We start from the raw sequence: 72,089 nt of genomic DNA on the forward strand, positions 1-72,089 counted from the left end.
TTTGGACATCTTGGTGGACAGGTTGGTTTGTGATGAGGATGAAAGTTGTATACAGATTTGGACATCTTGGTGGACAGGTTGGTTTGTGATGAGGATGAAAGTTGTATACAGATTTGGACATCTTGGTGGACAGGTTGGATTGTGATGAGGATGAAAGTTGTATACAGATTTGGACATCTTGGTGGACAGGTTGGTTTGTGACGAGGATGAAAGTTGTGTACAGATTTGGACATCTTGGTGGACAGGTTGGTTTTTGACGAGGATGAAAGTTGTGGACTGATTTGGACATCTTGGTGGACAGGTTGGTTTGTGATGAGGATGAAAGTTGTGTACAGATTTGGACATCTTGATGGACAGGTTGGTTTGTGATGAGGATGAAAGTTGTGTACAGATTTGGACATCTTGGTGGACAGGTTGGTTTGTGATGAGGATGAAAGTTGTGTACAGATTTGGACATCTTGATGGACAGGTTGGTTTGTGACGAGGATGAAAGTTGTGTACAGATTTGGACATCTTGGTGGACAGGTTGGTTTGTGATGAGGATGAAAGTTGTGTACAGATTTGGACATCTTGATGGACAGGTTGGTTTGTGATGAGGATGAAAGTTGTGTACAGATTTGGACATCTTGATGGACAGGTTGGTTTGTGATGAGGATGAAAGTTGTGTACAGATTTGGACATCTTGGTGGACAGGTTGGTTTGTGACGAGGATGAAAGTTGTGTACAGATTTGGACACCTTGATGGACAGGTTGGTTTGTGATGAGGATGAAAGTTGTGTACAGATTTGTACATCTTGGTGGACAGGTTGGTTTGTGACGAGGATGAAAGTTGTGGACTGATTTGGACATCTTGGTGGACAGGTTGGTTTGTGACGAGGATGAAAGTTGTGTACAGATTTGGACATCTTGGTGGACAGGTTGGTTTGTGATGAGGATGAAAGTTGTGTACAGATTTGGACATCTTGATGGACAGGTTGGTTTGTGACGAGGATGAAAGTTGTGTACAGATTTGGACATCTTGATGGACAGGTTGGTTTGTGACGAGGATGAAAGTTGTGTACAGATTTGGACATCTTGATGGACAGGTTGGTTTGTGACGAGGATGAAAGTTGTGGACTGATTTGGACATCTTGGTGGACAGGTTGGTTTGTGACGAGGATGAAAGTTGTGTACAGATTTGGACATCTTGGTGGACAGGTTGGTTTGTGATGAGGATGAAAGTTGTGTACAGATTTGGACATCTTGATGGACAGGTTGGTTTGTGACGAGGATGAAAGTTGTGTACAGATTTTGACATCTTGATGGACAGGTTGGTTTGTGACGAGGATGAAAGTTGTGTACAGATTTGGACATCTTGGTGGACAGGTTGGTTTGTGACGAGGATGAAAGTTGTGTACAGATTTGGACATCTTGGTGGACAGGTTGGTTTGTGACGAGGATGAAAGTTGTGTACAGATTTGGACATCTTGGTGGACAGGTTGGTTTGTGACGAGGATGAAAGTTGTGTACAGATTTGGACATCTTGATGGACAGGTTGGTTTGTGACGAGGATGAAAGTTGTGTACAGATTTGGACATCTTGGTGGACAGGTTGGTTTGTGATGAGGATGAAAGTTGTGTACAGATTTGGACATCTTGATGGACAGGTTGGTTTGTGACGAGGATGAAAGTTGCGTACAGATTTGGACATCTTGATGGACAGGTTGGTTTGTGATGAGGATGAAAGTTGTGTACAGATTTGGACATCTTGGTGGACAGGTTGGTTTGTGACGAGGATGAAAGTTGTGTACAGATTTGGACAACTTGGTGGACAGGTTGGTTTGTGACGAGGATGAAAGTTGTGTACAGATTTGGACATCTTGGTGGACAGGTTGGTTTGTGACGAGGATGAAAGTTGTGTACAGATTTGGACAACTTGGTGGACAGGTTGGTTTGTGACGAGGATGAAAGTTGTGTACAGATGTGGACATCTTGGTGGACAGGTTGGTTTGTGACGAGGATGAAAGTTGTGTACAGATGTGGACATCTTGGTGGACAGGTTGGTTTGTGACGAGGATGAAAATTGTGTACAGATTTGGACATCTTGGTGGACAGGTTGGTTTGTGACGAGGATGAAAGTTGTGAAGAGATTTGGACATCTTGATGGACAGGTTGGTTTGTGACGAGGATGAAAGTTGTGAAGAGATTTGGACATCTTGATGGACAGGTTGGTTTGTGACGAGGATGAAAGTTGTGAAGAGATTTGGACATCTTGGTGGACATGTTGGTTTGTGACGAGGATGAAAGTTGTGTACAGATTTGGACATCTTGGTGGACAGGTTGGTTTGTGACGAGGATGAAAGTTGTGTACAGATTTGGACATCTTGGTGGACAGGTTGGTTTGTGACGAGTATGAAAGTTGTGTACAGATTTGGACATCTTGGTGGACAGGTTGGTTTGTGATGAGGATGAAAGTTGTGTACAGATTTGGACATCTTGGTGGACATGTTGGTTTGTGACGAGGATGAAAGTTGTGTACAGATTTGGACATCTTGATGGACAGGTTGGTTTGTGACGAGGATGAAAGTTGTGTACAGATTTGGACATCTTGGTGGACATGTTGGTTTGTGACGAGGATGAAAGTTGTGTACAGATTTGGACATCTTGATGGACAGGTTGGTTTGTGACGAGGATGAAAGTTGTGTACAGATTTGGACATCTTGGTGGACAGGTTGGTTTGTGACGAGGATGAAAGTTGTGTACAGATTTGGACATCTTGGTGGACAGGTTGGTTTGTGACGAGGATGAAAGTTGTGTACAGATTTGGACATCTTGGTGGACAGGTTGGTTTGTGACGAGGATGAAAGTTGTGTACAGATTTGGACATCTTGGTGGACAGGTTGGTTTGTGACGAGGATGAAAGTTGTGTACAGATTTGGACATCTTGGTGGACAGGTTGGTTTGTGACGAGGATGAAAGTTGTGTACAGATTTGGACATCTAGGTGGACAGGTTGGTTTGTAACAAGGATGAAAGTTTTGTACAGATTTGGACATCTTGGTGGACAGGTTGGTTTGTAACAAGGATGAAAGTTGTGAAGAGATTTGGACATCTTGATGGACAGGTTGGTTTGTGAAGAGGATGAAAGTTGTGTCCAGATTTGGACATCTTGGTGGACAGGTTGGTTTGTGATGAGGATGAAAGTTGTGTACAGATTTGGACATCTTGGTGGACAGGTTGGTTTGTGATGAGGATGAAAGTTGTGTACAGATTTGGACATCGAGGTGGACAGGTTGGTTTGTAACAAGGATGAAAGTTGTGTACAGATTTGGACAACTTGGTGGACAGGTTGGTTTGTGACGAGGATGAAAGTTGTGGATTGATTTGGACAATTTGGTGGGCAGGTTGGTGTGCGACAAGGATGACGTCCGTGTCAGTCTGTCCGTGTCAGTTCAAAGGTCCGTCATTGTCAGTCCAGCAGTCTTTCAGTGTGTCTGTCCGTCAGTCTGTCAGTGTCGGTCCATCAGTGTCAATACATCTGTCTGTTTGTTATTGTCAGTATGTGAGTGTCCGTCCATCAGTCTGTCAGTGTCAATACATCTGTCTGTCTGTCGGTCTGTTAGTGTCGGTCCATATGTCAGTGTCTGTGAGTGTCAGTCCATCGGTCTGTCCGTGTCGGTCGGTCTGTCAGTGTCAGTCCAGCAGTCTGTCAGTCTGTGAGTGTCAGTCTGTCGGCGTCAGTTTGTGTCAGCCTGTCAGCGTCAGTCGGTGTCAGTCTGTCAGCGTCAGTCGGTGTCAGTCTGTCAGCGTCTGTCGGTGTCAGTCTGTCTGTGTCTGTCTGTCCGCGTCAGTCCAGCAGTCTGTCAGTGTCGGTCCATAAGTCTGTCAGTGTGTCTGTGTCAGACTGTCTGCTTCAGTCCGTCAGTCTGTCCACGGCAGTCTGTCCGCGGCAGTCTGTCCACGGCAGTCTGTCCGCGGCAGTCTGTCCACGGCAGTCTGTCCGCAGCAGTCTGTCCGCTTCAGTCTGTCCGCTTCAGTCTGTCCGTGGCAGTCTGTCCGCTTCAGTCTGTCCGCTTCAATCTGTCCGCTTCAATCCATCAGTCTATCAGAGTCAGTCTGTCCGCATCAGTCCGTCAGTTTGTCCGCGTCAGTCCATACGTCTGTCAGTGTGTCTGTGTCAGTTCGTCCGCTTCAGTCTGTCTGCTTCAGTCTGTCAGTGTCAGTCTGTCCGCGTCAGTCCGTCAGTTTGTCCGTGTCAGTCCATACGTCTGTCAGTGTGTCCGCGGCAGTCTGTCCACTTCAGTCTGTCCGCTTCAGTCCACGTCAGTCTGCCCGCTTCAGTCTGTCAGTCCGTAAAGTTTGTTTGCGGCATTAATTTTTTTTTTTTTGGGTGCAAGGGGGTTTACCGGGGTTCAAAGTGGGTCCTGGTTTGACCCCCCTCCCCCTGTTTAGCGGGGGTCAAAGTGGGTCCTGGTTTGACCCCCTACCCCCTGTTTACCGGGTTTCGAAATGGGTCCGGTTTGACCCCCTACCCCCTGTTTACCGGGTGTCGAAATGGGTCCGGTTTGACCCTCCTCCCCCCTGTTTACCGGTGGTCAAAGTGGGTCCTGGTTTGACCCCCTTCCCTGTTGACTGGGTTTCGAAATGGGTCCCATTTGACCCTCCTCCCCCCTGTTTACCGGGTTTCGAAATGGGTCCGGTTTGACCCCCTCGCCCCTGTTTACCGGGGGTCAAAGTGGGTCCTGGTTTGACCCCCCTCCCTCCTGTTTACCAGGGGTCAAAGTGGGTCCTGGTCCACAACCTTTACCTTTACCTACTGTGGTATACGGTATTGTGGCGGACACGAAAGCTCACTGGCGTGAGGGCATCATTCCACACACCAAGTGGGCGGCGGCCACGCCCGAGGGGTAGGCGTGGCCGTGGGATATACACCGGGCGCGCAGCCCGGAGCGCTCCAGTGCGGATGAGTGAGCAATGAATAAAGAGCTCGATGATAACCAAAGCGTTGTGGCCTACCTTTGTTCAACGTGTGTGCTCCCGCACCACATTGGTGACCTCCGACTGGTTCAATAGTAGTTGAACCCCTGAACGCGCAATGGCCATCAACGCGATCAAGCTGCTGGAGTTCTGGGAAGCGCAGGCCGACACCTGGTTTCTTCAAGCCGAGGCCCAATTCCAGCTCCGGGGCGTCACGGCGGACGACACGAGGTACGTCTACGTGGTCGCTGCCCTTGGCTCCGGCACGGCCGCGCACGTCGTGTCCTTCCTCCGGCACCCGCCAGACGAGGGCAAGTACGCAGCGCTCAAGCAGCTGCTCCTCGATACGTTTGGCCTCCCAGAGGCCGACCGTGCCGACCGTCTTTTGCACCTTCCCGCCCTCGGCGACACACGCCTGTCCGCCCGCATGGATTACATGCTAGCCCTGCTCGGTGACGGCCGCGCGGATTTCCTGTTCCGTGTTCTCTTCCTCCGCGCGCTGCCTGTACAGGTGCGGCTCGCGTTGGCCGGGTCGACCATTACGGAACCGCGGGCCCTGGCCAGGGAGGCGGACAAGTACTTCGCAGCCCACGACGCGCGGCCGGCATATAGCACGGCCGTCGTGGGTCCTGGCGCCGCGCACGGCACGGGTGGTTCGGATCCTTCCGAGCACGGCGTAGGTTTGGCGGATCGCCGCGTGGCATGGCGTTCGGATCCTCCCGAATATGGCGTAGGTTTGGAGGATCGCCGCGTGGCATGGCGTTCGGTTCCTTCTGAGCGCGGCGTAGGTTTGGTGGATCCGTGCATGGCCGCCGCCACGCCCCGCCCACCACTGTCGTCGCAACCGGTGCGGCGACCACCACCGGGCCAGACCTGGTGCCATTTCCATGCCAGGTTCGGCCACAAGGCCAGGTCCTGTCGCCCGCCTTGTACTTTTGGCAGGTCGGGAAACGACCAGGCCGGCGCTCGCTTCCTGCCATGAGCGTCGGCCAGACTGGCAGCCTGTTGTTCATCACGGACACCTTATCCGGGCGCCGTTACCTGTGCGACACGGGAGCGCAGGTGAGTGTCGTTCCCGCCGGTACGTCCGACAAGCAGTCCGCGGGCCGGGGCCCCGCGCTGCTTGCCGCAAACGGTACGTCCATTCGCACGTACGGAAAACGCTGCCTTTCTCTGCGGTTCGGAGGGCAGGTTTTCTGATGGTCATTCGTCACTGCCGACGTGCCTATGGCACTGCTCGGCGTGGACTTCCTGTGTGCCAATGGTCTACTGGTGGACGTCAAGCACAGAAGGCTTGTCCAGGCTGAGACGTTCAGCTCGCTCACTTGCGCGCTGCCCGCCTCGTTGAGCAGCTCCCGGAGCGGCTCATCGAGCGGCTCGCCGAGCGGCTTGCTGAGCGGTTCGGTTCCGGCAGCGAACAAATTCACCCGCCTCCTCGCGGGTTTCCCGGCCCTCACGCGGCCCACATTCTCGGCGGGGGCCGTCAAGCATGGGGTGGAACACCATATCCCCACCGCCGGGCCACTGGTCTACGCCCGGGCACGCCGCCTCGAGCCGACGAAGCTCGCCGTAGCTAAAGCGGAGTTCGCTATGCTGGAGCGGCTCGGCATCATGCGGCGCTCCGAGAGTGCTTGGGCGTCGCTGCTTCACATCGTGCCAAAGCCCGGCGGGGGATGGCGACCATGCGGGGACTACCAGCGCCTCAACGACGCCACCAGCCCCGACCGCTACCCCATCCCCCACATCCAGGACTTCTCCGCCTGGTTGGCGGGCATGTCCTTCTTTTCGAAGGTGCACCTCATACGCGGCTACCATCAGGTCCCCGTCAGGCCGGAGGACATCCCGAATACGGCGGTCATCACGCCGTTCGGCCTTTTGGAATTTCTTCGGATGCCCTTCGGTTTGAAGAATTCGGCTCAGGCGTTCCAGCGCCTAATGGACAGCGTCTTGCGCGACTTGGATTTTGTCTACGTGTACCTGGACGACATCCTCGTCGCCAGCGCGTCCCGTGAAGAGCACCGACACCATCTACGCACGCTCTTCGAACGTCTGGGCCAGCATGGCCTCATCGTGAACCCCGCCAAGTGCCGGTTCGGCGTCGCCGACATCGACTTTTTGGGGCACTGCGTCACCAGGCATGGGGCCGTCCCCCTACCGGCCAAGGTGGAGGTGGTGAAGGGGTTTCCACGCCCCCGCATGATCAAGGGGCTCCAGGAGTTCCTGGGCATGGTAAACTTTTACCATCGGTTCCTGCCCCGCATCGCCCAGCTCCTGCGCCCCTTGCACGAGCCCCTCCGGGGCAAGCCGGGCAAAGGTGACATTACCTGGACCGAGCAGATGGACACGGCATTCACGGGCGCGAAGCTCGCCTTGGCTAACGCCACCATGCTCGCGCACCCGGCGCCCGATGCACCGATCGCCCTCACCACCGACGCCTCGGACTACGCGGTGGGCGCGGTACACGAGCAATGGGTGCGTGGTGCCTGGCAACCGTTGGCGTTCTTCAGCCGGCAGCTTCGCTCGCCCGAACGCCGCTATAGTACCTTCGACCGCGAGTTGCTCGGGCTTCACCTGGCGGTCAGGCACTTCCGCCATCTGCTCGAGGGCCATGCGTTCACGGCCTTCGTCGACCACAAGCCACTGGTTTTCGCGATGGGCAAGGTCGCCGAGCCGTGGTCGGCCCGGCAGCAGCGTCACCTCTCGGCCGTGTCCGAGTACACGACGGACATCCGGCACGTCGCGAGGAAGGACAACCCGGTGGCGGATTGCCTTTCCCTGTCCGTCGCCCACGCAGTCCACCTTGGCATCGACTATGCCCGGATGGCGGCGGACCAGGCCGCCGACCCCGGTGTCCAGGCCTTGCGGACCGCCATCACGGGCCTCCGCGTCACCGAGGTGCCGTTCGACGGCGCGGCCCTCTTTGCGACGTCTCCCTCGGGCGGCCTCGCCCCATCGTGCCCGCGGGCTGGCAGCGCCAGGTTTTTGACGCCATCCACGGCCTGTCCCACCCGGGCACGAAGGCCTCCCAGAGGTTGGTCGTCGACAAGTTTGTCTGGCATGGCCTCCGGAAGGCCGTCCGCGGCTGGACCAGGACATGCCTCGCGTGCCAGCGCGCGAAGGTGCACCGGCACACCCAGGCCCCATTGGCCCCGTTTACGGTGCCGACACGTAGGTTCGACCACGTGCACGTGGACCTGGTGGGACCTCTGCCACCCTCGCGGGGCTTCACCCACGTCCTCACCATGGTGGACCGCACCACCCGGTGGCCGGAAGCCGTGCCTTTGGCGGCGACGACGGCGGCGGACATCGCGCAGGCGTTCATCGCCACCTGGGTCGCCTGGTTCGGCGCCCCCTCGGACATCTCATCCGACCGCGGCCCCCAGTTCACCTCGGAGCTCTGGGGGGCGGTCGCGCGGGGGCTCAGGGTCCAGCTGCACCGAACCACGGCCTACCACCCCCAGGCCAACGGCCTGTGCGAGCGGTTCAACCGCTCGTTTAAGGCCGCGCTCCGGGCCACCCTCCGCGACGGCGGCTGGGTCGACAGGCTCCCCTGGGTCCTGCTGGGCCTCCGGACAGTGCCCAAGGACGACCTGCGCACATCCGCGGGGGAGTTGGTCTTCGGACAGCCGCTGCGGGTGCCGGGCGAGTTCCTCCCCGACCCCACGGCACCATGGTCTGTGGCGCAGGAGCGCTCCGCGCTGCAGGAGACCGCCCGGAGGTTCGCCCCGGTGCCGACGGCGCACCACGGGCACCCGCCTCCGCACGTCGCCCCGGAGCTTCGCACCGCGGAGTACGTCTTCGTCCGGCACGACGCCCACCGGACACCACTGCGGCCCCCGTACGACGGGCCTTTCCACGTGCTGGAGACCGGGGTGAAACATTTCACCTTGGACATCGGCGGCACTCCCGACCGCGTCTCGGTGGATCGCCTCAAGCCGGCCCACCTCGAAGTGGACCACCCACCGCCGGTGGCTCGGCCCCCGTGTCGGGGCCGCCCCCCTGCGGGCGGACCCCCGGCACCGCACAGGCCCGACGGCACGCCGCCCCCCCGGTCCTGCACCCATCCCGGGTTCAACCGGAGGCATCCCTGCACCCCGGACGCCGCCAGTCGCCAGAGGGCGCTTCGGCCGGGTCATCCGGTTGCCCCGCAAACTGGCCCTCCAGGTGCGCGGGAATTCTGGGGGGGCGCGTGTGGCGGACACGAAAGCTCACTGGCGTGAGGGCATCATTCCACGCACCAAGTGGGTGGCGGCCACGCCTGAGGGGTAGGCGTGGCCGCGGGATATACACCGGGCGCGCAGCCCGGAGCGCTCCAGTGCGGATGAGTGAGCAATGAATAAAGAGCTCGATGATAACCAAAGCGTTGTGGCCTACCTTTGTTCAACGTGTGTGCTCCCGCACCACAGTATCAATGTTTGTTCCTGGTATTAAAAAACAAAATCGGGGTAATACACCTGGTAGAATAAACACTGCACCGCAACTAAAGGTATTTTAAACCAATTTCAATGGTTGCTAGAATATAGGGCAGCAGGTACAATCATACTAACTAATCATAAGATTTTAAACAAACAAACAAAAAATACATATTTTGGGGGGAACCCCCCCGCCTCCCCCACCCCCACCGCACCCCCCACTCGACCCTTTCAGGTCCAGATTTTTTTTAGGCCGTGAACGAACTTTAGTCACAACAACAAAGATAATTTGTGCCAAATTTGGTTTCAATCCCATCAGCGGTTTCGTTGAAGAAGTTGCAGGTGTTTATAGACTGATGGACGAACGACGCGCCGTCGCAGAAGCCCCCAGAACTACATTCCAGGTGAGCTAAAAATGGGGCACTGAGGGGTCTACTGGGGGGTTGCCCCCCAAAATAGGTCTTTCCTTTCTTCTCACAAACTGCACGAACAATTCCGATGGAACTTCACCACAACCTTCATCTCCCATGTTGTCCCAAAGGGAAATTAGACCTGAAGGAAGTCCACAGGTGAGGGAAGGATGCAGGTGAGTGAAGGGTGCGCGTGACAGAAGGATAAAACGAGGGAAGGATCCACGTGAGGGAGGAAAGGTGATCGTGAGACGGGAAATTTCATGTGGAAATCTTCGCTATTTGATGAGGAAATGTATCGAGCTTTTTTCCTTCACAACAATGGGCTCAATAAGATTAAGATGTGAATTCAAATTCTTTAGCAGTTATGAACAAGTTAAAGAAGAGGAAGGTTACCGGAAGTGCATGTTTGCGCGCCGATATAAATACCTTGTTAGCGGAAATGCTTTTTCTTTGTCGCCATTGATCGCGTGGTGGAGGTCGTTGAGGTGAGTTAAGATGTGCACTCGTACGCGAACCTGGGCCTGTCACACCTTGTCTATAAATCCATGGACGAATTTAATAAGTACTTGCACAACAAAGTGGAAGATGGAGGTGGATTGTCCCGTGTCCATCCGTCTCCCTAAACATGTTACCACGTGGTCCGGATATCTGCTCACGTGTCTAGTTCCGACGCGGCCTCTATGGTACACGCTGTATGTGGTACGTGCTTTGGAGCCTCCATGGTACACGTATGGTACGTGGTACGTACTTGGGATCCTAGATGGTACACGTTTGTTTGTGGTACGTGCTTGGGAGCTTCCATGGGGTACACGTTTGTGTTACGTGCTTGGGAGCTTCCATGGGGTGCACGTTTGTGTTACGTGCTTGGGAGGCTCGATGGGGTACACGTTTGTTTGTGGTACGTGCTTGGGAGCCTCCATGGGGTACACGTTTGTATGTGGTACGTGCTTGGGAACCTCCATGAGTCCATGGGGTACACGTTTGTTTGTGGTACGTGCTTGGTAACCTCCATGGTACACGTTTGTATGTGGTACGTGCTTTGGAGCCTCCATGGTACACGTTTGTATGTCGTACGTTCTTGGGAGCCTCCATGGTACACGTTTGTATGTGGTACGTGCTTTGGAGCCTCCATGGTACACGTTTGTATGTGGTACGTGCTTGGTAGGCTTGATGGTACACGTTTGTATGTAGTACGTGCTTGGGAGCCTCCATGCCATGGTACACGTTTGTTTATGTGGTACGTGCTTGGGAGCCCCCATGGTACACGTTTATGTGGTACGTGCTTGGGAGTCTCCATGGGGTACACGTTTGTATGTGGTACGAGCTTGGGAGCCTCCATGGTACACGTTTGTATGTGGTACGTGCTTGGGATCCTCCATGGTACACGTTTGTATGTGGTACGAGCTTGGGAGCCTCCATGGTACACGTTTGTATGTGGTACGTGCTTGGGATCCTCGATGTTGCACGTTTGTATGTGGTACGTGCTTGGGAGCCTCCATGGTACACGTTTGTATGTGGTACGTGCTTGGGATCCTCGATGTTACACGTTTGTATGTGGTACGTGCTTGGCAGGCTTGGTGGTACGTGCTTGGGAGCCTCCATGGGGTACACGTTTGTATGTGGTACGTGCTTGGGAGTCTCCATGGGGTACACGTTTGTATGTGGTACGTGCTTGGGAGCCTCCATGGTACACGTTTGTATGTGGTACGTGCTTGGGAGCCTCCATGGTACATTGGTACACGCTTGTATGTGGTACGTGCTTGGGAGGCTCGATGGTACACGTTTTAGGAGGCTCGATGGTACACGTTTGTATGTGGTACGTGCTTGGGATCATAGATTGTACACGTTTGTATGTGGTACGTGCTTGGGAGCCTCCATGGTACACGTTTTTGTGCTGTCTCTGATTGGCTCTAAGCCATGACCTCAGCCTGGCAGGTGAGGGGTTTGTACCCTTGGGATTGGTTTGTACCCTTGGGATTGGTTTGTACCCTTGGGATTGGTTTGTACCCTTGGGATTGGTTTGTACCCTTGGGATTGGTTTGTACCCTTGGGATTGGTTTGTACCCTTGGGATTGGTTTGTACCCTTGGGATTGGTTTGTACCCTTGGGATTGGTTTGTACCCTTGGGATTGGTTTGTACCCTTGGGATTGGTTTGTACCCTTGGGATTGGTTTGTACCCTTGGGATTGGTTTGTACCCTTGGGATTGGTTTGTAACCTTGGGATTGGTTTGTACCCTTGGGATTGGTTTGTACCCTTGGGATTGGTTTGTACCCTTGGGATTGGTTTGTACCCTTGGGATTGGTTTGCACCCTTGGGATTGGTTTGCACCCTTGGGATTGGTTTGCACCCTTGGGATTGGTTTGTACCCTTGGGATTGGGTTGTACCATTGGGATTGGGTTGTACCCTTGGGATTGGGTTGTACCATTGGGATTGGGTTGTACCATTGGGATTGGGTTGTACCCTTGGGATTGGTTTGTACCCTTGGGATTGGTTTGCACCCTTGGGATTGGTTTGCACCCTTGGGATTGGTTTGCACCCTTGGGATTGGTTTGTACCCTTGGGATTGGGTTGTACCATTGGGATTGGGTTGTACCATTGGGATTGGGTTGTACCCTTGGGATTGGGTTGTACCATTGGGATTGGGTTGTACCCTTGGGATTGGTTTGCACCCTTGGGATTGGTTTGCACCCTTGGGATTGGTTTGCACCCTTGGGATTGGTTTGCACCCTTGGGATTGGTTTGCACCCTTGGGATTGGTTTGCACCCTTGGGATTGGTTTGCACCCTTGGGATTGGTTTGCACCCTTGGGATTGGTTTGCACCCTTGGGATTGGTTTGCACCCTTGGGATTGGTTTGCACCCTTGGGATTGGTTTGCACCCTTGGGATTGGTTTGCACCCTTGGGATTGGTTTGCACCCTTGGGATTGGTTTGCACCCTTGGGACCGGTTTGCACCCTTGGGACCGGTTTGCACCCTTGGGACCGGTTTGTACCCTTGGGACCGGTTTGCACCCTTGGGACCGGTTTGCACCCTTGGGACCGGTTTGCACCCTTGGGACCGGTTTGCACCCTTGGGACCGGTTTGCACCCTTGGGACCGGTTTGCACCCTTGGGACCGGTTTGCACCCTTGGGACCGGTTTGCACCCTTGGGACCGGTTTGCACCCTTGGGACCGGTTTGCACCCTTGGGACCGGTTTGCACCCTTGGGACCGGTTTGCACCCTTGGGACCGGTTTGCACCCTTGGGACCGGTTTGCACCCTTGGGACCGGTTTGCACCCTTGGGACCGGTTTGCACCCTTGGGACCGGTTTGCACCCTTGGGACCGGTTTGCACCCTTGGGACCGGTTTGCACCCTTGGGACCGGTTTGCACCCTTGGGACCGGTTTGCACCCTTGGGACCGGTTTGCACCCTTGGGACCGGTTTGCACCCTTGGGACCGGTTTGCACCCTTGGGACCGGTTTGCACCCTTGGGACCGGTTTGCACCCTTGGGACCGGTTTGCACCCTTGGGACCGGTTTGCACCCTTGGGACCGGTTTGCACCCTTGGGACCGGTTTGCACCCTTGGGACCGGTTTGCACCCTTGGGACCGGTTTGCACCCTTGGGACCGGTTTGCACCCTTGGGACCGGTTTGCACCCTTGGGACCGGTTTGCACCCTTGGGACCGGTTTGCACCCTTGGGACCGGTTTGCACCCTTGGGACCGGTTTGCACCCTTGGGACCGGTTTGCACCCTTGGGACCGGTTTGCACCCTTGGGACCGGTTTGCACCCTTGGGACCGGTTTGCACCCTTGGGACCGGTTTGCACCCTTGGGACCGGTTTGCACCCTTGGGACCGGTTTGCACCCTTGGGACCGGTTTGCACCCTTGGGACCGGTTTGCACCCTTGGGACCGGTTTGCACCCTTGGGACCGGTTTGCACCCTTGGGACCGGTTTGCACCCTTGGGACCGGTTTGCACCCTTGGGACCGGTTTGCACCCTTGGGACCGGTTTGCACCCTTGGGACCGGTTTGCACCCTTGGGACCGGTTTGCACCCTTGGGACCGGTTTGCACCCTTGGGACCAGTTTGTACCCTTGAGACCGGTTATGTGTGTATTGTGTGAAATGGTGAATGCGTTTCCAGCTGTGGACAAACTCTGGGAAGTGTTTGAAACATCAAATTCCTGAGCAAGTTTACGTTTTCGTGCCTCCTTTATGCATCTTTCTAATCTAAGCTGAGCTTGGAAATGTTTAGTCTAATATATAAAGAACGTTTTTGTTCTTTCGTTCGGTTATGCCTTTGGGCCCTGACTATTATTGTTTGTTAATGCCTGTTAATCCCTGTCCCCCATTTTTATTGTTTACCGACTAAACATTTACTTTTAAAATCATACCTGAAGACGTCAAAGTAAACACTGTTGCAGTTGAAGGAGGTAACATGTCAGGAATACCTGCACAAACATGTGCGGATCAAAATTCACTGGATGTACAAGTATTCAGCCCCTTGTAGTCCTTGTGCCCACCGTCGAATTTTGAAGTTTGACTACCAAAAAAGAGGGCAAGTCGCCATTATATTTTTCAGTTAGAATTACATATTGCCTGTATGAAAAAATGTAATGGACATTTGAATTCGGTAGCTAAACCCATTTTGGTGGCCATTTTCGTATTTCATCAATTGTCATATTTCATATCCCATAAATTTGGCCGTAACTTTTAATCGGCTGGTCTGAGGCACATAGTGCAGCGGCATAGCAAAAATTTAAGAAGAATTGTGCATTTTGTGATGGAAGCACCAAATTTGGCACAATGATAGAATGTTATATTTAGAACATTTTCAGATATGGAACCACTTTGAAATTCACCCAAGGTCGCCGCCATATTGGATTTCAAAATGGCGGCTTTAAAAATCTGTAACCCTTAGGGGGGGTGGCGGAAACAAATCCTACAGGCACAATTATTGCCCCATTCACCCTATATCTTTTCTAACATCAGTAGACACATTACAGCGGCGATTCTGAGCTCAAGGGAACATCTAGGGGTCTGGGGAGTGAAAAATTTGAAAATTTCGGCCAAAAATACCCCTAAAAGAGGTCATTTGGTGTCAAATTTCAGGGGGGGTCGTGTATTGTCCTGTAGATAAAACATGCTGGTCCGTTGATTAACCCCTAATTAAACGACTTTTTTGTTTGTTTGCTCCATCCAGGTTTCAATCATGTCGGAGCAGTTCAAGTTAGTTCATGTTACCAAGCATGTAACTTCAACGCCAAAGACGCCACTGGACTGGGAACTCTGTGTTCTGTGTCAAGTTGATATAGGAGAGTCCCTACAGTGTCCTGCTGTCACGAAAAGAACTGATGCAGGTGCTGGATACAAGACACTTGAAGACAATCTATCAGCATTCAATAAACTAGGCAAGCTGCCACAAGACGTGGACTTGCAACGACTGGATGAAGGCCAAGGGATAGCTGCCACTCTAGCTGCCCACCAAGCCAAGTGGCACAAGTCATGCAGGGTGAAATATAACACTACCAAGCTACAGCGGGTACAGAAGATAAGTCATTCAGAGGGAAGCCCTATCCCCAGTACAATCACAGATAAGTACAAGCTTACTAGGTCTCAGGCAGCTTGTGTTGATAGCATATGTGACAATTTGTGCTTCTTCTGCCAGCAAGAGCTTGGTTTGGAGTTTCATCAAGCAGCGACATTGGAACTAGATAAACACGTTCGCAAGGCTGCAGAGTTTCTTCAGGATACCACTTTGTTAGCCCAACTGAGTGCTGGGGACATGGTCGCAAGAGAGGCCAAGTACCATAAGAAATGTTTGACATCCCTATACAACCGCGTGAGGGCAGCAAAAAAGCTTGCTGAGCAAAGCCAGAGCACGGTAGATGTCATTTCAGCAATAGTCCTTGCTGAACTGGTAACGTACATAGAGGAAACTGCTAAAGAAGAAGACACTGCTCCTGTATTCAAGATGGCAGACCTCACCAAGCTCTACACAATGAGAATGGAACAGTTCGGAGTTGTGCTGGAAACACGAGTCCATACAACCAGACTCAAGGAGCGTATCCTGGCACACTTCCCTGATCTGCAGGAGCACAGGCAGGGAAGAGATGTCCTGCTGGTGTTTCAGGAAGACATTGGCAGTGCATTAGCCAAGGCATGTCAACATGATATTGACAGTGATGTTGTGCACCTGGCACGAGCTGCAGGGATTATAAGGAAGGATATGTTCCAGTCATCTCAGCCTTTCAATGGGTCCTTCTCAAACAAATGTCAAGAAGAGTCTGTGCCACAACTGCTGCTGACAATGGTCTCCATGATTTTAGAGGGCGCAGGCATCAAAGATCAGGCATGTCAGTCATCGGCATCGGCGTCTGTGACAATAGCTCAACTTCTCAAATACAACAGTGTGAAGCAGGGAAGTGTGAAGTGTGAAGCATATTGGTGTGAAGCATATACAACAGTGTGAAGCATATTGGAATTCAAAATGGCGGCCATACCATTTGTCAGACATTTCAAATTATTGCCTTATTGAACTCAGCATGTCAACATACCCTTGTGTACAAAATTTGAGCACCACAGGTCATTTAGAACCCAAGATAGGGATTATCAACATTTCGTCTTGGCAGCCATAATGGAATTCAAGATGGCGGCCTGTCCATTGGTCAGACCTCTTGGATCCGCCAATTTTTGAACTCAGCATGTCAAAATACCCCTGTATGCAAAATTTCAAACTTTCTGCCGGATGTGAACATCTCGTGCAATTTTTGTTACATATCTGCCCCACTATATGTCATTTGGCATATTTTAAAGTAAACTAAAAGGAAATTGGTTAACTAGCTGTCGAGATAGAGAAAATGTCACAAATGTGCAATTTCAACGCAAAAATGCCCAACAAAACCTGATATCATTGCAATATATATTACATTTTTTCATATACAAGCAACATGTAAGACTAGCTGAAAAATATAGTGGCGACGTGCCCTCGTTTTTGGGAAACTTCAAAATTCGACGGTGGGCACAAGGACTATATCTATGTGAACCTTTGAAACAAGCTGTGGAACTTAGAGCAGACAAAACACTTCGCAAACTTGCAACCCAACGCCTAGATGAACGAATTCTTTCGATAACTTCACGGGACATCGTAGCGGCTGAAGCCCAATTCCACAGGACCTGTTACAGGGCATATACACGTCCACAGGCACAAAAACCTGCCCCAGATGAGAACCCTTACCAAGAAATAGAGAAAGCCGCCCTTACGTCGCTATTTGCTCATATTCGGGATGATTTGTTTTCCAACCCACGCATTGGTCCTTTCACTGAACTTACTGCGCATGTAGTATCGGTCATAAAAGCACGGGGAATCGGAGAGGTCACAGATGCGACAAGGAACCACCTTCGTAGAACTCTTGAGACTGAATTTGGAGAGTCCTTGCATTTCTTCAGTCGGTCGCCGAGTGTATGTTAGACCAGACAATTTGACGGCTGAATCAATCATGATTGACTACACACAATTGAAAAACAAACTGGATGCATACGACGAACAGCAAACATGTGCCGCAACACTAAAATAAGTGAAGCGAACGAGCTACGATACCAAATGTTCCGTAGCAGAAGCGGGGAAATCGAGTCCGGACAGCTTCCCCCATGTGAGGACACACTTCGACAACACACACTTCGAGCAAACTACCAGGCTGCGATCTGGAGACGTAGTTTGATTAACTCCCCAGACATTCCCAATCCTATCGCAGGTCATGGATGGACATCAAGTGGAAGCGGCATTCCAGTTATAAATTGGATGACAGGTTCCCCAGCTCCAGAGGTCGTGATAAGTCTCCTGTCTTGCAAGTGTGCTCGATCTTGCCGGCAATCTGACTGCACATGTATTAATCGATGCACTCAAATGAACAGGAGCCTGCAAGCTGTTGACATGCTCCAACATGGTGAATGACGAAGAAGAATTTCTACAGGTTGAAAACGTTTCGTCAGATAGCGATGATGACTGAACACACATTGTTTACATATAAAGTCTGCAAGAACATCAGAGGCCTACACATATTCATCAATCAAAGGCGTGCCTTCTAGATGGATCTACGTGGGAGATGCAGGTGGCTTGCACCAGAAGCTAGCCTTTCCAGATATTGTGCATACAACCCTTCGGCCAGATGTTATCTGGTCAACTCGGCGAAAGATCATCATCGTGATAGTTAGCAGTCCCATGGGAAGGAGGCTGCGAGGAGGCCTATGAGAGGAACAATGCCAAGTACGCTGAGCTGATGGAGATGTCAACAGAGGGGCTGGAAGACATGACTATTCCCTGTGGAGGTGGACTGTCACCTGCGCAGTCATTTTAGAGGATGTGCCAAATGCTAGGTATTCGAGGAAGGCAGAGGAGGACAGTTATACGCAGACTAGTAGAGCAAGCAGGGAGGGCGTCATGCTGGTTATGGTATCGTCGCAAAGATCCCCATTGGAAGCCGCATAAAGACAAATGGGTCGAAACGTCCAGTGACAGTTGGCAACCATCTGATGATGTCAGCGGTGAAACAACAAGGGTATTACGACGAGCAACTGGGGGCATACAACTCCCAGAAGTCAGACGATACAAGCCTGAACAGAGTACGAACAGACACCATCATCGGTAAGTGGATTATTATATCATGTATATGAAATGACTGCAATCAAACGTATATCATTCTTCACCTGAAGTAACATAAAATGGCTTTACGTTAAAATTTCTGTTTGCAAATGTCCCTATATATAACACACAACTTATAGATTTTATTCTTCATTCCGGTTTTACGGATTTGAAGAATGTTTTTTGGGTGTAAATTACCCTCGAAATGCACTGGCACAGGGAAACTCTCCACAAGCGCACAGCCTATTAATTAAATAATTAATGACGGCCAGCAATGAAACATATTCACCCTTCCCCAAGCTGGGCAAGTTGAGCATTTTTGTGTGAAAATTACACATTTTTTACATATTTTCCCAATTATCTCGACAGGTAGTGAACAAATTTCCTTTTAGTTTACTTTGAAATATGCCAAATGACATACTGAACATATCTTATGTAGGGTGCATGTGCCTCAGACCAGCCGATTAAAAGTTACGGCCAAATGTATGATATGAAAATTGATGAAATATGAAAATGGCGGCCATTTTGGAAAATGGCCGCCAAAATGGGTTTAGCTACCGAATTCAAATGTCCACATTTTTTAATACAGGCAATATGTAAGGGTAATTGAAAAATATAGTGGCGATGCCTTTTATTTTTGGTCAAATTTTATCTGGCTCATGGACTATTAGGTCAGTACTTTGTGGAAGCACATTTTGCAGCAATGGTTGCTATGGGTCTTTGGGTCGATCTGTACCAGCTTTGTGTGGTGAGATGTGGAAATGGTGAGATGTGGAAGTGGTGAGATTGTGAGATGTGGAAGTGGTGAGATTGTGAGATGTGGAAGTGGTGAGATTGTGAGATTGTGAGATGTGGAAGTGGTGAGATTGTAAGATTGTGGGATGTGGAAGTGGTGAGATTGTAAGATTGTGAAATGTGGAAGTGGTGAGATGTGGAAGTGGTGAGATTGTGAGATGTGGAAGTGGTGAGATTGTGAGATGTGGAAGTGGTGAGATGTGGAAGTGGTGAGATGTGGAAGTGGTGAGATGTGGAAGTGGTGAGATGTGGAAGTGGTGAGATGTGGAAGTGGTGAGATGTGGGATGTGGAAGGGGTGAGATGTGGGATGTCGAAGGGGTGAGATGTGGAAGTGGTGAGATGTGGAAGTGGTGAGATGTGGAAGGGGTGAGATGTGGAAGGGGTGAGATTGTGAGATGTGGAAGTGGTGAGATTGTGATGTGGAAGTGGTGAGATTGTGATGTGGAAGTGGTGAGATTGTGAGATGTGGAAGTGGTGAGATTGTGAGATGTGGAAGTGGTGAGATTGTGAGATGTGGAAGTGGTGAGATTGTGAGATGTGGAAGTGGTGAGATTGTGAGATGTGGAAGTGGTGAGATTGTGAGATGTGGAAGTGGTGAGATTGTGAGATGTGGAAGTGGTGAGATTGTGAGATGTGGAAGTGGTGAGATTGTGAGATGTGGAAGTGGTGAGATTGTGAGATGTGGAAGTGGTGAGATTGTGAGATGTGGAAGTGGTGAGATTGTGAGATGTGGAAGTGGTGAGATTGTGAGATGTGGAAGTGGTGAGATTGTGAGATGTGGAAGTGGTGAGATTGTGAGATGTGGAAGTGGTGAGATTGTGAGATGTGGAAGTGGTGAGATTGTGAGATGTGGAAGTGGTGAGATTGTGAGATGTGGAAGTGGTGAGATTGTAAGATTGTGAGATGTGGAAGTGGTGAGATTGTGAGATGTGGAAGTGGTGAGATGTGGAAGTGGTGAGATTGTGAGATGTGGAAGTGGTGAGATGTGGAAGTGGTGAGATTGTGAGATGTGGAAGTGGTGAGATGTGGAAGTGGTGAGATGTGGAAGTGGTGAGATGTGGAAGGGGTGAGATGTGGAAGGGGTGAGATGTGGAAGGGGTGAGATGTGGAAGTGGTGAGATGTGGAAGGGGTGAGATGTGGAAGGGGTGAGATGTGGAAGGGGTGAGATGTGGAAGTGGTGAGATGTGGAAGTGGTGAGATGTGGAAGTGGTGAGATGTGGAAGTGGTGAGATGTGGAAGTGGTGAGATGTGGAAGTGGTGAGATGTGGAAGTGGTGAGATGTGGAAGTGGTGAGATGTGGAAGTGGTGAGATGTGGAAGTGGTGAGATGTGGAAGTGGTGAGATGTGGAAGGGGTGAGATGTGGAAGTGGTGAGATGTGGAAGTGGTGAGATGTGGAAGTGGTGAGATGTGGAAGGGGTGAGATGAAGGGGTGAGATGTGGAAGGGGTGAGATGTGGAAGGGGTGAGATGTGGAAGGGGTGAGATGTGGAAGGGGTGAGATGTGGAAGTGGTGAGATGTGGAAGTGGTGAGATGTGGAAGTGGTGAGATGTGGAAGTGGTGAGATGTGGAAGTGGTGAGATGTGGAAGGGGTGAGATGTGGAAGGGGTGAGATGTGGAAGGGGTGAGATGTGAGATGTGGAAGGGGTGAGATGTGAGATGTGGAAGGGGTGAGATGTGGAGATGGTGAAATCTTTGCCCTTTCTTCACATGAACGTCTCTCCAGTTCTGCAGGTTTGAAGGGAATCGTCGATTGTATTTATCCAAGTTGTAAAATCTAATCATTTGTTCCTTTAATTTGTTCCAAAATTGTCAGATGCAGTTTTGAATCTTCACCAAAATCGAATCATTTCTTCCTTGTCCCATACCCAACCTGTCCACCAAATTTTGTCTGAAACCGTTCACAACTTTGAGATATACTGTGGAGAGACGGACTGACAGGGCTGAAGACATAACATAACCTCGATGCACCTTCGGTAATGGCGACATTGTAACAAAGCATATGTTGATAGGAATAATATCAACAAACAATAATAGTTGTATAATTTGGCAATAATAATGAGTCTATTATAACTCTTCCCCCCCCCCCCCCCCCCCTTACTTCACCCCCTTGAATGGGCAAAGCAGCACCTTCACCTGTGGTGCCACGGCTTTAATCTCTTGGGGGTAAAGCAAGCTGTCTGTGTTCATCCCTGCACGCCCTTCACGTGGCGGCCGTACGGTTCATGCTGCAGATATATCTACTCGATGAGGAAGGTGTCAATGTCTGACGTTTGTTTATAACTAGCAAAGAACCTGTCCTTGTGAACGGGTTAATTCCACCACTTCTGTGACTGCTAGATGCGTATGTAATTGGTAGATTGTAGCATACAAGTGTGGTTATGTGGTTTTCGGGAGTTTTATCCAAATCTTATGGATGGTCATGCTCTTTGAGGATACCAACAGGATAGGCCATGACCTATGTGCAGGTGGTCATGCTCTTATGACCTCACCCTTGCCGCACCATTATCTATATATATATATATATATCTGTGCAGCGTCTGTCCTGTGTTGTGTTATCTTGTGTTGTCTTGTCACTGAACTACTTTCTCAAACTTTTGTGAAATCGTACCAAACTTCTGGTATGCACCTATCTCCCCCGTCGGTATGTCCTAAGGGTATTTAAAAAAAAAAAAAATTGCAATTTATTTATTTTTGGGGGAATTTTTTTGGGAATTTTTTTTTTCTCAACCAATTGTTTATAAAATGTGATATCACGTATATTACAAATACATTTGTGCAAAATAATTGTTTGAATTATGATTGTTTTAAACCATGACAAAACGGCAACTCGGGTACAGTCATTTATCTATGCTAGGGCATGCCCGTACTATATATTGTGAGAAACCACCGGTGAAACCACCTGTTCTCACCCAGATCTGGTGCCCCGCCCACCGCGTGACGTGGCCTCCTTGGAGCCTCACGCGATCGGGAGGCGATTCGGCACGTGATTGGTGGAGAGTCGAGAGAGCGCGGTCGCCATCTTATGCAACGGACGCGGCTCGAAGGCTCCGAGTGGGAAATCTCAAAAGGGCTTTCCTTGAATCCTCACGACCGCCGAGTTGGGCTGGTCGATTACAGTTCGGTATTTTACGAGCGAGTAACTCCGGAAGAAAACGAGTGATTCCCGGATCTCGTAGATTGGAACCGCGAGTGATTGCTTGCTTCGTGTTGGAGCTGCTGGCCGACCGTTACTGCCGGCCTTGTGCGGTGAATTCCATCCTGTTACCCTCCGAGTCCCGGAGATCGTCGATTGGAGCCGCGAGTGATCTTACCTGCGTCCTGTTTGGAGCGTCTGTTGCCGACAGTTCCTGCAGGCTTTGTGCAGTTTATTCCATTCTGTTACCATTTATGGTTTTTGTGATCGAGCCAATAAAGCATCGTGCCTTACCCCTAGAAGGCCGATTAAAACACAATTGTGTTTATTGAGTTCTCTCTGTCCACTCCGTGGACTACTTGAAGCCCGGACATTAACGTCCGTATTCCGTGCTGGGAACCATTTCACAGCCGGGATCGCGACAAATGGGTTGCTCGTCCTAGGATCTTTCAAGTGAGAGACATTCGAATTGAGACGGGAATTCGGCATCTGCATCTTCTCTGCATCTTCTCACCAGCGGACGCCGTCTTGGAGGAACTTTCTCGCCGTAGGACGCTGTCTTGGGTGGTGCTTCACTGCAGAATAAGTGAGCCTCGGATCCCTCCAAACAACCGACAAAAAAAAAAAAACGTGAGTATTTGTACGTGGTATTTTTCTCATTGGCAATTTGATGTGCGGTGGTGATATTGTGTAGTTCGTGTCGTATTTCCCCAACAGAGCGTTGTGTTTTGTGCCTTGTCTTATGATAACTCGTAGCCAAGCTATGTCGACCAGAGAAGTGAGAGTTCAACCTGATCATGTTGACAGTCGCGTGGGTGGCGATGCGAGCGATGCAATCAGCCTTGACCCAGTCACTAAACCCGATATGTTAGGAAGCGATTCCATCATGACTAAATGCATGCGTTCGCCCTTCTGGACCGGGCTGACTCCGGTTCAACAACTTGACATGTATAACAGGGAGAATGACAGGGCAGAGGCAGAGCGTGCTGCGGCAGCAGAGAGAGAGCGTGCGGCAGCAGAGAGAGAGCGTGAGAGAGAGAGAGAGCGTGAGAGAGAGAGAGAGCGTGCTGCGGCAGCAGAGAGAGAGCATGCGGCAGCAGAGAGAGAGCGTGAGAGAGAGAGAGAGAGCGTGCGGCAGCAGCAGAGGCAGCAGCAGAAGCTGAACACGTCAGAGAGCATGAGTTGCGAATGTTGACTGAACGACCGCGGGCAGAGGGGTCTGCTGCAAGAGTCCCGGAAACTGTTCATGTTCGTTTGCCGGACTGGACGGGAGACACGAAGCCAGAAGCGTATCTGGAGATGGCGGAGAAGTTGTTGGCTGCCGGTGGCATTGATGAGAGCTTGTGGGTCGGCCATCTTGTGAGCCATCTATCTGAGAGGGCGAGGGAGGTATATGCGAGGATGGCAACCGAGGACGCAAACAAATACAGGGCATTGAAGGCCGAGATTTTGAACGCCTATGCGGTGTCCGCATGTATTTATAGGAGAAATTTTTTCAGCTGGACTCGTGAGTCCAGTCAAACCTATGAGGAACATTCGCGGGCCTTGTTGGAACAGCTGCAGAGATGGTTCAAGGGGAGCAAGGTTGAGTTACCTCAAGCGGTTGCGGAACTCCTGGTGCGTTACCGTATCGATCAACAGCTTCCGCCTGACTTAGCATTGTTTCTTGTCGACAAAGACACTGTTTCCTTGGCAGACTGCGTCAACCTTATTGATAAACATGTTTTGGCGTGCAAAATGCTGCAAGTCACGCAGTCGCGTCGTAAGACGGAGGAGTCTGCGATCAAGACCGCCCCCCGTCTGCCCGGCGGCTGGATCGAGGGGAGGGGTTCTCCGATGCCCTCCACTGGTGGCGGTCGCGAGCCGCAGACCAGGGCAGGGCCCTGGTGCGATTTCTGCAAACGCGTGGGGCACGGTGAAAACCGCTGCTTCTCTAATCCCGCTAGTCCGGCCTACCGAGGCAACCCTCCTGTTAAGTCGGAGGGAGATCAGTGGAGCTCATCCGCCGGGCCCTCGCACACGACGGTGGCATCGGTGACCGAGGTCACTGCCACCGAGGCTAATTCCATTCATCCACTGTACCAGGATTATTCAGGGACAGCCTTAGTGGGTGGCCCTGATTCGAGGCTGAAGTTTGAGGCCCAATACCTTCGGGATACTGGGGCGACACGGTGTGTTCTCCGGGCGGGGGTAGTTCCGGCCTCTCAGATGCGTTATACCGGCGAGTATACCCTCCTTCGGGGCATTGACCGGGTTCTTGGCCGGTATCCCCTTGCCCTCCTCGAGGTCCGGAGTGACATTTTTAAGGGTCCAGTGACCTGTGTGGTGGTACCCTACTACCCGATACCCGGGGTCTCCTTGCTGATTGGCAATGATGCCATGGCCAGGGAGGAGTCATTGACTCTGACCTGTGGGGGGGTCACTAGATCCCAGAGTAAACAGGCGGAGAGAGTGGCGGAGTCAGACATATCTTCACTCTGGCCCGAGGAGCCTAGCGCCTCGACTCCAGTTCCCGACGGTGACGTTGCGTCAGCTGAAGTCCACCCGAGCCTCCCGTCAAGCCACCCTCAGGTGCCGTGCTCCTCAGGGACCGCTCCCGCCATGTCGCGATTCAGCAGGAACGCTAATGCTAAGGTATATGTGGGAAACCTGGGCAATGGAGCAGCGAAAGCCGAGCTAGGGAGGGTCTTCGAACATTACGGACCACTCCGCAACGTATGGGTTGCTCGAAACCCACCTGGATTTGCAGTTGTTGAGTTTGAAGAGCCACGAGATGCTGAAGATTCGGTCAGAGCCCTTGATGGAAGGTTAATTTGCGGATCGCGTGTGTGCGTCGAGATGTCGAATGGCATGTCGCGGCGGCCTCGTTTCAGACGCCCTTTGGTCCGCAGGCCTTTCGACCCGAACGATCGATGTTACCAGTGCGGTGAAAGGGGTCATTACGCATATGACTGTTGTTCTCGACACCGGAGGAGTACCCGCCGCTCTAGGTCTCGGCCCGTTTCCTTCCTGTCAACGCTTCCCCCAACTTGAGTTTGGCCCCCTTGCCTCTCTATTGTGCTTTGTGTGAAGTGTAACTCTTGTAGGGTAGATATTAATGTGGTGTATGGTGTTAAAATTTGTGTGTGAAAAAAAAAAAAAAACCAAACTGGTTCATTGTTAACCTGTTAATGCCTGTTAATTGCCTGTGCGTTAATAATTGCGTTATTGTTGCGCTGTTGCGTTGCGTTGTATTGTTGCGTTGTTGCGTTATTGTTGTTAATAAGTGTTAATAATTGTTAATTGCGTTAATTGCCTGTTAGCGATTACCGCCATCATCTTGCCATGTGATTTGCACCTACTACAAATACTGGTTTTAAAAACGCCGTCTATTCGACGGGGTTTTTACTTAGGGGGGGAGGACTGTGAGAAACCACCGGTGAAACCACCTGTTCTCACCCAGATCTGGTGCCCCGCCCACCGCGTGACGTGGCCTCCTTGGAGCCTCACGCGATCGGGAGGCGATTCGGCACGTGATTGGTGGAGAGTCGAGAGAGCGCGGTCGCCATCTTATGCAACGGACGCGGCTCGAAGGCTCCGAGTGGGAAATCTCAAAAGGGCTTTCCTTGAATCCTCACGACCGCCGAGTTGGGCTGGTCGATTACAGTTCGGTATTTTACGAGCGAGTAACTCCGGAAGAAAACGAGTGATTCCCGGATCTCGTAGATTGGAACCGCGAGTGATTGCTTGCTTCGTGTTGGAGCTGCTGGCCGACCGTTACTGCCGGCCTTGTGCGGTGAATTCCATCCTGTTACCCTCCGAGTCCCGGAGATCGTCGATTGGAGCCGCGAGTGATCTTACCTGCGTCCTGTTTGGAGCGTCTGTTGCCGACAGTTCCTGCAGGCTTTGTGCAGTTTATTCCATTCTGTTACCATTTATGGTTTTTGTGATCGAGCCAATAAAGCATCGTGCCTTACCCCTAGAAGGCCGATTAAAACACAATTGTGTTTATTGAGTTCTCTCTGTCCACTCCGTGGACTACTTGAAGCCCGGACATTAACGTCCGTATTCCGTGCTGGGAACCATTTCACAGCCGGGATCGCGACAATATATATCTAAAATTATATCCCCCCCCTCTATTTACATGTAATGGTTTGGTCCATTCGCAAAGCCAAAGCGAACGGCTTGCGAGTACGGTGACAATCCCCCCCCCCTATTTACATGAAATGGTTTGGTCCAAAGCGAACGGCTTGCGAGTACGGTGACAATCCCCCCCCTCTATTTACATGAAATGGTTTGGTCCAAAGCGAACGGCTTGCAGAGTTTGGTAAATAAATCGCCATAGCGTGCACAAACGCGCAGGAAAGCGAAAGAATCGCAAATTAGTTTTAATTAGTTTTAAAACATAGTTTAACGCCAACATAGCGGCAACATAGTTTGCCAACGTGAAATAAATGAATACGCTCTCAAATGTGCCGTCCGAGGCAGAGTCTGTTCGCCACGTTCGGCACACGTGATAACTCGCTGCTCTCTGATTGGTTGAATCGTTTTTTGGACATAGCTCGGTAACTACTTCTCCGATTAATATGAAACCTTGAAAAGGCACATCCTCGGGTCCCCAGCAATATACCTGGCAAGTTTCAAGTATATCGGACCCGTGGTTGTCGAGAAACAGCGGTCACAGACAAACATACACACAGAGATTACTGGAATTATAGATAGAAGATATCGACACATCTGGGCAGTGTCTGTGTTGTCACTTAACGACTCCCTCAAACTTTTGTTTCCGTGGTTGTGAAGTGTTTTTAATAACGTTGTGGTTGTTTTGAATCACGTGGTGGTGAGGTATTTTGAATTATGTGGTGGTGAGGTGTTTTTAAATGACGTGATGGTGAGGTGTTTTAATATCACATGGTGGTGAGGTGTTTTTAAATGACGTGATGGTGAGGTGTTTTAATATCACATGGTGGTGAGGTGTTTTGAATTACGTGGTGGTGAGGTATTTATAATTACGTGGTGGTGAGGTGTTTTTAATTCGGTGGTGGTGAGGTGTTTTGAATTATGTGGTGGTGAGATGTTTTGAATTACTTGGTGGTGAGGTATTTATAATTACGTGGTGGTGAGGTGTTTTTAATTCGGTGGTGAGGTCTTTTGAATTATGTGGTGGTGAGGTGTTTTGAATTATGTGGTGGTGAGGTGTTTTGAATTACGTGGTGGTGAGGTATTTATAATTACGTGGTGGTGAGGTGTTTTTAATTTTGTGGTGGTGTGTTTTTATTACGTGTTTTACGGCTGAGGTGTTTTTATTACGTGTTTTATGACTGAGGTGTTTTTATTACGTGTTTTATGGCTGAGGTGTTTTAAATTACATGGTGGTGAGGTGTTTTTATTACGTGTTTTACGGCTGAGGTGTTTTTATTACGTGTTTTATGGCTGAGGTGTTTTAAATTACATGGTGGTGAGGTGTTTTTATTACATGTTTTACGGCTGAGGTGTTTTTATTACGTGTTTTACGGCTGAGGTGTTTTTATTACGTGTTTTACGGCTGAGGTGTTTTTATTACATGTTTTACGGCTGAGGTGTTTTTATTACGTGTTTTATGGCTGAGGTGTTTTAAATTACATGGTGGTGAGGTGTTTTTATTACGTGTTTTATGGCTAAGGTGTTTTTATTACATGTTTTACGGCTGAGGTGTTTTTATTACGTGTTTTATGGCTGAGGTGTTTTTATTACGTGTTTTACGGCTGAGGTGTTTTAATTTCGTGGTGGTGAGGTGTTTTTATTACGTGTTTTACGGCTGAGGTGTTTTTATTACGTGTTTTATGGCTGAGGTGTTTTTATTACGTGTTTTACGGCTGAGGTGTTTTTATTACATGTTTTATGGCTGAGGTGTTTTAAATTACATGGTGGCGAGGTGTTTTTATTACGTGTTTTACGGCTGTGGTGTTTTTATTACGTGTTTTACGGCTGTGGTGTTTTTATTACGTGTTTTACGGCTGAGGTGTTTTTATTACGTGTTTTATGGCTGAGGTGTTTTTATTACGTGTTTTATGGCTGAGGTGTTTTTATTACGTGTTTTATGGCTGAGGTGTTTTTAATTTCGTGGTGGTGAGGTGTTTTTATTACATGTTTTACGGCTGAGGTGTTTTTATTACGTGTTTTATGGCTGAGGTGTTTTTATTACGTGTTTTACGGCTGAGGTGTTTTTAATTTTGTGGTGGTGAGGTGTTTTTATTACATGTTTTACGGCTGAGGTGTTTTTATTACGTGTTTTATGGCTGAGGTGTTTTTATTACGTGTTTTATGGCTGAGGTGTTTTAAATTACTTGGTGGTGAGGTGTTTTTATTACGTGTTTTACGGCTGAGGTGTTTTTATTACGTGTTTTTTATGGCTGAGGTGTTTTTAATTTCGTGGTGGTGAGGTGTTTTTATTACGTGTTTTACGGCTGAGGTGTTTTTATTACGTGTTTTATGGCTGAGGTGTTTTTAATTTCGTGGTGGTGAGGTGTTTTTATTACGTGTTTCATGGCTGTGAGGTGTTTCCAATTTCGTGGTGGTGAGGTGTTTTGAATTTCGTTGTTCGGTGTTTTTATTACGTGCTTGATGGCTGTGAGGTATTTTGAATTTCGTGGTGGTGAGGTATTTTGAATTACGTGGTGGTGAGGTGTGTTGAATTACGTGCTGGTGAGGTATTTTGAATTTCGTGGTGGTGAGGTATTTTGAATTACGTGGTGGTGAGGTGTTTTGAATTTCGTGGTGGTGAGGTATTTTGAATTACGTGGTGGTGAGGTGTTTTGAATTATGTGGTGGTGAGGTGTTTTTAAATGACGTGATGGTGAGGTGTTTTAATATCACATGGTGGTGAGGTGTTTTGAATTACGTGGTGGTGAGGTATTTATAATTACGTGGTGGTGAGGTGTTTTTAATTCGGTGGTGGTGTGTTTTGAATTATGTGGTGGTGAGATGTTTTGAATTACTTGGTGGTGAGGTATTTATAATTACGTGGTGGTGAGTTGTTTTTAATTCGGTGGTGAGGTCTTTTGAATTATGTGGTGGTGAGGTGTTTTGAATTATGTGGTGGTGAGGTGTTTTGAATTACGTGGTGGTGAGGTATTTATAATTACGTGGTGGTGAGGTGTTTTTAATTTTGTGGTGGTGAGGTGTTTTTATTATGTGTTTTACGGCTGAGGTGTTTTTAATTTTGTGGTGGTGTGTTTTTATTACGTGTTTTACGGCTGAGGTGTTTTTATTACGTGTTTTATGGCTGAGGTGTTATTACGTGTTTTACGGCTGAGGTGTTTTTATTACGTGTTTTATGGCTGAGGTGTTTTAAATTACATGGTGGTGAGGTGTTTTTATTACGTGTTTTACGGCTGAGGTGTTTTTATTACGTGTTTTATGGCTGAGGTGTTTTAAATTACATGGTGGTGAGGTGTTTTTATTACGTGTTTTATGGCTGAGGTGTTTTTATTACGTGTTTTACGGCTGAGGTGTTTTTATTACGTGTTTTATGGCTGAGGTGTTTTAAATTACATGGTGGTGAGGTGTTTTTATTACGTGTTTTATGGCTGAGGTGTTTTTATTACATGTTTTACGGCTGAGGTGTTTTTATTACGTGTTTTATGGCTGAGGTGTTTTTATTACGTGTTTTACGGCTGAGGTGTTTTTAATTTTGTGGTGGTGAGGTGTTTTTATTACGTGTTTTACGGCTGAGGTGTTTTTATGACGTGTTTTATGGCTGAGGTGTTTTTATTATGTGTTTTACGGCTGAGGTGTTTTTATTACATGTTTTATGGCTGAGGTGTTTTAAATTACATGGTGGTGAGGTGTTTTTATTACGTGTTTTACGGCTGTGGTGTTTTTATTACGTGTTTTACGGCTGAGGTGTTTTTATTACGTGTTTTATGGCTGAGGTGTTTTTATTACGTGTTTTATGGCTGAGGTGTTTTTATTACGTGTTTTATGGCTGAGGTGTTTTTAATTTCGTGGTGGTGAGGTGTTTTTATTACATGTTTTACGGCTGAGGTGTTTTTATTACGTGTTTTATGGCTGAGGTGTTTTTATTACATGTTTTACGGCTGAGGTGTTTTTATTACGTGTTTTATGGCTGAGGTGTTTTTATTACGTGTTTTATGGCTGAGGTGTTTTTATTACGTGTTTTATGGCTGAGGTGTTTTAAATTACTTGGTGGTGAGGTGTTTTTATTACGTGTTTTACGGCTGAGGTGTTTTTATTACGTGTTTTTTATGGCTGAGGTGTTTTTAATTTCGTGGTGGTGAGGTGTTTTTATTACGTGTTTTACGGCTGAGGTGTTTTTATTACGTGTTTTATGGCTGTGAGGTGTTTTTATTACGTGTTTTTTATGGCTGAGGTGTTTTTAATTTCGTGGTGGTGAGGTGTTTTTATTACGTGTTTTACGGCTGAGGTGTTTTTATTACGTGTTTTATGGCTGAGGTGTTTTGAATTTCGTTGTTCGGTGTTTTTATTACGTGGTTGACGGCTGTGAGGTGTTTCCAATTTCGTGGTGGTGAGGTGTGTTGAATTTCGTGGTGGTGAGGTATTTTGAATTATGTGGTGGTGAGGTGTGTTGAATTACGTGGTGGTGAGGTATTTTGAATTTCGTGGTGGTGAGGTATTTTGTATTTCGTGGTGGTGAGGTGCTTTGTATTTCGTGGTGGTGAGGTGTTTTGAATTACGTGGTGGTGAGGTGTTTTGAATTACGTGGTGGTGAGGTGTAATCGTCCCAAACTTTCAGTCTGCACCTACCCCTCCCCTATGTATGTGCTGAGGGGTTCTTTCTTGAAAAAAAAACGTTCAACCTAAATTGCCTATAAAACTGTAATATCACAAACGACAAATACATTTGTGCAAAGTAATTGTTTGTATTATGATTGGTGTAAATCATGACAACACAGCAACTCAGGTACAGTCATTAGCCTCAGCTAAAATAAGCCCGTTCCTCAGTATCGACCGCGAGCCGAGCCAAGCTCGTATCACATATTTACAACGACAATTTTGTTCCTTTGCCATCCTGAAACCCTGGGACTGAATTGTTTATTTTTTATTTTCTTTGCTGACTAAACATCAATAAAAACCTGACCCTGCTCCCACCCTTAGTAAAACCCTCAGTTTTCAACTCGTTCTGCTCAGTGGTTCAGGAGTGCATAGAAGTGATCGGGACTTTTATCAAATCCTATATTGCAGTCCCAGTGTCCTGGTCCGAGTCCTGGCAGGTCCTCATTGACGGCCAAGTCAGTCGATGGCCTCGAGCGAGATCGTGTGCACTGCCATGACACCCTCTGGTGCGACCTCAAAGTGAGCCTATGTTTGGCTACTTCAGTGTCGCACACCTGATCTGACTGCTTGGCTTTACTAGTGAGGTGCATGGCACAGTCTTGGTGTATTATGCTGCTGCTTTTGACATCGGTCCACAAATGGACTTACCAAATTGCAATGATTCCAAAGCTCTTCCTTTGCGTGTTTTCTGAAGTGTCACTTTCACGAACAACTTTATTTTTCAACATGATGTTTGATTCAATGCTTTCATGCTTGTGTGTTTGTCCCGGTGTGTACCCCGGTTTAGAATAGGTACACCGTATCCCTGCGCATCGTAAGAGGCGACTCGGGGTTGGCGTCAGGAAGGGCATCCGGCCATAAAAACATTGCCTCAAACAGGGAACCATGATTGTCATGGGGCCCGCAAGGCTAATCCTGCTCTAGCGGGGAAAATGGTCTCAAAACGATCATTCATTCATTCATTCATTCATATTCATGCTTGTGTGTCTGCAGAGTCCCATTGCTGAAGACTAATGGGGGTGAAATTAAGAAGGAAACAAAGCATCGACTTTGTGGTCGTACTGATCGAGCGAAGTGGACAAGGCTGATGAATGGGTTCTCCCCACCAAGGACCACAACACATGTGATGCACATGTGATGCCGATGCAGGGTAGGTCGTCCACATTAATTTGTGGAAATTGCAGTATGGTTTGGTGTTTAGTGTTCGAAAATGTGATCTGTGTCCAATGGTGATCCGTATTAAGAACTGGTGTACCATGTCTGTGATTACACGATGACGAGTCTGACGAGTGGACAGTACTATGAGTGCGTTGTCCAGTTTGGTGTGTTCTATACCGCTGTGCAGCCCTTACTGTACTGATACCTCATTTTGTGATGTCTACAAGATGAGGCATTTGTATGAGACTTAGTTTCACCAGCTTGAAAAAACTGTTGCTTATCTACTCCATTGGCTTCATGCTTGATTTCATTTGCTTGGTTTTCTTTCTTCCACTCACCTCCACAGTTGTGCTTGGCAAAAAAGGTGAGAAGAATTGCCATTGAAGAAAAAAAGTAATCCTCTGATGGTGAAGCCCAGGATTCCCAAGTTACCTCGACTACTCTCCCAACCCCTCGATGACCTGATTTGGGTGAATCTTTGTAGAAGGTGAATACTTCTTCCTGTTTGTACAAATTTGCAATTCCTGGTTCACAACCTTGCTCATCTACCTATACTTGCATTCTTGAGTAAAATACCAAGGGCATAGAAAAGGCCCCTTACCAGGGTACGCACCATGTGGCGAAGTATAGAAAATAAGGGACATTCCATAGCTTATAGAAAATGCCAAACAATACAAAATAATATGCATTCAAAAAAATCTCATGTGCATGCTGAATTACCCTTGTGTTCTTAGGAGGAACCAAGTAGTGCTCCAGAAAAGTTCACATAAAGGGGCGCCCTTCATCTGGCGAATAAAATACATTTACTTCTTCATGCAGGTGTATGAATCAAATTGGCGCCCCTTTATCTGAACTTTTCTAGAATAAAGAATATATTTTCTAGAATAATTTCATTGCAACAAAACACCTAGTAATACAAATAATATTAACAAACGATAATAGTTGTATCATTTAGCCATAATAATAATGAGTCTAAAATCCTTCCCCCTCCCCTCCCCTCCCCCCTTACTTCACACCCCCTTGAATGGGCAAAGCAGCACCTTCACCTGTGGTGCCATGGCTTTAATCTCTTGGGGGTAAAGCAAGCTGTCTGTGTTCATCCCTGCACGCCCTTCACGTGGCGGTCGTACGGTTCATGCTGCAGATATATCTACTCAATGAGGAAGGTGTCAATATCTGACGTTTGTTTATAACTTGCAAAGAACCTGTCCTTGTGAACGGGTTAATTCCACCACTTCTGTGACGGCGAGATGCGTATGTAATTGGTAGATTGTAGCATACGAGTGTGGTTATGTGGTTTTTGGGAGTTTTATCCAAAGCTAATGGATATGGTCATGCTCTTTGAGGATACCAACAGGATAGGCCATGACCTGTGTGCAGGTGGTCATGCTCTTTGAGGATACCAACAGGAAAGACCATGACCGGATACCAACAGGATGTCCTAATGTCCTAGGTCCAGGTGGATGATGACCAGCTCGTCCAGCTCGATGACCTCACTCGCCACACCATTATAAAATATGTATTTACATGGACAATTGACTTCGTTCCCCACCCTGAACCCACTGGACTGAATTTTTCGAGCTTTCTTGGGTCATTCCGAGTAATTAAGTGCCACACACCTGATAGCTGATGGCCTTGCTTAGCTGGTGATGTGCACGCCATGGACTCTACATACGGCGCTGGTTGCAGTACCATATCGGTCCTTAAGCTGAATTGCCAAATTGCAATGGCTATAGCGCCTGCTCAAATTCACCCCAAGAAGAGGTATATTTGATATAAATTATGGTTCCCGGGGATGGGAATACAACTAAGCCACGCAATCAAACCGCTTACCCACCATCGCTTATTGTGCCCATGAAACAATGAACCATTGTAAGATTCCTTGGTTAGCTTTTGCTTTATCTGCCCCAGTTTGACAAGGCAGGACACGAGCAGGCGCCAAACACAGTCGGGGCCACTGATTGTTGGTGTGGCCGTCTTGGATTTCCTGCCAAAACTTGTGCTTGAAGGCCTACCATGACATTCTAATAGTACATAAAATAAAGATTCCAGAGTAAAACATGAAAGGTTCAAAGGGATGGTGGGTTCAGACGTGCATGATGGAGGACAGACGTCCTTTGTGAACTCTTGTACATAAAGCGATGCATGTCTAATGTTTTGGCTAAATTGCTTCATGCTTGTTCCAAGACGTTTAATATATTGACTAAAGTATGCTAAATGGATAGATGTGGGAACATTACACGCCCAGAAAGAGTGGCAATCATGTGGGGAAAATTGCATGCTTGGTCAGTCGCCCAGATAGCTCCGAGGGCAGAGCACTGGTACGGGTCACCAGAGGACCTGGGTTCGATTCCTGGTCTGAGCGAGTCGTTTTCCACATGTATCAATTTAATTATTTATAATCCTGTTCATTAATGTAGAAGTATGCGAAATCATGGTAACTCCTAAAAGTTATTTCCACATCAATATAAGAGTGTGATTTTGTTGAGTCAATGATTCCAAAGCTTTGTGTTTTCTCCGGTGTCACTTTTACTTTTGACTTTGTTTTTAAACATGGTATTTCATTCATTTTTTTCATACTTGTGTGCTTGCAGGGTCAGTGCTAACTAGAACGCCACTCAGTAGAGCGCATACTCCCGCCGTGGGTCAAGTTGGAAGAGTCAAGAATTATTTTTCCGCCGCATCCAGAATTATTTTTTGGTCTGGGAAGCCTATGCGAGGGTTTCTTCTTCTTCAGCCTGTCACAACACTCACTGGGTGAATATGCGATATTTTTAAAAAAGAATAAAATTGGGCCAAATCTGTTTTATTCGTTTGCAAATATACCTCAGCCATTGACAAATCTAGAATTATAATTTTATTTGAGGTTCAAATTAACCCGGGAGATTGTGTCCAACGATGCCTGCAAGTCTGTGCATGTGATAATTAATTAATCGTCCACAATCGAAGACTTCTTCACGCAATAACTTCTTGCTTCCAGACCGTACATCCAATCATCTTCAAAATTTGCACACTTGTTACTCTTCATGACTTCTACTGCAGTATGAAGTTTCAAGTCGATCAATGAAGTGGTTCAAGAGATATAATAAATGTTTTTATTATTTGCGTTTAATTAACGATATCTGCCAAACCACGTGAACTATCGCAAATTCCAAAAGGACATTTTAGTGGACTGATATGCTGAACAGATTTGTGAAGTTTCCCCTCGATTGGATCACAAATGAGGGAGGAGCTAGGTTTTAAATGTTTGTGCTTAAAAACGTCATAACTCTGAAACCATGTGATGCATGACATCATGTTCCTTGACTTTTTTGTTCGTCATGGTTATGCGATTCTGCCTGCAAAGCTTGGCCTCGATATGTTCAGGCGTTTTGGAGAAAATTGGATTTTAGTGTTTTTCACTCAAAACAATATGGCGGCCGAACCACGTGACCTGTGACGTCATAATTACCATTAAAATATTCTGCAGACCGAGTCCCTCCTATGGTAAAAATTTGCTCTCAATCGGTCCAATTATTGCAGAGAAAATGGTATTTGAAGGAACACAGAAAAAAAAATTCCCAAAAAACTTCCTGGATCCGGAATAATTTCCTGGGCTTCACCAAAAACGAATCAATTCTTCCTTATCCCAAGTGCAATCATCCCACCAACTTTCATCCAAATCCGTTCAGAACTTTCCCAGATACAGTATATTGTTCACAAACACACGAACACACACACGGACACGATCGAATGTATTACTCCCTAGTGGGAGTAAAAACTCTAATGGGAGTGAAATTGAGAAGGAAACGAAACAACAACTTTGTGGTCGTACTGGTGGACGAGGCTGATGAATGGGTTCTCCCCACGAAGGACCACAACAGCTGTCATGCACATGTGATGCTGATTGATGCAGGGTCGGTCGTCCACATGAATTTGTGGAAATTGTGGTATGGTTTGGTATTTAGTGTTAGAAAATGTGATCCGTGTCCAATGGTGATCTGTATCAAGTACTGGTGATTGATGTACAATGTCTGTGATTACACGATGACGAGTCTGACGAGTAGTCAGTACTATGAGTGCGTTGTCCAGTTTGGTGTGTTCTATACCACTGTGCGGCCCTTACTGTACTGATACCTCATTTTGTGATGTCTTCAAGATGAGGCATTTGTATGAGACTTGGTTTCACCAGCTTGAAAAAACTGTTGCTTATCTATTCCATTGGCTTCATGCTTGATTTAGTTTGCTTGGTTTTCTTTCTTCCACTCACCTCCGCAGTTGTGCTTGGCAAAAAAGGTGAGAAGAATTGCCATTGAAGAAAAAAAGTAATCCTCTGATTGTGAAGCCCAGGATTCCCAAGTTACCTCAACTACTCTCCCAACCACTCGATGACCTGATTTGGGTGAATCTTTGTAGAAGGTGAATACTTCTTCCTGTTTGTACAAATTTCCAATTCCTGGTTCACAACCTTGCTCATCTACCTATACTTGCATTCTTGAGTAAAATACCAGGGGCATAGAAAAGGCCCCTGACCAGGGTACGCACCATGTGGCGAAGTATAGAAAAGAAGGGACATTCCACAGCTTATAGAAAATGCCAAACAATACAAAATAATATGCATTCAAAAAAATCTCGTGTATGCTGAATTACCCTTGTGTTCTTAGGAGGAACCAAGTAATGCTCTAGAAAAGTTCACATGAAGGGGCGCCCTTCATCTGGCGAATAAAATACATTTACTTCTTCATGCAGGTGTATGAATCAAATTGGCGCCCCTTTATGTGAACATTTCTAGAATAAAGAATATATTTTCTGGAATAATTTCATTGCAACAAAACACCTAGTAATACGAATAATATCAACAAACGATATAATAGTTGTATCATTTAGCCATAATAATAATGAGTCTAAAATCCTTCCCCCTCCCCTCCCCTCCCCCCTTACTTCACACCCCCTTGAATGGGCAAAGCAGCACCTTCACCTGTGGTGCCATGGCTTTAATCTCTTGGGGGTAAAGCAAGCTGTCTGTGTTCATCCCTGCACGCCCTTCACGTGGCGGTCGTACGGTTCATGCTGCAGATATATCTACTCAATGAGGAAGGTGTCAATGTCTGACGTTTGTTTATAACTTGCAAAGAACCTGTCCTTGTGAACGGGTTAATTCCACCACTTCTGTGACTGCGAGATGCATATGTAATTGGTAGATTGTAGCATACGAGTGTGGTTATGTGGTTTTTGGGAGTTTTATCCAAAGCTAATGGATATGGCCATGCTCTTTGAGGATACCAACAGGATAGGCCATGACCTGTGTGCAGGTGGTCATGCTCTTTGAGGATACCAACAGGAAAGGCCATGACCGGATACCAACAGGATGTCCTAATGTCCTAGGTCCAGGTGGATGATGACCAACTCGTCCAGCTCGATGACCTCACTCTCGCCACACCATTATAAAATATGTATTTACATGGACAATTGACTTCGTTCCCCACCCTGAACCCACTGGACTGAATTTTTCGAGCTTTCTTGGGTCATTCCGAGTAATTAAGTGCCACACACCTGATAGCTGATGGCCTTGCTTAGCCGGTGATGTGCACGCCATGGACTCTACATACGGCGCTGGTTGCAGTACCATATCGGTCCTTAAGCTGAATTGCCAAATTGCAATGGCTATAGCGCCTGCTCAAATTCACCCCAAGAAGAGGTATATTTGATATAAATTATGGTTCCCGGGGATGGGAATACAACTAAGCCACGCAATCAAACCGCTTACCCACCATCGCTTATTGTGCCCATGAAACAAAGAACCATTGTAAGATTCCTTGGTTAGCTTTTGCCTTATCTGCCCCAGTTTGACAAGGCAGGACACGAGCAGGCGCCAAACACAGTCGGGGCCACTGATTGTTGGTGTGGCCGTCTTGGATTTCCTGCCAAAACTTGTGCTTGAAGGCCTACCATGACATTCTAATAGTACATAAAATAAAGATTCCAGAGTAAAACATGAAAGGTTCAAAGGGATGGTGGGTTTAGACATGCATGATGGAGGACAGACGTACTTTGTGAACTCTTGTACATAAAGCGATGCATGTCTAATGTTATGGCTAAATTGCTTCATGCTTGTTCCAAGACGTTTAATATATTGACTAAAGTATGCTAAATGGATAGATGTGGGAACATTACACACCCAGAAAGAGTGGCAATCATGTGGGGAAAATTGCATGCTTGGTCAGTCGCCCAGATAGCTCCGAGGGCAGAGCACTGGTACGGGTCACCAGAGGACCTGGGTTCGATTCCTGGTCTGAGCGAGTCGTTTTCCACATGTATCAATTTAATTATTTATAATCCTGTTCATTGATGTAAAAGTATGCGAAATCATGGTAACTCCTAAAAGTTATTTCCACATCAATATAAGAGTGTGATTGTGTTGAGTCAATGATTCCAAAGCTTTGTGTTTTCTCCGGTGTCACTTTTACTTTTGATTTTGTTTTTAAACATGGTATTTCTTTCATTTTTTTCATACTTGTGTGCTTGCAGGGTCAGTGCTAACAAGAACGCCACTCAGTGGAGCGCATACTCCCGCCGTGGGTCAAGTTGGAAGAGTCCAGAATTATTTTTCCGCCACGTCCAGAATTATTTTTTGGTCTGGGAAGCCTATGCGAGGGTTTCTTCTTCTTCAGCCTCTCACAACCCTGGGTGAATATGCGATCTTTTAAAAAAAAGTTAGAATTTTGCCAAATCTGTTTTATTCGTTTGCTAATATACCTCAGCCATTGACAAATCTGGAATTATAATTTTATTTGAGGTTCAAATTAACCTGGGAGATTGTGTCAAACGATGCCTGCAAGTCTGGGCATGTGATAAATAATTAATTAATCGTCCACAGTCGAAGACTTCTTCACGCAATAACTTCTTGCTTCCAGACCGTACATCCAATCATCTTCAAAATTTGCACACTTGCTACTCTTCATGACTTCTACTACAGTATGAAGTTTCAAGTCGATCAATGAAGTGGTTCAAGAGATATAAATGTTTTTATTATTTGCGTTTTATTAACGATATCTGCCAAACCACGTGACCTATCGCAAATTCCAAAAGGACATTTTAGTAGACTGATATGCTGAACAGGTTTGTGAAGTTTCCCCTCGATTGGATCACAAATGAGGGAGGAGCTAGGTTTTAAATGTTTGTGCTTAAAAACGTCATAACTCTGAAACCATGTGATGGTTATGCGATTTTGCCTGCAAGGTTTGGCCTCGATCTGTTCATGCGTTTTGGAGGAAATTGGATTTTAGTGTTTTTCGCTCAAAACAATATGGCGGCCGAACCACGTGATCTGTGACGTCATAATTACCATTAAAATATTCTGCAGACCGAGTCCCTCCTATGGTAAAAATTTGCTCTCAATCGGTCCAATTATTGCAGAGAAAATGGTTTTTAAAGGAAAACAGAAAAAAAAATCCCCAAAAAACTTCCTGGATCTGGAATAATTTCCTGGGCTTCACCAAAAACGAATCAATTCTTCCTTATCCCAAGTGCAATCATCCCACCAGCTTTCATCCAAATCCGTTCAGAACTTTTCCAGATATATTGTTCACAAACACACGAACACACACACGGACACAATCGAATGCATTACTCCCTAGCGGGAGTAAAAACTCTAATGGGAGTGAAATTGAGAAGGAAACGAAACAACAACTTTGTGGTCGTACTGGTGGACGAGGCTGATGAATGGGTTCTCCCCACGAAGGACCACAACAGCTGTCATGCACGTGTGATGCCGATGTATGGTAGGGCGTCCACAATTTGTGGAAATTGCGATATGGTTTGGTATTTAGTGTTAGAAAATGTGATCCGTGTCCAATGGTGATCTGTATCAAGTACTGGTGATTGATGTACCATGTCTGTGATTACACGATGACGAGTCTGAAGAGTGGACAGTACTATGAGTGCGTTGTCCAGTTTGGTGTGTTCTATACCGCTGTGCAGCCCTTACTGTACTGATACCTCATTTTGTGATGTCTACAAGATGAGGCATTTGTATGAGACTTTGTTTCACCAGCTTGAAAAAAAAAACTGTTGCCAATCTATTGCATTGGTTACATGCTCAATTTCATTACCTCGTGCAATCTGTGATGGACGCTAACTGTTTTCACCACTGTCGTTTGTTTGTGTGCAGATGTCAATTATGGATGGATTCGAATGAAATTTGGGGGGGGGGGGGGGGGGGAAGGTTGGGTGTAAGAGAAGGATGAGTCGACTAGATTTTGGTGAAGATCTGGATACTACAATTTTTTTATTGATTCTTCACCATCAGATGAGGCACATATGGAACCACTTTTAAAGGCCATTTTTCCCTGCAGAGCAGGGGTTGGCCTTTTTCGGGCACCATGGGTCCCCTTTTTTTGGAAGCAATGTTTTACGGCCGGATGCCCTTCCTGCCGCCAACCCTGTTGGTCGCCTCTTGCGACACACAGGGAATTACCAGTGAACTGGTACTCAATTTGCCGACCTTGGAAGGATGACAGGCTGAGTCAATCCCCCTGGTGTTAATTCAGCGATCGACCAGGATTCAAACCCAGGATCCTGGGATCCCAAGCCGGCACCCTAACCGCTAAGCCAACACCAGGCTTAGATGAGGCACATATGGTACACAGTAAAGCTACAACATTTGGGGGGATATGTTCTTGAAATGTATCGCAAATCGGCGAATGTCAGGGCATTCTTTCAATGGGGAAAAGGGGTTTAGGTTCACAGGCAAGTGATTCAGACGGGACATTTTTAAAAGTTTAACTCTAAATGCACATAATTGGTTTCATTAAAAATGCTTAAAAATAAATATACTGTGAACAATTCCAGAAGGTGAGGTAAAACTTGCTGCGAGTATCGTTATTTTATCGATGTTTTGCTTCGATCGTGTGTGATCCCCAAAGCGCATCTTGGTCCCGGAAATAGTTGCCGGTTTAACTGCTCAATGGTTTTAAGCTTGAAGCTCCCATTAATACAGGAAGAAACTCAGCGCAGAGTTAGATTCGGGAGATGGAGCAAACTATCTTTTATTAGTTATTGCGCTGTTTGTTAATTTAATTAATTCTACCTTTACTGTTTTCAAGGAGCTTTAATTGCGTCGAAATATTGGAAGCACACAGAAAAAGATAGCTGAAATGCATTGCTTACCTTTTAAAGGGTTTATTTGTCCATTCAACAGGGAAGAGTGTAAGACACTACACAAAAATGGAATGAACCAAGAGAATCAAATGGACACAGGTGAATGGGAATATTCAAATGTACGTAGTGTGTTCAAAAAGTATCCGACCTTTATTTTTCGTGCGTAAAAAAAAAAGAAGCTAGGGAGGCGTTGATTGGTGCACTTATGTCGGCGATCCTAATGCACACGCGTGAATTTTTTCCCACCTGCAGAAGCTGTCATTCGACGGCAGACCGCCGATGAGTGAGGACATGTAAGTGAGCGCCGTCGGATTTTCGTTTTTGACAAAATGACGGAAAAACTTGAACAACGCTACTGCATCAAATTTTGTGTTTTTTGGCCTCGGGGATGTTGGATGCTTCCATTGTGATGACTGCAACTTGGTTTCTGGGTCGTACCCATAAACCCAGGACTCATCGCCAGTGATCACTGTGTTGAGGAAGCTGGGATCGCTGTTCACAGTCTCCAGCATGTCCTGTGCGATCTCCAAACGGAGTTGCTTCTGCTCAATCGTTAGCAGCTTTGGTACGAACTTCGCTGAGATTCTCCTGAAGCCCAAATCCTCCTTCATAATGGAATGAACGGTGTTGAATCTTGCGGATCGTTTCCACTTGGGAATCGCCAAGCTTTACACAAAATTTGATGCAGTAGCGTTGTTCAAGTTTTTCCGTCATTTTGTCAAAAACGAAAATCTGACTGCGCTCACCTACATGTCCTCACTCATCGGCGGTCTGCCGTCGAATGACAGCTTCTGCAGGTGGGAAAAAATTCACGCGTGTGCATTGGGATCGCCTACATACGTGCACCAATCAACGCCCTCCTAGCTTCTTCTTTTTTTACACACGAAAAATAAAGGTCGGATACTTTTTGAACACAGTAGTATGTGCAATGATTGGAAATAAAACGAGTACAGATGCATTCAAAGTGCACCACCTTCATGCCAAATAGATAAATAACATCCAACAGCGCACTTGATGCTGCTGTGCAGCACATAGACGGTAATGGAATAGTCAGGTTCACTATGTTAACAAATATAATTTCGTTCAAAATTTTGGTAGATTAGCAAAACTATACATTTTTGGAATATTCAGAGCATGAGGAATCCAAAAATTAATGTTTACATTTGCGTAGACACCTTTGCGAAAATGACACAGGACAGTGATGAAGATAGTCAGGTTCACTATGTTAACAAATATAATTTCTTTCAAAATTTTGGGATTAGCAAACCTGTACATTTTTGGAATCTTCAGAGCATGGAGAATCTGAAAATCAATGTTGGCATTTGCACAGACACCTGCATGGCCGCCATTTTGGATTTTGAAAATGGCCGCCATAAAATACATATTTTGCGCGATCTCGGCTTCTAGTCAACCTAGAGACTTAATTAAATATGCTAATCCTATGTTTTCTGGGTCAAGGAATCCAATAAAGGCCTCAAAATAGTGCTCAGGATTATAGAAAAGCAACAAACAAAGGTAATTGAAAACCATTGTCTTTATATTTGTGATATAAACTGTATTACATAATACATGATATTGCAAGTCCTTTGAAGTTATAGGTTGTTATAGGAAGTTATAGGTAGTATCAGATTGAACTATAAGTCCTATACACAGGATCTACGAGGTCTATACCGTTCAGGAATATGCTTTTACAGATCTTCATCACTGTCCTGAGTGTCATTTTCGCAAAGGTGTCTACGCAAATGTAAACATTAATTTTTGGATTCCTCATGCTCTGAATATTCCAAAAATGTATAGTTTTGCTAATCTACCAAAATTTTGAACGAAAAAACAGTGAACCTGACTAGAAGGGAGAGGTGTACAATATAATTGATTAATTGTGTAATTAATATAAATAAATAATCGTGAAATAATTAATTGGCGAATAGCATACCTCAGTCACCACTTTCATCCGAATCTGTAACTTAAATTTTTTATTTTTTTTAAAGTGAAAATGTAAATAATTGATCAATAAATCAAAAATACCCTTTACAGCCAAATCACTTAGTCATGGTCATGTCCAAATATCAGCTTCCTAGCTCAAAAGGTGCCTTAGATGTTGCCCATATGAGAGGAAATAAATAAGTACTCAATTACTCTAATAATGAAAAAGCAAAAATGCAATTTTTGACAAAGCGCGTGCTTCACGATTGTGACCAAATTTCAGCTTCCTAGCTCAATTGGCTGAGATATCACCCAGACAAACAAGAAAACACAGATGAAAAATCACTTGTTGATCGACACTTGGCAAAAGAGAACAAAGTAGAATGGCACTCAGAGTATCCTTTTGACTCCACAAATAATTGGTGGTTGAATTCTGTGACCTGATTTGCAAATGGTCTTCTAATTTTAAGTTAATCGGATTAAAATTGAAAATTTTAGAAATTTGGCCAATGTTCATCTTTTGACCCATGCTGATCTCAAAACTAGTTGGTGGTTGAATTGAGTTCGCTCATATATAAATCTTATTCAAATTTAAAATCGATCGTATGAAAATTGAGGATTTTAGAAATTTGAAAATAAAAGTGGTTGACCTTTGGCCTATGTTGACTTTTTGACCTCAAATATGTAGGATTTTGTCGGACCACAAACTCTACTGTTTGGTGAAGTTTTGTGATCAGTTTAAAATTGTGACCTGTAGGTAAGTATACGTACGGGTACAGACAAACACACAAACCGGAGTGATCAACATAATTGCAAAAAAAAAAAAAAATTGCCGAAAAATAAACTAAAAACTGAGTTCTCCCTTTCAGCGCGCCTCATTGCCGGGCCCCCTTCGGTGCTTTATCATGCAGTGTGTGGGGATGGAATAGGAAAGGAGAGGTGCATGCACAATACTTCCTTCTCCACGAAGCACCACAGATCACACTGGTGCAACAAAACAATTGCAAGCGACTCTTCCCTTATCTGATGCACAGGGTGGAAGCCGGACTCAAAGTACAGGCAGTTCCCGGGTTACGAACAAGTTCCGTTTTTAATTCTGTCTGTAAGTCAGAACAGTTACGTACGGTTCACATCTAGTGTGAATTAGTCAAATGTTTGTCTCTATATAGTATATATTTTACCTAAAACATCTATAGGTATAAAAAAACATTAAAGAAACATTTCTTAAACTGTTTAGACAGAAAAGAAAATGATTAAAGGTTAACACTTACTCGTGCCAATTGATGTCTTGCATACCTTGAAACGATCAACAAACAAAGAACAACAGGCATTTTAAGACCATTTTCCCTGCTAGAGCGGGGGTTAGCCTTGCGGTCCCCATCACAATCTTCTCCATCTTGCCCTATTTTCTGCATCTCTCCTTGTTAACCCCCTTCCCCGCATTTCTTCTTCCACCATCTTTAGCCAAGTCTCTCTCGGTCTTCCCCGTCCTCTACTTCCTTCTACATTCATTTCCATCACTCTTCTCAACCAGTCACTTTCATCCTTACCTTGAAACGTCATACCTTGATATATCTCTCCTCTATATTCTCTTCTGGTGGGAGGCCAGAAGCAAACACAATGCAGAAACGGCAAATGCTAAAGCATGAAACCAATAAATTCCACATTCCTGTAGCACCTTCAGTCGCACGTCAGACATGGACAGCAGGTTCGTGAAGGACTTCCATGAAAAACGTAACCGTTGGCAAACAAACGGGTACGTTTGTTTCATTCCCAGTCGATGGCGATTTTGATCCTCTAACCAAATTACCAATAGCCTTTCCATTTCGATAATTAAACCACACTGCGTTGCTCAGTGATAATTGTCGCTTTCATCGGGAGGAAGCCTTTTACATGCTCCATTACTCTCCCCTTGTCCTTTATAATTGTCCCGATCGTTGACCGACTGTAGCCTAACGCTTTTTCAATGTTTGTTGACATCTCGCCTCTCTCCGATCGCTTTATTATTTCCACTTTCGTTTCAATCGTGAGCGTTTTCCTTTTCTTCGATGCATCACCATCACTTGCATCAGATTTACGCTTTGGAGCCATGATTATGAGGGTAAACACACGAAACATTTAAGTCAAAACACAACGGTGTTTACGCGATCCAACTTAAAATGGCGACGACGGCGTGGCGTTGTTCTTCCTCGGGCTGACGAACCGCTGAAAACGCGCAGTGTTTTGAGCGTCGTGCAAAGTAGTTCGCCCGTTCGTTAGTACGAACCATTGTATGTAACTCAATTTTTTAAATAATAGGCTTTACGGAGGTCGGTACGTAAGTACGGGCGTTCGTAAGTCGGGTGTTCGTAACCCGGGGACTGCCTGATAGCTTCGGGAACCAGGTGCGAGAGGATGGTGACCAAAAGCTGAAAACGAGCATGATTAAGATTTTGTTTGGTTTTTGTCTCCCAAACCACCGAAGCGATCGACTCGAAACTTTACATGTCATTGACTTGGCATGACGATTAAAAGTTTACCATGAAAATGTCATCGGTCACATGGTGTGGCAGCCATATTGGATTGAAGGAAAATATTAAATAATATCTCAGAAACCACTTACCGCCTTACCCTATCGATGCTAAACTTTACAAATGCCATCTAACACCATTGCTGTATATAGTTTGAAAATGATGATGCCTTTGGTCACGTCACGTGGCAGCCATTTTGGATAGAGAAAATAACCTTATTGGATCAACACGAAACTTCACAAATGTCATCCTTTACCCATACAATTTCAGTGTACATTTTTGATGTTGTATATCATGTGGTTTGGCAGCCATATTGACTTGGAAGCTGATACTTCAAATCATAAAAAAAATACACCCTTATCCTAGAACTGCTTCACTGATCGATGTGAAACCTGCCAAAAATGTGATGTTTAAGAGCAGCTGAAAGGTTTTAAATCAAACTTGTTTATTTTCATGACTGTCAACAAGGGCTTTTACCCATTAGCACAGGCAGAGAGTACATTGAGGCATATTAGTGATGCAGTTTAATTGCTCTGTTTTTTCAAGTCTGGTGTTGGCTTAGCGGTTAGGGTGCCGGCTTGGGATCCTGGGTTCGAATCCCGGTCGATCGCTGAATTAACGCCAGGGGGGTTGACTCAGCCTGTCAACCTTCCGATGTCGGCAAATTGAGTAGCAGCTTGCTGGGATGAATGATCACGGTGTGTACCTCGATTTAGAATAGGTACACCGTATCCCTGCGCATCGTAAGAGCGTGACCAAGGGTTGGCGTCAGGAAGGGCATCCGGCCATAAAAACATTGCCTCAAACAGGGAACCATGATTGTCATGGGGCCCGCAAGGCTAACCCCCGCTCTAGCGGGGAAAATGGCCTTAAAAGGATCATTCATTTCGAGTGATTCTTCATCATTAAGAGATGGGGCCAAAAATGATGTGTTGAACAGCACGATATCTGAACGTTGTGGATGAGTTATGACAAAACGAGGTGAAAGAGTTGGGTGGGTGATTAGAACAAGCTCATTTGATTTTGGTTCATGCCCAGATCCAGATTTGGCCTATCAGTGGGATATAAAACAAACTGTTCAGCCTGGTGGAGGTATGCGCTCTACAGTGTGTCCAAGTTAACTTTTTCTTCTTCCTTGCACTCGCCTCTGCAGGTGTGTTTGGTCAAAAACGTGAAGAATTGCCATTGAAGACTAATGTAATCCCCTGATTGTGGAGCCCAGTATACCCAAGTTACCTCAACCACCCCACCCCCAACTCCCATACCCCAATGACCTGAATTGGGTGAATTTTGATACAAGGTGAACAATCATTCCTGTTCGTATAAACATTATGATGGTCCCTTTTACAACTTGAGCTTGTGTTTTTAATAAATTACCGCATTTGCACGTGAAAAATAGTCCAGTAGAAATTGACATTGACCCGGACATTTTAGATAACAACCATATTTTTGTTTTAAACGCCTTATTAGGAGTCAAAATGGCCACACAAGAAATTCACACAGATTCACAAATGGGAAAATACGTTTTTGGGGGGGAATTCAAAATGGCCGCCAATGGGGCGTTATAATGTATACTTTCTGGTAAGTATACAATTTATATCCACTAATTTATGAATGAAATTAGAGGCAAATACAAACAGACCCTATATTGTGTTGTTGTACCAAGTTTATATCTAATATAGGCTTCATTCAGAAAGTTGTACTGAATTTAGCAACAAGTACGTGCTGTCAAATCTTCACATATATACATGTATGAATTTCTTATAATGGTGTAAACTTAAGTCATATATATGGATCATTAAAGTTGCATCTTCTAGATATACACATCCCGTGTTATTCTGTATAGCACACCCTGAATTATAGATAGTTATTAGCTGACAGCGTTGATAACATATTTTTCATAATAAAAATGAACCAATGCATAACCCCTCTAAATAATGTCTTATGGCCAGAAGCACGAGTTTACACAATAATAATAATAATAATAATTCATTTATTTTGTATAGCGCTTTTCCAGAAGCCCAAAGGCGCTTTGACAGAGTGGAAAACATAATGCATAACAATACATGAAAACAACAATTGCAAAAAGACAAGAATCAATAGGGAAATATTTAAAGCAAAAGGAGGGAGAAGGAGAAGAGATAGTCAGGGGTTAAATGCTGTGGGTTGAATGTTGAATGCAGCGTTGAACAGGTGGGTCTTTAGTGATGTTTTGAATGTGGTGAGTGAGGAGGAGTCTCTGATGGTGTGAGGTAGTGAGTTCCAGAGGGTGGGAGCAGCGATGGAGAAGGCCCTGTCCCCCCAGGATCTGAATTTGGTCCGGATGGAGGGGGTCAGGAGGTTGGTACCAGCAGAGCGGAGGTTGCGGGTGGGAGTGTGTCTGGAGAGGACGTCAGCCAGGTAGGATGGGGCCAGGTTATGGAGGGCTTTGTATGTCAAGAGGAGGATTTTGTACTGGATTCTCTGGGGGATGGGGAGCCAGTGAAGCTTGTAAAGGACGGGGGTGATGTGGTCACGGGTCCGGGAATGAGTGAGTAGACGGGCAGCGGAGTTCTGAATGTATTGGAGTTTATTGGTGATTTTTGAGGGTGAACCATAGAGGAGGCTCTTGCAGTAGTCCAGACGGGAGGTGATGAAGGCGTGGATGAGGGTTTCTGCAGCCGTGGAGGAGAGGGATGAGCGGAGACGGGCAATGTTTTTCAGGTGAAAGAAGGCTGACTTTGTGATCTGTTTAGTGTATTTGTCGAAGGAAAGGGTTCACAATCTTGTGCATGTGCCCCGTCATTTCAATACTGTCACATTGTTCATATTATTGACATATTAATGTTATGCTTCACCCATTTATATGCTGTCAACTGTGCGTGAACTGTTTTCACATTGTGCACCACCCTTGCAATGGATACTACAAGCAATGCCTTTCTTGGCACAGCTACATGATGTACATAAGCGTTGTTTGCTCCTACAAAAGCATCTTATATCAATTAGCAGTTCTGAAGGTGCTGGTGCCTTGTCGGTGATAACGGGTAGAACGAAGCCAGCCTCTACCTTGTTTGTATCCATATTCCTCCATAGTTAGCACAGTTTTTAGTTGACGCCACGTACTGACTTGGTGATGTACTCGAAATTTGTACGGTGAAGTACGGTGATGAACCGTACGGTGATGAACGGTGATGAACGGTGAAGGCTATGGAAATAAACAGCTCTTCCTCGAGGTGGCATACGCTCAAGAGGCACGCACTTTGGAGATATCACATTTAGATAACGCAGTTCATCCAACCCACGTCTTCCTGCTCCACCACTGTACAAGGACAGTACAAATATTTCTTCAACATCTTGTATTGCAATCTTTGACGCTGTAATATCTCCAAAGATCAGTACATCTGCTCTCCATTTCTGTGATGACGAGCAGTTTCAGTGGTTTTATTTTCCCTATGCCATACAATGCTGATGTGGTATCACATCCTGACATGGCATGGGCAAATGGTAGGCACATACACAACTCCCTCCCTAACACTTCCTTTGCAACTTTGATAGAAATGGTTTGATTTCTTGTCTGTAGGAATATATCAGCAGTACTGCTCGAATGGTGGAGTAGAAAAATCAAAATATCCGTGTCATCAGCAATGACGATTACAACTCTTGGAGTTTGTGACAATTGCAGTGCCTTGCGATCACTACATCTGCTTCACCTTCTTCACCAGCATGTTCTACTTCAATCCCAATTTCTGTTCGATGATTTGCTAGCAATTTGATCAAATTCTGTTTATTCCGATTGTTTGAGAGAAAGGCCGTCTGGTTTCCTGGAACAGGTGTCTCGTCTTCGACGACAATGTCAGGACATGTTTGTTGAAGGCGACGGCGCTTCTGCTCGGGATCCTTGGTCGTTACCGTACCATAACTATCAAAAATCACCCACAATGGAACTCCAGGTAGTCTGTGATGTACAACAGCAGCCACAAAAGAGTCACATACTGATTTCATTGTCCCAACCTTTGGCCAAGGAATCCGATGTAGCAGTGCGCAGCCATCAAACACTCTAATTGCAGAGTCTTCAGCTTTGCGTTGAACAATATCACTGCTCATTTGAATTAGATATTTTGCCAGTTGTGATTTTTGACACTTTCGCATGCTGCCATCATCCTGGAAAAGTGCTGGAGATACGGCTGCAAGTTCATATGCGAATATACTTTGGTCTGGAGGTCCACTCGTGTAAGCAGTGGAAAGCAAGCGATGGTGGAGCTCTTCAGAAGACATGTGAATTTCGTCATCGCAAACTGTGAGAGCCTTTGGCATTGCAGCAAATGTAGTCGCTTGTTCTGACCTCTTCATAACAACAGCGCCAAACTTATCTAACTTTCCCGTTATTTTCTGGCCAATGCTTATAGCAGCATCAACATTAACGCGGTGATCTGCTATCGGTCCTGTGGAAATGTTTCTTCGTTCTTGCGCAATGAAGGGATTATGGCCCTTGAGAAAGGTTGTGAACTTGTTCAAGTCTTCCAAGTCCCGACTGATGTTTCCTGCACGAACCTCTTTGTGTTGTTCTGACCATGTTCCAGTGTAAGTGTCAGTCATGGATCGTAGTGCATCGGTGTATGGTGCTACTATATGTGCAGAAAGAAGCCATTTTGTTCTGGCCGAGTCCTTGTGCGTGATGTTCATGAGACCATCTTGCGTCTTTCCTGCTCTCATTAAGCATTGCTCAATGGTCATATCAGACCATGTTCCACTCCACAATAGTTTCTTATTCCTTCACATTACATTCGTTATCACATTTATGTACACGAGCTATGATGGCCTCTAAGTGGTAGTGATAAAAACTATTTAAAATTAATAAAATGATTATTAAATTAAACATTGTTGGGTTAAATAATAATACTGGTATATTTTGGAACAAAACATTGTACAATGTGTTCATATGATCATTTCATTCAAGTGTTTACACTTAATTATACAAACATGCATGAGAATATTTAGATAAAATTTTGCATATTTTGGACAAAATAATTATATTTTTCAAAGAAATGTGTTTCTATAATGAGTAAAATTTATTTATTTTATATTTATCAGAAAGTATTCACAACATTTTATCTATCTATAATTCCAGTAATCTCTGTCTGTACGTTTGTCTGTGACCGCTGTTTCTCGACAACCACGGGTCCGATATACTTTTAACTTGCCAGGTATATTGCTGGGGACCCGAGGATGTGCCTTTTCAAGGTTTCATATTAATCGGACAATTACTTACCGAGCTATGTCCAAAAAACGATTCAACCAATCAGAGAGCAGCGAACGATCGCGTGTGCCGAACGTGGCGGGCACACTGCCTCGGATGGCACATTTGAGAGCGTATTCATTTATTTCACGTTTGCAAACTATGTTGGCGTTAAACTATGTTTTACAACTAATAAAAACGAATTTGCGATTCATTCGCTTTCCTGCGCGTTTGTGCACGCGATGGCGATTTCTTTACCAAACTCCGGAAGCCGTTCGCTTTGGACCAAACCATTGCATGTAAATAGAGGGGGGGGATTGTCACCACTCGCAAGCCGTTCGCTTTGGACCAAACCATTTCATGTAAATAGAGGGGGGGGATATAATTTTAGATATAGATATAGTACGGGCATGCCCTAGTAATAATAATTCATTTATTTTGTATAGCGCTTTTCATGAAGCCCAAAGGCGCTTTGACAGAGTGCAAAACATAATGCATAACAAAACATGAAAACAACAATTGCAAAAAGACAAGAATCAATAGGGAAATATTTAAAGCAAAAGGAGGGAGAAGAAGAAGTGATAGTCAGGGGTTAAATGCTGTGGGTTGAATGTTGAATGCAGTGCTGAACAGGTGGGTCTTTAGTGATGTTTTGAATGTGGTGAGTGAGGAGGAGTCTCTGATGGTGTGAGGTAGTGAGTTCCAGAGGGTGGGAGCAGCGATGGAGAAGGCCCTGTCCCCCCAGGATCTGAATTTGGTCCGGATGGGGGGGGGGGGGGGCTGTCATATAAAGCATTTAGCACCAAAAAACGGTTGTTATCTAAAATGTCTGGGTTCGACTATTTTCATGTCAATTTCTACTGGGCTAAAAGTCAAATGCCTCAACTCTGTTTGCCTGCAAATCTTGTCCCAAATCCATCTCTCTGTACCTACCTCAACCAGTCGTACCCAGCTGCTCCTGGACGCTGTGTCCTCTCCTGACAAGGTGAAGTTTGTCAAACTTCGACTCTGATTTTGCAACCGGACCTGACTGCATCACCCCACGGGTCCTAAAATCCTGCTCTGCCGCTCTAACTCGCCCTCGCTGTTCTCTTTTTTTTTTTTTTTTTTTTTTTTTTTTTATACAAGATCGAGGCTCGTGAAAGAGCGAACATTAATCACACAGAAAGACAAACAGACACATAAAACAAATAACATCGGGAGCGGTAGACAAGATGGGGAGAGAGGGGGAAGGACACAAACACAACATTTGAGAGCAGGGACCGAGAGACATGGAGACATCGAGAGATCTGTGGGAGGGAGAGGGCTTTGGGGGGGAGGCATGTGAAGGGGGGGAGGCATGTGAAGGGGGGGGGGGGTGGGAGAGGTATAAACATATGGACACTGCCAGGATTTCCAGGAAATAAGTTGGAATTTCAAACAAGGTGGATCTGGGGTGAATTAGTGGGGGTAGAAAAGATCAAGGTTATGGATGGGGGAAGATAAGAGATGGTGGTGAACAGCTGTTTTAAAGACCTGGAGGGAGGAGAGGGATTGAAGGGAGTGTGGGAGTTTGTTCCACAGGCGGGAGAAAAGAGGAATGAAAGAGTGAAGGTGAGCAGAGAGCCGAGATTTCGGCAGTTTAACCATCAGAGGGTTGCTGGCAGATCTTGTGCGACCTGTAGGAATATTTGGGGGACAGAGCACAGAGAGAGCTGGGGGAGCAAGGCCGGAGAGGAGTCGGTAGAAGACAAAGACCACCTACCTGCCTGCGGTGAGTGAGTGAAAGGCCCTCAGAGATAGCTTCATCGCGGGAGATTCCAATGATTTTGAAAGCTTTGGATTCAACAGCGTGAAGCCGAGCCAGGTGTGAGGCAGGAGCACCAGCCCATAGGGGAGAACAGTATTCCATTGAGCTGCGGATGAAAGCCTTGTAAGTGGTGAGGAGCTCAGGTGTGCCGAGGAAGGACTTCGCACGACGGAGGATGCCCAGTCGGCGACTGGCTTTGGAGGCCAGCTTGGAAATGTGGTCTTCACCCTCTTTTGCCCAAGGGCATCTGACATCTGCTTGGAAATCAGCAAACATTACCGCTGTGGAAGTGGAATTAATTATTTGCGTACTTGATTTGTGAACTGTGACTTGAGCCTCAACTGCTTCCTGCAACACTTGAGTTTTTAATTTTCTTTTATAAAGCTTAAAGCTTCATTAATATATATTCAGTTTAAATTGTGTTCTATAAAATCTACCAGTTCTAACTTTTCTTTACTTAGAACTCGGGGGCAGGGTTCTAAATCAGGCTCGGCTACAGACAAACTCGTTTCATGGGCAACCTGCCTGCTCGAGGTGAGCTCCCTTGTCAGCTTCGCAATTTGATTTGTGAAAGACTAAAGAATAAGCTTCTTCTAATTAAATGTCTGTATAACAAATGAATATACTCTTTACAGAACATGTATATGATCATGATATTCTGCAAACAGTTATGTATTTAGACTCAAATGTAATACAAGTTTTAAGAAAAGTTTTGGAAGTTGGGAAATAAAATAACCTCTCAAAATAACCTCAAGAAATAAAATAACCTCAAAATAACCTCTCAAAATAACCTCAAGAAATAAAATAACCTCAAAATAACCTCTCAAACTTATTACTGGTCAAGGTCGAACCAGCTCCCATAACTTTATGCACCAGACAAGTGATAAGGGAGTTTCGAAGCATTCTTTGTCTTTACAAAACCCTTTCTTTGATTATACATTCCTTTCCATATTTTCACTGCACATAGTCAATATGATGTAATCCATAATTATGATAATATAACCATCTTCATAAGTACTGAGAATTAAACTTTCTGTTGACTAAACTTCCCCAAGTGGGCCAGAGAAGATTAACGATCCAGGTGGAGCTCGTGGGAGCAGACTTGCTTTTCTAAGGGCAATTAGTTTGTTTGTACTGAAGGGAAAACATGGCACCTATCTCTTCATCAACATTCAAATCAGATCTGAAACACCACAGGGCTAGGAAGAGGGTAAAATATAACAACCCGTCTTGTCTCACAATCAGATGTTGGAGAAACGACCTGCCCTTACCGTGGATGGACCAATGGTGGCACCAAGAGACCACGAATTACTGTTACCTTCATTTAATTTGCAAAAGTTTATTGAACCTTGTCGAACTTGTTATCTCATTCCTCATCCCCCAAATCTACGCACCTCCCTCTTCCTTTCTCTCCTCCCCTCAGCCCCACTCCCATTCTTTGTTCTTCACCAGTATAAGAAGGCTGTGCTGGACCAAAGATTCAGGATTTTACATAGGAAGTGTGTGTGTGTGTGTGTGTGTGTGTGTGTGTGTGTGTGTGTGTGTGTGTGTGTGTGTGTGTGTGTGTGTGTGTGTGTGTGTGTGTGTGTGTGTGTGTGTGTGTGTGTGTTGTGTTCTTGGATTTGAATTCTTGCCAAGTGGTTTTCTGTATTCCTTTGACGTATATCTTGTAACCGAAGTGAGGTTCTCCGCAGGAATTAAAAAAAAAAAATCAGTCTCATCTTCTGACGTTTGGACATTGATTCTTATTTTTCAACACCGCTTTACACAAAGGTGCAAAAACAGATCCTTGCAACTACAGACGAATCAGCAACGTCATGGAATCAATCATCGCTTCTGATATTAAATCCTTCCTCTTCTCCAACGGCTTGATCTCAGATCATTATTGGATTCAGACCAGGTCACTCTACTCTGGACAAGCTGCTTCTGCTGTCAACAATGGATGGAGGTCCTCAACGCCAAACAGCAAATCAGAGCTGTCTCCCTTGACATATCTCGTGCCTACGACATGGTTTAGCACCCCGCCCTGCTCACCAAACTCTCATTTTATGGTATCCATGAAAACCTCCACACATGGCTTGTGGAATTCCACTCCGATAGCAGTCAACGTGTGGCCCTGCATGGAATTCTCTCATCACCTCTTCCTGCTCAGGCTGGAGTTCCCCAAGGTAGTGTTCTGAGCCCTGTGCTTTTTCTGGTCTTCATTAATGATTTCAACGACTCTGGAAAATCCTCTCTATCTCTTTGCTGATGACTCCACTCTCTGCTGCTCCATATCTCAACCTTTAGATCGGCAGGCAGCAGCCTCTTCACTTTGTCGACCAGTACAAAATCACAAACTGGTCAAAGAGGTGCAAAATGTCTTTCAATCTTGACAAATCTCACACTCACTTTCTCTCCGAAAAGACCATCTGGACAACCCTCCCATCTACTTTCTCCACATTCCTCTCAAGTTTTGTCACTCAAGCTTTTGGGCCTCACTATCAGCCATGATCTTTCCTGGCAAAACCACATTTCCAAGCTGGCCTCCAAAGCCAGTCGCCGACTGGGCATCCTCCGTCGTGCAAATCCTTTCTGGGCACTTCTGAGCTCCTCGCCACATTCAAAGCTTTCATCCGCAGCTCGATGGAATACTGCTCTCCTCTCTGGGCTGGTGTCCCTGCCTCTCACCTAGCTCGGCTTCACGGGGTTGAAACAAAAGCATTCAGAATCATTAGAATCTCCTGCGATGAAGGTGATTCTGAGGGCCTTTCCCTCTCACCACAGGCAATGTTGGTGGTCTTTGTGTCTTCTGACGACTCCTCTCTGGCTGAGGAAGCTAGCTCTCTCCGGCCTGCTCTGTCCCCCAAATATTCCTACAGGTTGCACAAGATCTGCCAGCAACCCTCGAGGTTAAACTGCCAAAAATCTAGGCTCTCTGCTCACCTTCACTCTTTCTCCCGCCTCTGGAACAAACCCCCGCTCCCTTCAATCCCACTCCTCCTTCCAGGTCTTTAAAACAGCTGTTCACCACCATCTCTTATCTTCCCCAATCCAAAACCTTGATCTTTTCTACCCCCGCAAATTCACCCCAGATACTTTTTTGAAATTCCAACTTCTTTCCTGGAAGTCCTTGCAGTGTCCATATGTTTTATACCTCTCCCACAGTTCTCTCGATGTCCCTGCTCTCAAATGTTGTTTGTGTCCTTCCCCCTCTCCCCATCTTGACTACCGCTCCCCTTATTTTGTGTTTCATGTGTTGGTTTGACTTTTTGTGTGATTGTTAGCTTTTTCACGAGCCTCGATCTTATACACACAAAAAAAAAAGCCACACCACCCCCCCCCCCCCCAAAAGATGTATATGGCGTTAATCTTTCCCCTCCCTCTCACCTCCCCCTTCCACTCCCAGCTCACGCCTTCCTCTCTGGCCTTCCCCTCCCCCCTCCCTCCGCCCTCGGGGAACGCCGGGGGTACTCCTGATAGTACCATATAAAGGGACCTGTTATATGCCCCTGGCATTTTTTCCAAAAATATTCCTTCTTTGCTCAAGTTTGCCACGTGGTACATACCATATAAAGGGGCCTTTTATATGCCTCTGGCATTTTTCCCAAGAATATTCCTTATTTTCTAAAGTTTGCTACGTGGTACATACCTTATAAAAGGACCTTTTATATGCCTCTGGCATTTTTCCCAAGAATATTCCTTATTTTCTAAAGTTTGCCATGTGGTACATACCGTATAAAAGGACCTTTTATATGCTTCTGGCATTTTTTCCAAGAATAATCCTTTTCTAAAGTTTGCCATGTGGTACATACCGTATAAAAGGACCTTTTATATGCTTCTGGCATTTTTTCCAAGAATATTCCTTCTTTCTAAAGTTTGCCACGTGGTACATACCGTATAAAAGAACCTTTTATATGCCTCTGGCATTTTTTCCAAGAATATTCCTTATTTTCTAAAGTTTGCCACGTGGTACATACCGTATAAAAGGACCTTTTATATGCCTCTGGCATTTTTTCCAAGAATATTCCTTCTTTCTAAAGTTTGCCACGTGGTACATACCGTATAAAAGAACCTTTTATATGCCTCTGGCATTTTTTCCAAGAATATTCCTTCTTTCTAAAGTTTGCCACGTGGTACATACCATATAAAAGAACCTTTTATATGCCTCTGGCATTTTTTCCAAGAATATTCCTTCTTTCTGAAGTTTGCCACGTGGTACATACCATATAAAGGGGCCTTTTATATGCCTCTGGCATTTTTCCCAAGAATATTCCTTATTTTCTAAAGTTTGCCACGTGGTACATACCGTATAAAAGGACCTTTTATATGCCTCTGGCATTTTTCCCAAGAATATTCCTTATTTTCTAAAGTTTGCCATGTGGTACATACCGTATAAAAGGACCTTTTATATTCTTCTGGCATTTTTTCCAAGAATATTCCTTTTCTAAAGTTTGCCATGTGGTACATACCGTATAAAAGGACCTTTTATATGCTTCTGGCATTTTTTCCAAGAATAATCCTTTTCTAAAGTTTGCCATGTGGTACATACCGTATAAAAGGACCTTTTATATGCTTCTGGCATATTTTCCAAGAATATTCCTTCTTTCTAAAGTTTGCCATGTGGTACATACCATATAAAAGGACCTTTTATATGCCTCTGGCATTTTTCCCAAGAATATTCCTTCTTTCTAAAGTTTGCCACGTGGTACATGCCGTATAAAAGAACCTTTTATATGCCTCTGGCATTTTTTCCAAGAATATTCCTTCTTTCTAAAGTTTGCCACGTGGTACATACCGTATAAAAGGACCTTTTATATGCCTCTGGCATTTTTTCCAAGAATATTCCTTCTTTCTAAAGTTTGCCATGTGGTACATACCGTATAAAAGGACCTTTTATATGCCTCTCGCATTTTTTCCAAGAATATTCCTTCTTTCTAAAGTTTGCCACGTGGTACATACCGTATAAAAGAACCTTTTATATGCCTCTGGCATTTTTTCCAAGAATATTCCTTATTTTCTAAAGTTTGCCACGTGGTACATACCGTATAAAAGGACCTTTTATATGCCTCTGGCATTTTTCCCAAGAATATTCCTTATTTTCTAAAGTTTGCCATGTGGTACATACTGTATAAAAGGACCTTTTATTGGCTTCTGGCATTTTTTCCAGGAATATTCCTTTTCTAAAGTTTGCCATGTGGTACATACCGTATAAAAGGACCTTTTATATGCCTCTCGCATTTTTTCCAAGAATATTCCTTCTTTCTAAAGTTTGCCACGTGGTACATACCGTATAAAAGAACCTTTTATATGCCTCTGGCATTTTTTCCAAGAATATTCCTTCTTTCTAAAGTTTGCGACGTGGTACATACCGTATAAAAGGACCTTTTATATGCCTCTGGCATTTTTTCCAAGAATATTCCTTCTTTCTAAAGTTTGCCACGTGGTACATACCGTATAAAAGGACCTTTTATATGCCTCTGGCATTTTTTCCAAGAATATTCCTTCTTTCTAAAGTTTGCGACGTGGTACATACCGTATAAAAGGACCTTTTATATGCCTCTGGCATTTTTTCCAAGAATATTCCTTCTTTCTAAAGTTTGCCACGTGGTACATACCGTATAAAAGAACCTTTTATATGCCTCCGGCATTTTTTCCAAGAATATTCCTTCTTTCTAAAGTTTGCCACGTGGTACATACCGTATAAAAGAACCTTTTATATGCCTCTGGCATTTTTTCCAAGAATATTCCTTCTTTCTAAAGTTTGCGACGTGGTACATACCGTATAAAAGGACCTTTTATATGCCTCTGGCATTTTTTCCAAGAGTATTCCTTCTTTCTAAAGTTTGCGACGTGGTACATACCGTATAAAAGAACCTTTTATATGCCTCTGGCATTTTTTCCAAGAATATTCCTTATTTTCTAAAGTTTGCCACGTGGTACATACCGTATGACAGGACCTTTTATATGCCTCTGGCATTTTTTTCCAAGAATTTCTACTGTAGTCGCAATTTTTGGATGGCCAACTATTTGGGATTCGCCCCTTTGAGCCAAGGAAGAACAGGACCAGGGGTCCTGAAGCTCACCTGGATCAGGAGTAACAGTCACTCAAACCCCCTTCAGACCTTGATATTTTTAATACCATAAACAAAATTTTGTACATCACGGGCGATGAAGCTTATGATCAAGTTTCATCAAAATTGTGTATGTTGTTTAGGAGAAGAGAGGAAACACCTATTTTGGGGGAGAGTGAAACCCCCAACCCCACACCCCCTCGTATACACCCTGCCTGAGCGCAGATTTTGATGCACTCAATAAACCTTCGTTAGGCATCAGATGTGAAGCTTATGATCAAGTTTCATCAACACCATGTGTGTAGTTTCCGACAAGAGAGCGAAGACCTATTTTGCAGGGGTTAAAACCCCCAGTGGACCCTTGATGAGCGTTGATTTTAATTTTTTTTCCCGTAAATCGTTAACGAGACCGATTAGCCGATGTATATTCCAAGTTTCAGCGAGTTTAATGTGAAGCCTTTGACAGACAAACACACACCAACGTGAATTTGAGGGTTTTCTAAATAAAACCCAAGAATGTGTAAATAGACGTTGCTGAAATTTGAAACATGTTACCTCAACGTACAAAGTATTCACTTCTGAAATTTGCAGCCGATTTCGTCCAGTTAAATCCAAGAAACGAGTTTTCATTCGCCATGTTAAAGCAGAGAAACAATCCCATATAAAGGGAGGAGGGGATGAGGAGGAGGGAAGGGAAGCTTTGCACTTTCCGTGATAAACATTCACGAAATGTGCGGTTCATAAAGCGCAGGCATGATGGCCCAAACATGCACGATGGCCCACATGCACACGATGGCCCACATGCACACGATGGCCCAAATATGCACGATGGCCCAAATATGCACGATGGCCCACATGCACACGATGGCCCACATGCACACGATGGCCCAAATATGCACGATGGCCCAAATATGCACGATGGCCCACATGCACACGATGGCCCACATGCACACGATGGCCCACATGCACACGATGGCCCACATGCACACGATGGCCCAAATATGCACGATGGCCCACATGCACACGATGGCCCACATGCACACGATGGCCCACATGCACACGATGGCCCAAATATGCACGATGGCCCACATGTACACGATGGCCCTAATATGCATGATGGCCCTAATACGCATGATGTCCCACATGTACTTGATGGCCCAAATATGCACGATCGCCCAAATATGCACGATGGCCCACATGTACACGATGGCCCACATGGCAAATGGCGTTGTGTTTGGAGGAAATGTGAAGGATCGAGATCGGAGGATGGACATAATCTGCCGCTGTCCGACAGGAATGACATTCCTGAAACACCTCATGCGCTGCTCGCCATACGCCTCAAGACCTTCAAAAGGAGACCAAACGTGACGGCTCCGCAGGAAACGGAACGCGCCGCCGCTGCCAGATTGCTCGCATTCCTGCCATAGCAAGACCGTGCGCTCAACTCACCAGGCAGTTTGGAGAGTACAGGTCTGATTCATACTCAGGACCCGCAACTCTCCTCATAACGAGGTACACTTCAGGATCCGCTCTCCTCCTCATAACGAGGTCCACGTCAGGACCGGCACCCCTCCTCATAACGAGGTCCACGTCAGGACCCGCACCACTCCTCAGAATGAGGTCCACGTCAGGACCGGCTCCCCTCCTCATGATGAGGTCCACGTCAGGTCCCTGACTCCTCCTCATAACGAGGTCCACGTCAGATCCCTGACTCCTCATAACGAGGTCCACGTCAGGACATGCACCCCTCCTCATAATGAGGTCCACGTCAGGACCGGCTCCCCTCCTCATGATGAGGTCCACGTCAGGTCCCTGACTCCTCCTCATAACGAGGTCCACGTCAGGTCCCTGACTCCTCCTCATAACGAGGTCCACGTCAGGTCCTTGACTCCTCCTCATAACGAGGTCCACGTCAGGTCCCTGACTCCTCCTCATAACGAGGTCCACGTCAGGTCCCTGACTCCTCCTCATAACGAGGTCCACGTCAGGTCCCTGACTCCTCATAACGAGGTCCACTTCAGGACCCTGACTCCTCCTCATAACGAGGTCCACTTCAGGACCCTGACTCCTCCTCATAACGAGGTCCACGTCAGGTCCCTGACTCCTCATAAGGAGGTCCACGTCAGGTCCCTGACTCCTCCTCATAAGGAGGTCCACGTCAGGTCCTTGACTCCTCATAACGAGGTGCACGAACGCTGTCCTATGAGTGAGCTATCCGTGTTCTTCACGTTTTCATCGGTTTAAGGCTTGATGTGAGTTTAAGACCTTCTGGTTTCATGATCCAAGGGAGGACGTGTCATGTTGAGCTATCGATATCATTCTTCATATTGTGGCGGGCACAAGGGGCAATAATTCCGCGCACCAGTGGGTGGTGCGAGCGAAGGCACATGCCCCGCCCTTCGACCGATCGGCCATGCCCGGGGACTAGGCGTGGCCTCAGCTCATATATGCGGGCTCTAAGCTCGAGCCCGCCCAGTGCTGCAGTACGAGCTTTGGAATAAAGACTCTTTGTTATAACAAACGCGTTGTGGCCTACCTCTCTGGCAATCGAGTCGTGTGTGTGCAGCACCACACTTCACTGGTGACCCCGATTGGTTCAGCCGTTGCTGACCACCGAATGCGCCATGGCCACCAATGCCGTCGCAGTCAAACTCCCAGAGTTTTGGGAAGCACAGGCCGACGTTTTGTTCGTGCAGGCCGAAGCTCAATTTCAGCTCCGAGGCATAACGGCGGACGAGACCCAGTACTACCACGTGGTCACCGCCCTCGGGCCCGGCATTGCCGCCCGAGTCGTGTCCATCCTTCGGCGCCCGCCGGGCGACAACAAGTACGAGGCGCTTAAACGTCTCCTTCTCGCCACGTTCGGGCTCACGGAGCTCGAACGGGCCGACCGCCTCCTGGACCTTCCCGAACTCGGCGACACACGACCATCCGTGCGGATGGATTTTATGCTGTTGCTGCTTGGAGACCAGCCCCCGGATTTCTTATTCCGGGCGCTTTTCCTATGCCAGCTACCTCTACAGGTACGCCTCGCGCTGGCCGGTTCCAAAATAAAGGAACCCCGCGCCCTGGCCGTAGAGGCTGACAAGTTTTTTGCGGCCTGTGACACGCGGTCGGGTTACGGTGCTGCCGTCGTGGACCCCGGGGCAGCGGCTACAGCACCCCCCGGCTTCCCTGGTGGCCGCTGCTGCGCCCCGCCCACCACCGCCGCCGCCATCACCACGGCCGCCGCGGCAGCCGCCGCCACAAACCTGGTGTTGCTACCACGCCAGGTTCGGCCGCAAGGCTAAAACGTGTCGCCCGCCGTGCTCTTTTGACAGGTCGGGAAACGACCGGGCCGGCGCTCATTAGCGGCCCTGAGCGTCGGCCATTCCGGCAGCCTCCTGTTCATTACGGACACCTTGTCCGGGCGCCCTTTCCTTTGCGATACAGGAGCGCAGGTGAGCGTCCTCCCCGCCTCCACGTCCGACAAGCGAACCGCGGGCCGGGGCCCCGCTTTGCTTGCCGCCAACGGTACACCCATCCGCACATTCGGAAGCGCTGCCTCTCCCTGCGGTTCGGAGGGCAGCACTTTCAATGGTCGTTCGTGACCGCCAGCGTGCCAATGGCACTGCTTGGTGCGGACTTCCTATGTGCGAATGGGTTGTTGGTTGACGTGAAGCGCAGACGGCTCGTCCAGGCCGAAACTTTTAGCTCGCTCGCTTGTTCGCTGAGCGGCTCGTTGAGCGGCTCACTAAGCGGCTCACCGAGCGGCTTGCCAAGCGGCTTGCTGGAAGGTTCCGTCCCGGCGAGTTTAGTTTGCACGCTTCCGGCAGCGGACGACTTTACCCGCCTCCTCGCCAGTTTCTCGGCCCTCACGCGGCCCACCTTCTCAGCGGTGGCCGTTAAACACGGGGTGGAGCACCATATCCCCACGGTCGGGCCGCCGGTCTATGCCCCGGGCACGCCGACTCGAGCCCACGAAGCTCGCCGTGGCGAAAACGGAGTTCGCCACGCTGGAGCGGCTGGGGATTGTACGGCCCTCCAACAGCGCTTGGGCTTCTCCTCTGCAAATTGTGCCGAAGCCCGGCGGGGGATGGCGGCCGTGCGGGGACTACCGCCGGGTCAATGATGCCACCACCCCCGACCGCTACCCGGTCCCACATATTCAGGACTTTTCCGCCCGGTTGGCAAACACGACCGTGTTTTCTAAGGTGGACCTCATCCGGGGCTACCACCAGGTCCCCGTCCAACCGGACGACGTCCCGAAGACGGCCGTCATCACCCCTTTCGGCCTCTTCGAGTTCCTAAGAATGCCCTTCGGGTTGAAGAATGCGGCCCAGGCGTTCCAGCGGCTTATGGACAGCGTCTTGCGTGACTTACCTTTCCTGTTTGTCTACCTGGATGACTTCCTAGTCGCGAGCGCGTCCCGGGAGGAGCACCTGCTCCACCTCCGCACGCTTTTCGAACGCCTGGGCCAGCATGGCCTAATCATCAACCCCGCAAGTGCTGTTTCGGCGTCGCCACCATCGACTTCTTGGGGCACCGCATCACCAGGCACGGGGCCGTCCCTTTACCGGCCAAGGTGGAGGCGGTCAGGGATTTCCCGCGGCCCCGCACAATCAAGGGGCTCCAGGAGTTCCTGGCCATGGTAAATTTTTACCACCGCTTCGTGCCCCACGTCGCCCACCTCCTCCTCCGTCCCTTGCACGAGGCCCTCTGGGGCAAGCCGGGCAAAGGTGACATCGCCTGGTCGGAGCCGATGGCCACGGCGTTTGCGGGCGCAAAGCTGGCCCTGGCCGACGCCACCATGCTGGCGCACCCGGCGCCCGATCGCCCTCACCACCGACGCGTCGGACTATGCGGTGGGCGCGGTGCACGAGCAATGGGTGCGTGGTGCTTGGCAACCGCTGGCGTTTTTTAGCCGCAGCTTCGCCCGCACGAACGCCGCTATAGCACCTTCGACTGCGAGCTGCTCGGGCTCCACCTGGCGGTCCGACACTTCCGCCATCTGCTGCAGGGCCGCCCGTTCATGGCTTTCGTCGACCACAAGCCCCTGGTGTTCGCGATGGCCAAGGTCGCCGAGCCATGGTCGGCACGGCAGCAGCGTCACCTCTCTGCCGTGTCCGAGTACACGACGGACATCCGTCACGTGGCGGGTAAGGACAACCCGGTGGCGGATTGCCTTTACTGGGCCGTCGTGCATGCGGTCCACCTCGGGGTCGACTATGCCCAGATGGCGGAGGACCAGACGGCCGACCCCGGCCTTGCGGACCGCCGTCATGGGCGTCCGCGTCACCGAGGTGCCGTTCGACGCCGCGGGCGCGGCCCTCCTATGCGACGTCTCCCTCGGCCGGCCTCGCCCCATCGTGCCCGCTGGCTGGCGGCGCCCCGTTTTCGACGCCATCCACGGCCTGTCCCACCCGGGCACGAAGGCATCCCAGAAGCTCGTCGCGGCGAAGTTCATCTGGCATGGCTTCCGGAAGGACATCCGCGACTGGGCCAGGACGTGCCTCGCGTGCCAGCGCGCAAAGGTCCACCGCCACACCCAGGCCCCGTTGGCCCCGTTTGCGGTGCCCGAGCATCGGTTCGACCACATGCACGTCGACTTGGTGGGACCTCTGCCCCCCTCGCGGGGGTTCACCCACCTCCTCACCATGGTCGACCGCACCACACGGTGGCCGGAGGCCGTCCCATTGGCGGCGATGTCTGCGGCTGAGGTGGCGCAAGCCTTTATCGCCACTTGGGTTGCCCGGTTCGGTGCCCCCTCGGACATCTTGTCCGACCGCGGCCCCCAGTTCACCTCGGAGCTCTGGGCCGCGGTGGCGCAAGGGCTCAGGGTGAAACTACACCGCACCACGGCCTACCACCCCCAGGCCAATGGCCTGTGCGAGCGCTTTCATCGCTCAATGAAGGCCGCGCTCCGGGCCAGCCTCCGCGACGGTGGCTGGGTCGACAGACTCCTCCCAAGGACGACCTGCACGCGTCCTCGGCAGAGCTGGTCTTCGGGCAACCACGGCGGGTACCGGGTGAATTTATCCCCGACTCCACGGCTCCTTGGTCCGCGGCGCAACAGCGCTCCGCCCTTCAGGAGACCGCGTGGAGGTTTGCCCCGGTGCCAACGGCACACCACGGTTGCCCGCCTTCCCATGTCGCCCCGGAGCTTCGCACGGCAAAGTACGTCTTCATCCGGCACGACGCCCACCAGGCACCGCTACGGCCCCCGTACGACGGGCCCTTCCGCGTGCTGGAGACCGGGGACAAATTTATCACCATCGATATCGGCGGTGCCCCGGATCGCATTTCCGTGGACCGCCTCAAGCCGGCCCACCTCGATCCGGACCACCCCCCGCCAGCAGCTCTGCCTCCGCGTCGAGGCCGCGCCCCGGCGGTCGGACCCCCGGCACCCCCCAGCCCCGCCGGCCCGCTACCCCCCAGCCCTGCACCCATCGCCAAGGGGCGTTTCGGCCGGGTCATCCAGCTTCCCCGCAAACTCACCCTTCAGGTGCGCAGGAATTCTGGGGGGGCGCGTGTGGCGGGCACAAGGGGCAATAAATTAGCGCAACAGTGGGTGGCGCGAGCGCCCAGGCGGGGATCGAAGGCACATGCCCCGCCCTTCGACCGATCGGCCACGCCCGGGGACTAGGCGTGGCCTCGGCACATATATGCGGGCTCTCAGCTCGAGCCCGCCCAGTGCTGCTGCAGTGCTGCTGCAGTACGAGCTTTGGAATAAAGACTCTTTGTTATAACAAACGCGTTGTGGCCTACCTCTGGCAATCGAGTCGTGTGTGCGCAGCACCACACTTCAATATCTTGAATTAGCGACATTGAGCCCACTCGGTGCTCGCTTATTGGACACGTCGCCAGTTTTTCCATATTTTGCGTCATGGCGGAGTTTTTTTTTTCTCCATTGAAATTTTGTTTGAGTTTTGTCTGTTCTATTTGTAACCTGTGTGGAGGCCGCGAGTCTTTCATTCATTTCCCGTTGACTTATTGTATACTGCGGGTAACATCAACGGCGTTTTAGGCGGTGTATAGGTAGTGCCATTTCGCTCCTTTTACTTGACCGGACCGTTAATCGTTGGTTGTGCCAAAGTGTTTTGACGTGTCAATGATTCGCTGTTAATTTTGTATATTTTTCATACGAACCGAGATCTGGATGAACGTTTTTTTTTTAGAACAAGAGATTTGTTTTTAATCCAAGTTTGGTGAAAGATCTGTTATTCACTATTGATTTGGTCGGTGCGACTATGCCCGGTCCAAATTACAACGCTGGCACCTGCGTCTCCGTGGGCTGGGACCGGTACACCTGGTGGCCAACCGCGGTCTCCAGCTTGTCCACGAGTGCTGACATCATCCAGTCGGTGTGCGCTCGTCACACCGGAGCAACAACCCCGAGGATCGACTCCCCCGGGAGCTCTTGCTTTCGACCATAAAAGGACAACGAAAGAGACGAGACCGTGGAGCCGCGATTTGGGGGTCATGGCGAGCCTGGAGCTGGACGTCACCCGTGAGACCCTGACTTTACTGGATCACCTGCACAGAGACCTGGCGAGTCTGCGCCTCTGTGCTGAGGTGTCCGAATCCCGAGGAGCCGCCTCGACCTTGGCGACCATCGCACCCTCGACCTTGGCGACCATCGCACCCTCGACCTTGGCGACCATCGCACCCGAATCCCCGGGCCGACTACGGCAGCTGAACTCGGCCCTGCGTCGCTCGCGATCCTTCTCACTCGGCGGCAGCGATCTCGGCACTAGACCCGTCGTCCGTGGCGGCTCCTTCTGGTCACGGTGTCGTGCCTGGGACGCGGAGCAGGACGACGTACAGGATGACGCTTGGGAAATGAGCGGCAAACATGCCGAGGGTGAAGCGGGTGGGCAGCGAGGCGGGCGCAGTGGGGTGGGGGTTACCAAGGAGACACGCGGAGGTGAGCAACGTGAGAGCACAAGAGCGCGAAAGCCGCAGAGTAAAGCGGAGCCGGAGCCGAAGCAAAGAGCAGGGAGACGGCGACGGTGTAACAGGGGACGTGGTGAGTGTCGTGAGCAGCTTGGTCGTTTCCATAGTGATCCTGCGCTGCGCCGGCTGAGCTGCGTCAGTGAGGAAGCTGAGGGATTGCAGTGTCCTGCGTCGGAGTCCAACGGGACAACGGGATCTTCCAAGGGTACGACCCTATCGGAGCCCAGTGTGACGACGGGATCTTCCACAGGTACGACCCTATCGGAGTCCAGTGGCACAACGGGCTCTTCCAAGGGTACGACCCTAACGGAGTCCAGTGGCACAACAGGCTCTTCCAAGGGTACGACCCTAACGGAGTCCAGTGGCACAACGGGATCTTCCAAGGGTACGACCCGATCGGAGCCCAGTGGGACAACGGGATCTTCCAAGGGTACGACCCTATCGGAGCCCAGTGGGACAACGGGATCTTCCAAGGGTACGACCCGATCGGAGCCCAGTGGGACAACGGGATCTTCCAAGGGTACGACCCTATCGGAGTCCAGTGGCACAACAAGATCTTCCACGGGTACGACCCTATCTGAGCCCAGTGGCACAACGGGATCTTCCACGGGTACGACCCTATCGGAGTCCAGTGGCACAACGGGATCTTCCAAGGGTACGACCCTATCGGAGTCCAGTGGCACAACGAGATCTTCCACGGGTACGACCCTATCGGGGTCCAGTAAGGAAGATTCTCTGATAGGCAGTGGCAGTTCCAGTCCAAGGTCTCAAGGTGTCACCGTGGAGGTAGTTGTGCCGGGCGAGATCCCTTTTACATTCACCTCTTGCCGTCCGGACAGGAAGATGCGGACCGAAGGCTCTGCAGAAAGCCTGACCATCAAGACCGCCGGAGACCTGGTCGAGAGACAAGTAGAATTCCGAGGCCGTTCACGGTCCGACACGGTGTTGCCATCCCGGTCGACGAGCTCCCGAACCCCGGGTCGTGATTTTCTGCGTCCGACGAATACACAAAGGAGCGAATCCACCTCAGAACGCGTGCTCATGTCCCCTACTCCGGACCATGGACCACCCTGTGCCCGCAAAGGGTCGACCCATCCGATCCGGTCTTTGCACGAAGCCAAGTCGGCATCTCTCCCGGGCCGTGCAAAGCCGAGCGCCGAGGGCGTCCGTGCTCGACACGCTTTCCTCTCTCAAGTCCCTTCACTTGAAGATGTTCGAAGGCAGTTCCGCATCAAGGTCGCGCGTGCGGTCCCAGTCCCGAGTCCGGCTCCCGCCTCAACCATCGAGCCTGGAGCCGACCAAGGTGGCGAGGACGGAGCGGGTGTGACGGGCACGACTGGTGACGCGGATCGTGAGGTGAAGCCACCGGCTCCACAGGTAGGACTTGTACATACATCACATTGCTCTAAATGCGCACACTATGCTCGACGTCGACCTTTTCCAGCCACGTGATGTTGCGCATCGCCTCCCCTTTTGGGTGGTGGTCCGTAATACTGGCCCGTGGAGTTGTCTATCGCAGGTGTGTACGTACGTTTATACTTATTTCTCCTTGTTGAGCAAAGTGAGCACAGTGAGCACCTTTGATTACCGGGCGAGCAATGCTTCTGAGGCTAAAGGAGAGGCTGCCATGCAGGAAATTCCTTTCCTTCACCACAAGCAGTCCAGTGAACAGGTCCATTGATTCCTCGCGTGCCGCACAGTGGACGAGCGAGAGGTTCCAACGGTCGGATCAACTGGGTTTGCCATCCTCACTACACCCAGACCTTGGTTTGTCCCTGCAATATTTGTCTGGAGGTTTGCCAGCCTCACTACAACCAGACCTTGGTTTGTCCCTGCAACACTTGTCTGGAGGTTTGCCAGCCTCACTACACCCAAACCTTGGTTTGTCCCTGCAACACTTGTCTGGAGGTTTGCCAGCCTCACGACACCCAGATCTTGGTTTGTCCCTCTAACACTTGTCTCGAGGTTTGCCAGCCTCACTACACCCAGACCTTGGTTTGTGTCGACAACACTTGTCTGGAGGTTTGCCAGCCTCACTACACCCAGACCTTGGTTTGTCTCCACAACACTTGTCTGGAGGTTTGCCAGCCTCACGGCACTCAGACCTTGGTTTGTCTGCACAACACTTGTCTGGAGGTTTGCCAGCTTCACTGCACCCAGACCTTGGTTTGTCTCCACAACACTTGTCTGGAGGTTTGCCAGCCTCACTACACCCATACCTTGGTTTGTCTCCACAACACTTGTCTGGAGGTTTGCCAGCCTCACGGAACCCAGACCTTGGTCTGTCTCGACAACACTTGTCTGGAGGTTTGCTAGCCTCACTACACCCAGACCTTGGTTTGTCTTCACAACACTTGTCTGGAGGTTTGCCAGCCTCACTACACCCATACCTTGGTTTGTCTGCACAACACTTGTCTGGAGGTTTGCCAGCCTCACTACACCCAGACCTTGGTTTGTCTGCACAACACTTGTCTGGAGGCTTGCCAGCCTCACTACACCCATACCTTGGTTTGTCCCTGCAACACTTGTCTGGAGGTTTGCCAGCCTCACTCCACCCAGACGTTGGTTTGTCTCTACAACACTTGTCTGGAGGTTTGCCAGCCTCACTACACCCAGACCTTGGTTTGTCTCTATAACACTTGTCTGGAGGTTTGCCAGCCTCACTGCACCCAGACCATGGTTTGTCCCTGCAACACTTGTCTGGAGGTTTGCCAACCTCACTACACCCAGACCTTGGTTTGTCCCTGCAACACTTGTCTGGAGGTTTGCCAGCCTCACTACACCCAGATCTTGGTTTGTCCCTGCAACAGTTGTCTGGAGGTTTGCCAGCCTCACTACACCCAGACCATGGTTTGTCCCTGCAACACTTGTCTGGAGGTTTGCCAGCCTCACTACACCCAGACCTTGGTTTGTCTGCACAACACTTGTCTGGAGGTTTGCACCTGGCCGTTGCCATATTGTGGATTTCTGTATTCACAGAAGGCATTTCTGGCCATCAGGGCATCTGGCCTTGATTTGTTGGATTGCAGCGAGTAAGTCCCAAGGGTTCAAGCAGCCTCACGTGTTGCTTCAGCAGAGGCCTCTGGCAGGGAAGTTTGTGATTTTGGCCTTTAGTTGGCAATCTGGGAACCCCTACACACACACTCCGAAAGCCTTTGCATCACTACACCTGGCATCGGGAGGGCCTTGCATTCCAGTTTGATATAAGGCTGAGTGGTGGAAGGTGTGAGCTAAAATATAGTAGTTTAGTTGCCATATAAAATATCTCAATGGGAACGTTGAGAGGACGCAATGATTTTTCAGATGTGAGTGCAGGTGTGTGAGTGCACTTCTGAATGGCTGGCATTTTGTCTGCTGTTCCTCTTTGAAAAAAAAAATCCAGTGAATAACGAATTCAATTACTGGATCTTTTTTTTGTATACAAGATCGAGGCTCGCGTAAGAGCTAACATTAATCACAAAAAGACAAACTGTCACACATAAAACATAAGATAAAGGGAGCGGGAGACAAGGTGGGGAGAGAGAGGGAAGCACACAAGTACAACATTGGAGAGCAGGGACATGAGGAGGGGGGGTGGGGGGCGGAAATGGGAGAGGTATAAAACACATGGACACTGCAAGGACTTCCAGGAAAGAAGTCGGTATTTCAAAACATTGGATCTGGGGCGAATTAACGGGGGTAGAAAAGACCAAGGTTTTGGATGGAGGAAGATAAGAGATGGTGGTGAATAGCTGTTTTAAAGACCTGGAGGGAGGAGAACAGGAAGGGGAGATGAGAGAAATCCATTCAGGGCCACACGTTGACTACGACCAGAGAGGACGTCCGCAAGCCATGCGTGGAGGTTTCCATGGATACCATAGGAGGAGAGTTTGGTGGGCAGAGCTGGGTGCAAGACCGTATCGAAGGCACGTGATATGTCGAGGGAGACAGCTCTAATTTCCTGTTTGGCATTGAGGACCTCCACTCATTGTTGAGATAGCAGAAGCAGCATGTCCAGAGTAGAGTGGCCTGGTCTGAAACCAAATTGATGATCAGAGATCAAGCCATTGGAGAAGAGGAAAGATTTGATATCCGAAGCAATGATGGATTCCATGACTTTGCTGATAATTGGGAGAAGGCCGATTGGTCTATAGTTGCAAGGATATGTTTTTGCACCTTTTTTGTGTAAAGCGGTGATGTTGGCTGATTTCCAAGCAGATGGCAGATGACCTTGAGCAAAAGAGAGGATGAAGAGAACAGAGAGAGGGAGTGAAAGAGCGGCAGAGCAGGATTTTAGGACCCGTGGGTTGATGCCGTCAGGTGCAGTTGCAGAATCAGAGTCGAGGGATGACAGAAACTTCCCCACTTTGTCAGGAGAAAAGGACACTGAGTCCAGGAGCAGCTGGGTACGACTGGGTATGGTGGGTACAGAGAGGGAGGGGTTTGGGACACAAGATTTAGAGGCAAACACAGAGTTGAGGCATTCAGCTTTTTCACGTGCGGAGTCAACTGTGTGGCCGTTTGAGGTAAGGGAGGGGATGGAGGGGGAACAAACACCAGAAACAGATTTGACCAGATGCCACCTGGATTTGGAAGAGGGAGACAGATAAGAGAGTTCGGTCTTAAGAACGGAGAGATATTGTTTCCTGGCTCTCCTGAGGGTGGACACACACTTGTCTCGGGCTTTGTGAAAGGAAATGAGATTTCCTTCCGTTGGATTTGCTTTCCAGGAGACGAAGGCAAGTTGTTTCTGGGCAACTGCCTCACCACAAGATTCCGTGAACCATGGACGGGAGGAAGTGTATGACGACTGAATTGTATAAGTGTATAATACTGTATTTCGAGTGTATAATAAGTTTATTGACGCTTCAAGTGAACAAAACAGTAAAAACCACGAGAGTGTCTTTCACGTGTCCGCCTGTCCGGCCGTGCATAAATTCCTCGAGAGGCTCCGCCCCTCCCCTCTGTCCCCGCCCTGTTGGTTAAAGGGAAACCACACCAGTTATTTTGGGCATTTCTAAGTGCAGGTCATTGGGCTGGATGAAGACATTACTCTTTGAGAAATGAGCAATAAGACAGAGCTGCAAGATACAGTCAGGGTTACGTAAGACAATAGAGGAACACGTGTGCAGTGTTTGACTTTGACTTTGACTCAGATATCTTGGCACCTTTGCTCCAGGATTGGGTGTCCTCTGAGTACCGTATCATTGTGTTATTCCATATTGTAAAAAAAATTACAGAAACAAGTGAATGAAAAAATGTATGCTAAATTATAAAG

The 72,089-nt window shown here is 47.9% G+C and overlaps 2 protein-coding genes across 2 annotated transcripts in view; both read left to right on the plus strand.

Moving 5' to 3' along the window:
• The first annotated feature begins 10,214 nt into the window (after positions 1-10,214).
• On the plus strand, positions 10,215-54,561 carry LOC137424374 (uncharacterized). Its single transcript, XM_078775394.1, has 9 exons — positions 10,215-10,264; positions 14,968-18,408; positions 32,105-32,261; positions 32,616-32,756; positions 34,864-35,026; positions 36,527-36,667; positions 38,777-38,935; positions 40,419-47,140; positions 53,087-54,561. The coding sequence occupies exon 2, from the start codon at positions 14,977-14,979 to the stop codon at positions 16,234-16,236; it is 1,260 nt and encodes a 419-aa protein (XP_078631520.1). The 5' UTR covers positions 10,215-10,264; positions 14,968-14,976; the 3' UTR covers positions 16,237-18,408; positions 32,105-32,261; positions 32,616-32,756; positions 34,864-35,026; positions 36,527-36,667; positions 38,777-38,935; positions 40,419-47,140; positions 53,087-54,561.
• Positions 54,562-66,116: 11,555 nt separating this feature from the next.
• LOC137424370 (rho guanine nucleotide exchange factor 17) overlaps positions 66,117-72,089 on the plus strand; it is a 375,708-nt gene continuing 369,735 nt past the window's right edge. The window contains exon 1 of the mRNA XM_078775397.1: positions 66,117-68,209. Within this exon, the coding sequence (XP_078631523.1) occupies positions 66,359-68,209 (1,851 nt within the window). The 5' untranslated portion in view covers positions 66,117-66,358. The remainder of the gene's footprint in view (positions 68,210-72,089) is intronic.

This window comes from Myxine glutinosa, chromosome 4 (assembly GCF_964187855.1).
Source record: "Myxine glutinosa chromosome 4, kmMyxGlut1.1, whole genome shotgun sequence".
NCBI classification, from domain to species: domain Eukaryota; kingdom Metazoa; phylum Chordata; class Myxini; order Myxiniformes; family Myxinidae; genus Myxine; species Myxine glutinosa.

Coding starts and splice junctions, on each gene's coding strand:
- LOC137424374 (XM_078775394.1), top strand. CDS start 14,977: ATGTCGGAGCAGTTCAAGTTAGTTCATGTTACCAAGCATGTAACTTCA.